The sequence below is a fragment of the Macadamia integrifolia genome, chromosome 8 (genome assembly GCF_013358625.1).
Source record: "Macadamia integrifolia cultivar HAES 741 chromosome 8, SCU_Mint_v3, whole genome shotgun sequence".
In the NCBI taxonomy this organism is placed as follows: domain Eukaryota; kingdom Viridiplantae; phylum Streptophyta; class Magnoliopsida; order Proteales; family Proteaceae; genus Macadamia; species Macadamia integrifolia.
The window spans coordinates 28,216,347-28,288,435 of NC_056564.1; the positions used below are offsets into that span (position 1 = coordinate 28,216,347).

Sequence of the window (72,089 nt, forward strand, 5' to 3'; positions counted from 1 at the left end):
CCTTATGCCTATACGAGAATAAAGTGCGTCAAACTTGTTCATGTACTCGACAACAGTCATAGACCCTTGATGAAGAGAGTTCAGTTGGTCTTGTATGCAAGCTCTGAAGTTGCGTGGCAAGTATTTATCTGATAACTCAAGCTTCATCTCTTCCCAACTAGTAGGTTCTCTACCACGGTCTTCCAACTCTAGCTCATAGGTCCTCCACCACTCACGAGCAGCCCCAACTAGCTTAGCACGAGCTAGTTTCATCTTCCGTTCTTCAGGTAACTCATAATAGTCAAAATAGTCGTCTAATGCCACTACCGAATCATAGAACAATCAGGGGTCATATCTCCCATCAGACTCCTTCAGATAGAGTTTGACCTTCTGTGAATCTCCAGAATACCGTGGTTGCACAGGAGGCTCAGTCTGAAAATATCCTCTTACATGCTCTTCAAAAGTAAGTTGTGCTACCGGAACCTCTGTGGTGCTCTCAGATTAGAGTTTGCTCTCCTGTTAGTCAACTGAGCAACTACATTCAATGGTGTGTCCGCTTCGGGTGTTGTACGTGAACTACCAGTAGGCTGTTGGGGTGGGGTCTCTTCATTCAATAACCTGGCATCCAATTCAGCCTTCAATTCAGCCTTTAGTTCAGCTCTCATATTCTGTATCAACTCCATAATAGAAGCTAAGGTGGGGGTGTTGTTCTCAACCATGCTCTGATACCACTTAATGTAGGAATAGATTTGACAAGTCAAACCAGCCCAAACTGCAGGAACTAGAACCAGCCCAATAAAATTTCAAAAAATTCATCGATCTCAACAATTTCAGAAATTCTGTAACTGCATAATCAGCCAAGGAATTAAGGACTTAAATCACCAAATAATAAGACTAAACAATGAAACATACGACCAGCAACCAATCAGCAACATCCAGAACAAAGCGATTCAAAATTCTGGGCAGAAACCAGAATCGGCCAGAATAGAGAGAATTTTTATAACAATAAAATTCCAGGTCTGATTGACCCCAAATTAGGATCGAACCACCCTCTCAATAGGCTTAACACTCGACCAGAATAGGGGAGCCATCAGGTGGCTGGTTGGTCTGATCAGTGAAAGATCAGGTAGGAGAAATCTGGGAAATTCGAAACCAGAAATTTAAAGAAGATCAGATCTGTTACCTGATTTATTTGAACAGTAACAAACCTTTGAAAATAAGACTTTGAAAGAGAAAAGGAACACTTGAAGAGAAACCTCTTGGACTTCACGCCGCAAAGAGTCGTTGGATTGAACACCAACCCAATACCTTGATCAAACACAAGGAAGTTCTCTTGCAGAGAAAGCAGCAGCAGCAGCCATCTAGTTTGTCAAAATCGTGGCTCATTAAAAGAGCCATCAACTTTATTTATAATAGTGATAGGGGTTACATGAAATAGAAACTAAAAATTAGAAACTCAACTAGTTACTAAAATCTGAAAATAGAAACTTACAAAATAGAAAGTCTTAGTTGCTAAACTGGAAATAGAAACTAACTTATGACTGAAAATTAGAAACTAATTTAAGACTTCAAAATAGAAACTAAATTACTAATTAAATGACTAATTAGTAACCCCATCAGCAGCCCAAATCGTGGGCTGACTTGGACCAGATCTGGGTCGACCCAGTCAGCCACTTGGGTCGACCTTGGTCTTGGTTCTCCTTGTGTAAACCCTTGGTACTGCATCAGACCCTTGGTACTGCATCACTTACTTATTTAGGTCTTTGAGTTGAGTAGGAAACTAAATAATTTTTCCTATTGGATTTTAGGAAACTTCCTTATTTATGAGATTATGTTCCTAGATTAATCTTTTCTTTTTTTGGTAATTATCTTATTATTTATTAAGGCCATTGGCCACACCTTTTTCTTTAATGAAATTATTGAAAGAAAGCCAAAGCAGCGTATCTCCCTCTCACGATTCTCTCTCTCTCTCTCTCTCTCTCTCTCTCTCTCCTCTCTCTATTGTCTCCTTGATCGCCACGCCTCTCTCATCCATCGTCCAAGCAATTGAAGACTGCCATGCCTCACACTTCATCTCCTTCAACAGCCGACGTGGAACTATACTTCATCTTAGAGGACCTGATTTTCTCCTCTTCTCCTCAAAACTGAACAGCAGGTAAGGTAAGTTTGTTCCCTTCCCCATCCCGACTTGACCCCTTTTACCCCCCATCACTTTATTGCTGAAATCTAGACTGCTCCCATTGTTTTCAGGCCTAGCCTCTATTTTTTTAATTACTATGGAATCTCTACTGGTTTCTCTTCATTAGTTGATTGATTCAAGGAGATGCATATTGCTTACTCTTTGTGTCTTGGATTGATTATGTAGTTAAACTATCATATGCTGCCATGTTCCCTTCCCCATGTTCCCCACTTGAGATCTAGGTAGTTTATATGTTTTTCTTCCTAAGCTAGTATTGTTTGCTACTACTCTACTTATCAATCATCTAATTCTTGTATGCTAATTAATGTATTGTGCTGATCTCCGTTAACCCCAATCCCAATCTAAGCCCAATGAGTCTACTATTGTCCACATGGGTATCCTCCTACATCACTATGTGGATCACATTGTGGTGATAAGGAATGACAGTCTGAGATTAGTTGCCTTAACGATTTTCTAGGTCGAGAATTTGAAATAAAGGATCTTGAAAAACTAAGGTACTTTCTTGGGATTGAAGTTGCTCGATCTTCAAAGAGCATTCTTTTGTCCCAGAGGAAGTACATCCTTGATTTTCTGTCGGAGATTGGTTTATCGGGTTGTCATCCTTTTGATACTCCTATGGAAGCTAGTACACAGCTCAAGGAAAAGGAAGGTTAACCTGTTGACAGAAGGCGTTACCAATAGTTGGTAGGCAAACTGATCTCTCTCCCATACTCAGCCTGATATTGTTGTAGCTGTCAATTCCTCCCATATGGAAGCAGTTTCACATATTTTGAGATACTTTAAGTCTGCTCTAGGATAAGGGATTCTTTTTATCTCCTCATGATCATCATAGAGTTGAATCTATACAAATACTAATTGGGTTGGATCACCTGACAGAAAATCCATCTCAGGTTATTGTACATTCATGGGTGGGAATCTAGTCACTTGGTGTAGCAAGAAGCAAAATATGGTGGCTAAATTCAGTTCTGAAGCAGAGTTTCCTGCTATAGCACAAGGAATTTGTGGTGTTGTGGTTTTGCACATGGTTTAAAGTATCTCCGATACCAATACGATAGCCTCCGATACGTATCTTAAATTTAGCTGACCGATACGATACATGAAAATTTTTAAATCCTTTCGTATCGATATATATTCTACAATAAATATTGATATGCATCAATACACCACCGATACACATCGATACGATACAATATGCACCGATACGACTCTATGGAAAATATAAAATCGAGGTGAAATGTACGTTTTGGTATATATCGGTACGTATCGGTGAGTATCAGTATGTATCGATCAACATGTATCGGTGAGTATCGATATATACCGATACAGTGCGCTACTATCATATAATGGCCATGATAGGTAATTTTTCAAAAAAACACGATTTTTTGAGGCGTTTTTGTTCCAAAGTTGCTGCTAGCCATATTTCTCTCTAACTAAGTTCAAATCAAGGTTGAGAACAAGGATTTTACATTTATGGGGCAACTACAAACCTTGAATTCTTAGTGCAATACCCTCAATTTAGTGTTTATGCATAATACATGTTATCAATAACTTTTTTTAACAAATTCTTTATGAAAAATTTTAAAAAAATGTTTCCTATCCATTTATGTGTGTATCTTTAGCGTATCTCAGATACGATACGATACCCTCTGATACGTATCTTAATTTTGGCCGACTGATACGACGATCGATACCGATACTTTAATCCTTGGTTATGCACACTATTAGATGATATTAGTGTACTTGTTTGTCTTCCAATGATGCTCTACTGTGATATCAAAGTTGCTATCAATATCGCTCATAATATAATACAATATGACCGTACCAAACATATGGAAATCGACAAACACTTCATCAAAGAGAAGTTAGATGTTGGTTTGATTTGTGTTCCCTTTGTGAAGTCTGGTGATCAACTAGCTGATGTGTCTACTAAGGGGTTAGTAGGAAAATGTTTCATCATTGTTTAGTGAAGTTGGGCAGATGTGATATCTATAAGCCAACTTAAGGGGGGAGTGTTGAATCATTTAATTAAGGGTAATTTACAATGCCACCCCCTGGAGAATGTCATAATTATAAGAACACCCCCTCTGTTTCACCAAATTAGACTCAGACCCCCTACCCTCAGTCACTGTTAAGGAATATACCTTATATGCTGATGTCAGCAATAATATTTTATTTTAAATACCAAAATACCCTTATTAAATATGAAGTGCCTAAAATACCCTTATAATAAGTTACTATTTCTTTCACCTAAAATCTATCAATTTGGTCCCCATTTCAAGACCCCATTCCATCGGCGATGGCGATCGGTCATAGCAGCGACAATGGCGATCGGTCATAGCAGCGGCGACCGACAGACCTTGTGGTGACAAGGCAAAACCCCTTTGTGCTTGAATCGATGTCGGAGAGAGTTGAAGACTCTAATGCGCCTGAGGAGTTCACATTCAAGCGGGTCCATATGCCTTACTTCCCTTCTCTCTCTCTCTCTCTCTCTCTCTCTCTCTCTCAAGAGTCTTCTTTGAGAAGTCTTTCTTCTGTTCCTCTGGAAAAATCCAAAAAGATTGTTACATGCTTTTCTTAATGTAATCACTTTCTGTAACATTCTTTTTCTTTTTGGTGGGTTTGTTGTTAAATTTGCAGGGCATGAAACAAGATGAAGAGATACAGATAGTTCAGAAAAGAAATAAAGCCAGGCTTGCTACTTCTTTTTTCAATCACTCATCAAGAAATGGTTTTCTTGTTGGCTACTTGTTTGTTTTCAAGTAATCGTCTACTTGTCTTTACCTAATCGTGTGGCCTAGTACGAAAGAGATATCATAGGGTGTTATTACAGTACCTTAAAATTTGATTTGTGCCAATGTAAGTTTGGATCAATTGCAAAGATTTACTGAGTTGCTGAGCTGTACAATATCTGAAACTATTATAGCAACATGGAATCCTCCTTGGAGCCCTGCCAGAAATGAACCCACCATCCATCTCTTGAAAAACAACGGGAAGCTCACGTTCAGCCGCTCGTCTACCCCCAGAAAACCTCCCAACTGAAAACCCACCACCAGGTAGCCTCCATATAGCCAACCCCACCGTTTCTTCATCAGCTACCGCCGGAGATTGGCCACCCGGGCTTCCATCAGTCTCGATTGAGTTTCTGCCACAGACATCTGTAGGCAATTCGTGGCGGTAAACGGGGCAAGAATTCCAAAGATAAAGCCAAGGTAGGATGCAATTAGAATGGTAGATATGCTTACAAGGCATCTCATGACCCTCGGAACCGTCCGTCTCTCTCCTCTCTCTCTCTGCGCTTGATATCTCGGTGAAGGTGAGAATAGGTAGGGGTGAAGAGGAATTGGGTTAAAATAAGTTTTAGTGAAAAGGGTATAACGGTCATTTTACCTCTTGACTTAACAGTGACTGACGACAAGGGGTCCGAGTCCAATTTGGTGAAAGAGAGGGGGTGTCCCTCTAATATTGGCATTCTTCAGGGGGTGGAGCTGTAAATTACCCTTTAATTAATGTTGCAGGGGCATTCTAGGCTTTTCCCCTTTCCACCGACCCTAATTAGTGAGGGGCGGTGGAAGGAGGCATACTTGTAATTTTCCTTTTTCTTTGCTTATCATAAATAAAGGCTTAAGTGATCTCATCAAGTATTCTGCCCTAATTTGGCTATTAACAATCTAGAAATACTCAATGCTTCCTAGACATTGTCAACTAAGCCCGAAACATAGATTCATAGTTGTCAAGGAGTCTAGTTGTACAAGCGACTATCTCCTTATTTGCATTGTCAACTTACTACAAGGCACAACAATTATTTATGTCAAATATAATTGAAGTAATACAAATATTAATCATAAATAAGCAAACAACCCCTATTTGAATCCATTAAAAATAGCTTAAAAATCAAATTCCAAAAGGATAAAAATCCAACCCACCAATCCAAGAGCAAAAATAATTCTTTAGTTGTAAGGGTGATTTTTAACTTTCATATGCATGGGTTTTTCTAAATTTAAATTTTATAAATCTTATCATGGTAAAAACATTGCTAAAAACCGAAAGTATGGTAAATAATCTTTTATTTTGATGTGCATAAATTATTTTCATTCAAGCGATTTTAACAGCAGTCACGCATTTAAAATAAGTATGATCGGAACATAACTTTGTTATTATGACTTAGACTTAAATTATCTTAAGACTTGTTGGAAAGCTGGTTTTGTGCTCCACCTAATACAAAAAGTCTCGTATAAAAATAAAATTATTTGATAGTCAAACTTATTAGAGAACAAGAACATTTCTCTAAATGTTGATTTTTTATGACTCAATGTGACTTAATACTGATTTTTGGTAATTTTTTTTATAAATAAATAAACTCAATATCAAACAGAGGAGAAAATGTACAAGGGGAAAAGATGGGAGGAAGGGGACCAAGCCTAAAACCTCAAAAGGATGGAAGGCACAACAAAAGAACTAAGGGATAACCCCAGCAACAAAGATAATCAAGGGGGATACATCAAAAGGGGAACAAAATAGGGGGGATACGATAGTGAGAGGGAGAACCTAAGAGATAAGAATAAGCATGTTCCTTAGGGTGTCATAGAGCACACTCTACCAAAGATAGGCAAGCTTGAAGCTCACATCAAAGTAGATGGCAATCCAAATCTTATCAAAAGAACGAGATTTGGAAGTCCATCTACGAAGACTTCGCTCTAGCCAGAGATGGTTGATGTTGCACAAACAGCCAGTTTCCTGACAGTGTCGCAAATGGAGGAGCCATCATAAGTTATATCTACCCAGATCCATTCTCTACTCAAGGAGAGGAGTCCACGGGAAGGCCAACAGGTACTGGGGACCCTTTTCCAGACTACGGAGGAGACGGGTAGGAGAGAAAAAGATAATCAGGATCTTGAACATCGTTCCAACAAAGACAACAGGAGGGAGAGACTAGAATGTGTCGGTAGATGAGGAATAACTACGTGAGAAGGCAGTTGGAGAGGGTGCACCAAGTAGTAGAGCTATGGAGGGAATGTGACCTTTGAACCAAATGATTTTGTTCCAAGGAAAAGTGGAACCAAAGGAGGAATGTGATTCCAAGCAGAGGCTAATGTGAACTAGCCAATAGAGGAGAGAAGCCAGGTGATCTGATCGTCTCTTCCCTGGTGACCAGGGGAAATGGGGAAGGGAGGACTAGAGATCAATAAGAGGGAGAGACAAGGGAGGGGACTACTTGCCAAAAGAGATGATGGAAGCCATTGAAGCGCATCTGGGAAGGCCTAAAGAGTAGAGGATACAAGGGGTGATAAAGGAAAGAAGAATGCCAAGGATCTAGCCAAAGAGAGGTAAAGGAGCCATTGTTAATGGAGTAAGAGATAGCACAAGGTTTTGCTAAGAATGTTACACAAGATCCAGGGGGCATCAGTATAAGGGGAGATAGTCCAAAGGAATCATTTCTAAGGGGAGAGGAGTAGACCCAGGAGACCCAGTTGCTATGTTGTTTGGAGACAATCTTCCAGATGAGCTTGAGAATGTTAGTAGTGTTGACATCTTTGATCTTTCTCAGGCCCAAGCTGCCTTCAGATTTGGGAAGGCAGACTCTAGCCCAACTCATTGGGCAGAGGAATAATTCCTTTCCAAAAGAAGGAACACAGAATGTAGTTAATGGAATCACAGGTGATGGCGGGGAGAAGAAGGGCACCAGACTAGTAAAGGTACATGGATTGCAGCACTAATCTGATGATGACCAAGTGGCCAACGTAAGATAGAAGCTTACCTTTCCAAAGATGGAGTCTTTTCCTCAGGAGATCAAGAATTGGAGAGCAATAATGGGCAAACAGCCTAGTGGAAATAAGAGGAAGGTCAAGATATTTAACAGGAAAGGGACCCAAGGGAAAAACCAGTGAGATCAAGGAGCCAAGATTGACAGGGGATAGAAACACTAGAAAGAAAGAGGATGGACTTGAGAAGACTGATTCAAAGCCTATATAGGGATTCGAAGAGATGGAGGGAAGACATGATAAAGGAGATAGAGGAAGGGCTAATGATCTTTTACTAAGAATGTTGTGCTAGATGTGGCTTAATGACTTGATGTGGCTTAATATTTATTTTTCATAATACAAGGTATAATGTTAGAAAATAGGAAAAATAAAAAATAACACTTGGACGACTTAAGCGCCTTGGCAATGCCTAGGTAGGCAACTTGTCGCTTAAGCGTTTAAACAGCCCTCCATCAATTTGGTTCGCCTTAGCACCATGACAATTATGCGCATAATCACTGTCATGTTGACCCTGAGTGTCATGTCACTCCTTGCTTTGCCTGGTACTTATCTAACACATCCAACACTGCTCAATCACTAGTGTCATATCACAGATGCTGCCAACTCTCCAAGAAATTCTTCTAAATCATTCTAACAACTACCAACACTATACTGTCTCTGCCAGCATTGCCATGCCACTGCCCCCTCTATGTTGGCCTATATGCAACTACCCAGCTATACACATCACTGCCACTAACATGTCATTGATAACTGCATTATGTGAGTGTGTTAACCATGACTATAGTTATCAAGGCAACACCTAGGCATCCAAAAGGTTTTCTGGGAAATATTATTCATAAATAAACAAGCAACCCCTATTTGAATCCAATAAAAAAGTTAAAAGATATATTCCAAAAAGATATAAACTCAACCCCCCCAATTCAAAAACAAAAACTAGATTTTTTTATTAAAGGGGTGATTGTCAACTTTCAATTGCTTGTTTTTCTCAATTTTAAAAATTTTGTAAATCTTATCATGGTAAAACATTGCTAAAAACCAAAAGTGCAGTAAAATAATCTTTTGTTTTGATGTCCATAAATATATTTTCATTCAAGCAATTTTTAACAACACTCATGCACCTAAATTAAGTTTGACTAGAACATAACTTTGTCAATACAACTCGGATTTAAACAATCTTGGATTTGTTAGAAAGTTGGTTGTGCTCTACTTAATACAAAAGGTCTCATATAAAAATGAAATCATTTGCCTAACCAAACTTCTTAGAGAACAAGAACATTTCTCTAGATGTTGATTTTTTATGACTTGATATGAATTAATGGTGATTTTTTATAATTCGATGTGGTTTAATATTATTTTTTATGACTTGATGTGGCTTAATGTTGATTTTTTATGACATAAGGCATATGTAGCATACTAAATAATGTTAAAAAAGAGGGAGAGAAAAAACACCAGGTTTCCTTGGTCGCATACATAGTCAACACCTAGGTAGGTGCCTTATTGCTTAAGCGCTTAGGCACCCCTTCACCACCTTGACAACTCTGGTGTTGACAACAATACCAACACATGCACTCTTGTGACAACTGCCATTGAAACAAAGAAATTAAAGGGAGAGGGCTCTCTCTCTCTCTCTCTCTCTCTCTCTCTCTCTCTCTCTCTCTCTCTCTCTCTCTCTCTCTCTCTCTCTCTCTTGCCTTTTTTATTTAACTTCTTATTATTTTCTTTTCTTTCCCTTACAACCAAACAACAAGAAATTTTATTTTCTTTTGATTTATGTTTTTACTTCTTTCTTGACAACCAAACACAACTTAATGAAATATATTCTCTTTCATTTTTTTTTTCTTCAAAAGAGCCTCCCCATATCCCAAAAATAAGCTAAAACAAATTCACCCTCAATGTTTACATTATTTGTCTATTTTTTGTTTGATAGAAAATGTTTCCATGATTCAATAGTTTTTTGCAACCCTCTATGGACTTGAACGAATTTTGCGAAGTATTTATTCCGAGGGAAATGAAAAGCATTTTTGAGGAAGGGAGGGAGAGAGAGTTTCACTCCCATTGAGGCAACTGTATGGTGTAATAAACAAAAGTGCCTTTCGGTATGGTATAATAAACAAAGAAAACCAAACTTCAGGAAAGTATGATGTTTATATCCCATATGTCCAGCTCCTTAAGAAAGGATTAATCACTCAATCACTTTCAAGTTGGAAGAGATTACAGCAACAAAGGTTAAGTTGTAATGGAATATAAAACCTAGATGACCAATGCAAAATTAAGCTATGGCTGGAACGGTAATAGCTGCAAATCAAATCTAACAAGTAGCAATGAGGCAAGAGAAACACTAGATAGAAAGCAACAAGGATAATAATCTACTAAAATATTTGGAGTATGGATAATATAAGTAATTTAAATTAGTACATCTCACTTCAGTGGTGATGTCCTACTCCAACCTAGTAAGACAGTCTTTGTAAGTTGTAAGCCATATAACTAAATTTATTGCAACTGAAAATTCACAAAAGATACATTACCTTCAGAGATTCATAGTAACAAAAATAAATTAAGTTTTCTTAAATGAGAATGATAAGATATTGAAGAAGAATATATAGGGAGAAGAAATTTTGCCTCAAATTAAAAGGAGAAAAAGGAAAGTACCCCTGACCAATTTTTCCAAATTACAGTTGATTGTTTTGCCCGTTGAAACTGGACTACCCCCATTCTTATCTCAATGGTCTTATCAAACACAGTCAAAATGTGTATATTAAGAGGAAACTTAACACTGATTTTTAATTGGAAACAAAGCACAGCATGAGACATGGGAAAAAATAAATAAACCAGTAGTAGAATGGAAAACACTGATTTTTAATTGGAAACAAAGCACAGGGTGAGACATGGAAAAAATAAAAAATAAACCAGTAGTAGAATGGAAATTGTTAGCACATTAAGAATATTACCTAACTCAATGATCTTATTTCTTTGCAAAGAAGATAATGGAACTTTTCCCGAATAACTTTTAGCACTTAAATGGTATCCCTGGAAAATCGCCAGAACATGGTTAAAATTAGAGGTTAAAAAAGAGAAACCATCCAGAAATATCAGTAACTTATCTCACGTTGTACTTCAATATCTGCTTCTTCATCTTCATCAGTAGACTTTTGATGGTGGAGATTGACCATGGATTTATGGAACTCTTACCAGGATTAACAGATTCCCTGCAATCAATCTACAAAAGGAACTCTACAGGATCAATCATCTCATCCCTCACAAAAAAGCAACAGCATGATAGGCAATCATTTATGTGAAAACAGTCAGAAACAGAACTAACAAACCACCAAACATTTCACACAGATATTTTAAATGATTCAAATCAAATGTTTTAGTACTGATAAGTTAAGATCATCACATTGGTTTTATTTCAAAACTGACTGATTTATACAATCATGAACAGCTAGAGAATTTATAAAGGCTCATCGCAATTTCTTTCAGGTATACATCACAGAAGTCATTGTCCTACGTATGATATTATGATGTTCCACATGTAAAATAACTTATTGATTGGTGTTTGGCTTAAAACACTACCTGAATAATATAACTCTTGACGATTGGTCTAGAGTCCTCTAAACTGGAAATCTATCATTGTGTAAACAATCACCAAAACTATAAGAGATGGAAAGGAGCAGATTGTGGCAGGTTATTTTTTGTTCCACTAATTCCTTTTCAAAGTCCGTTCACAGTGCACACCTACAAGAGTTGGACCGGTGAAAGCTTGTTGACATGTTCTTCCTGAAATATATTTCATTACATAAACAAAATCAGTATACATTCTCTTGCATCCTATCTGCAACAATGGTTTCAGATGACATAGTTATTACAAGTCTTTGGATGAGTTTCCCAACCAGTTCCGTGAGCCTCAATCTCCATAGAGAAAGAACCAAAAAAATATTTTAGCAAACTATGGGCAGACTTTATGGAGAAAACAGTTGGAGAAAAACAATAGGATCAAATTCTACTATTCCATTTCACCAGTCTGATAAATTTTCTATAGTAATGGTAAAGGACTACGTTAGTTGTCCTGAACAAGTGAAAAAGAGGTCCAAAAGTCGTTACCTAGGTGAAATTAAAGTGGAGATCATTGCAAGTATCTGTTTTTCATGTTAATAATGTGGCTGAAGGTGCTTCAAATTAGGAGTCAATTCTTAGCAACTGAAAATGGTTCAGCTATTTTATGTTGGCTTATGTCAAAAAATGTCTTTCAGTTTCTACTACCTTCATCAATGAAACAATGTTCATCTAAAAGTTCTTTCAATGTAACATTATATCCTTGAAATTTTTTTATTTTTTGCCTTGCTTTTAATCCCTTACAAAGGGAACATATAAACACATCATCTGTTACACAACCATGGTAACAGCAGTTGCCTTAAAAAGACTATCAAATGAAAAAGGAGAGCCAAGAGCCACATAACAGTAGTTCATACTTTCACATGTCCATGAAATGGAAATTTAACTACAGAAAAGTTCAACATCTCGGAGGGCTTCATAAATTCATGTCATGGCAATCAATTGGAATTACAAGTACAATGTGGATTGGACAAGAAAACAAATAGCAGACTTACTAGTCGACTGCATATAAAGAAATAAAATAATTTACAAATGAAAATCAATTAGTTCCGCACAAAAAACATATTTGATTCCCTGGTACAAAGATCAATTTTAGCATACCTCCTTAAGCGAACAGGCATCCACTATGGCAGACATTCTGCTAATGAATAATTTCTCCGCTTTCTTTAGCCTCTCAAGAGGTTCAGCATTCCTAGTACCAGAATAGCATTGAAAACGTTATAGACAAAAATAAGGTACCACCGAAAAAACAAACCTGAAAAGAAATTAACCTAGAAATGCCCATTCGGTAAATTTCAAGGGCATCCAACAGCTTCCCCTTTGATTCCAGAAACAGGGCAGAAGATTCATAGCGTAGAGAATAGGTGAGACAAATCCTACTATCCTCCATCATTTTGAAAACGCTTTCAAAGTCTTCAACAGCATCAACCTGCGTTAAAAATCGCTTAGCAGATTATTATAGCATGAATTTCATAGACAAATAGCTTAAGGATAAGGGAAAGAAGAAGAAATTTTCTAGATTGGAGGATTTACATATAAAAACCATATCTTTAGAAATCGGACATCATTCCTGTACCGATTATCATCCTTGAATTTGAGTATGCAGTCCTTAAGAAGGGTTTCAAATTGAGAAACCGAGTCAACACTTGAGGTTAAACCCTCAAGTTCCTTCTTGATTGACCTGGATCAAGAAAAATGAAAACTAAGACCTAGATTTGTGGACACTGTGAGGGAGAGAGGGATAAAGAGGTACCATAGCCATTGCAAGAGGGGATCGTTGGCAGAGGCATTGTCTTCCGAATCCCTGAGAAAATGACGAGCGTTTCAGTAATCCATTCTGTAATTTCACGAAAGAAGAGAAGACGAAGATGACAAGGCAGAGCAAATGGTGGACGTTGACTAAAATGATACCTGCAAATGACCGCCATGTACTTCTTCCTTCCTCGAGTTGAGTCCTTGACCTTCGTGAAATGTTTTACAAATCTCACAGTTCTCTCTTCTCCATGGAAGAGCGGGAAGATATGATTTTGAATGCGTGTCTTTTAAACTGCATATATTTTCCCTATAATAAAAGAAGGCGGATCAGGTTTAACGTACGACAACAATCTCGTACTGGTCCGTGGATCCAGAATCCACTCTCGTTTTTTCATTTCATCGATTCTATATCCACGGATTAGGAATGTACGAAATTATTCTCATATGTGAACTTGATCTGAATTCACAATTAGAGAGTAAAGGTCACAAGTTGGAATGTGGATCAGATTCTCCTATGATAACCATTCTCGTACAGGCTGATCAACACAAATGGAATCCACCATAGAATTGGTTGTTGGGTGGATTCCATCTGTGCAAATCAACCCCATACGAGAATGGTTCTCATATGAGGAGTAGGATGGTTGTGGTAGAGTTCGGATTATGTCTTCGTACGAGAACGATTCTCATATGGTGCCTGTTCTACACTTGAAATCCACCCAATCTCTCTCTTCTTACAATAGGTTTTCACTTTAAGTGGATTCCAAGTGTGGATCAGGCGCTGTACAGGAATGGTTCTCGTACGAGGACCTAACCCAAATTCATTGTCGCTCTTGTGGGTTCGAGTTTGGAACACGTGAAATCCTCTCAATCTCTCTGTTCTTAAAACAGGCTTTTCATTGAGTAAATTCCAAGTAGATTCCAAGTGTGGATTAAACACTTGAATGAGAATGGTTCTCGTATGAGGACTTGATCCAAATCTCACTATCTCGTAGGCACTGCTTACCTTATGGAGCACCCTTTTTTCGATATAAAAAATATATATATAAAGAGGAAACGGGGGAAGATATGTGAAAGTATATATCTATTTAAGTCTCTGCTTTAAATTTTACCAAAAGAAAAAAAGTTCACACTTTAAAATAACATAGAAAAATGAGCAAATCAACGAATGAAATTTAGTTGTTAGGGTTGTAGGCTTACAGCCGAGTAGCTGCACCTTATGGCAGCAAAAAAAAAATGGAATCTAAAATTGTATTTTCGAAAATACAATAACCTAAGAGGGTCTTTGTGAATCCTAAAGGGAAGTGAATTATTCCATTTTTTTTATTGCTAGCTACTTGGCGCGCTGCAGCCCAAGTAATAGCAAAAACTTTCCCTCTATCAATAGCTATGAGTCGCGTGACCCAGTATAGTTTTTGGATGAATGAAACTTGATTGTTGTCTAGGTTGCAGCAAAGAATAGAATCTTGAAATATATTTTTTAAAATAATAAAACCTATGAGGGTATGCGTGAAAAAGGGAAGATGAATTATTCCATTTTATGAATGGGGTTGGAGCTACTTGGCTATGAGTCCAGATTAGATCCTCGTAAGAGAATGCTCGTACGGACCAGCCTGATCCACATATGGAATCCACCTTCTTTTTTTCTTTTATATGGTAAGGGAAAAAAATTATAGAAATTGCATGGGAGTATCATAATTCGGATTACAAAAGTTATAGTTGGTACTCTTATTCATGGTCGTAAGAGCTATCTTGGACAAAAAACAACCAGTTTATTCGTAGATTTGAGCATAAGAGGAATGTTACTTAAGAGGTTTTGAACATTCAAAATTTGAGGGAAGATGCTCAAAGACCGTGAAATGGTTCCTAGGTCATTTACTATGAATATCTTCCGAATTAGATGACACCTCCTTAATTGTCCATCCTTCCAAATGTGCTTCTTAGACCCGCAAAGAAACCCCTTGGTTGCTGCTTCAATAAAATCCCTTGTCATGTAATTGACCATCAATGAGAGGTCTTTAAAAAATAAATAAATAAATGGATTCCATGTGATCAGAATCGGACGAGATATAAAGTGATTTTTCCAATTCTATGTGCCGATTCCAATTCTATGTGCTGATTAGACATCGTAGCAGGATCATTCTCTCTCGTTGAAACTTCGAAGAACATGTGTTGACTGGTTGAAGTACCAAAGAGTTCATCCTTAGCAATGTGTCTCTAATAAGAGAACGTGTCCGGCAGTGATGGCGCCACTTGCTTCCCGTGGCACCCTTATTATATTCCAGTGGACAAGACGGGAGAACACAGAAGGCATTCAACTTTCAAATTTACAGAAGCCAAAACCACACTTGATCACCATGGCAGCGAGCTATCTAGCGAAGAACGCATTAATCATCAACGTGTCCAAGTCCTTCCCTCAAAACCCTTCTCTTTCTCTTCAAGTTTCATCGACCGGTAAAAGGTCTCAAGGGTTTGCTTCGCCTCTTCCTCTTCCAAATACCCTGAGGTAAAAGACTCCTATAATCTATCTCCATCCTACAGTGTTTCTGTTTATCGTTGATGACTTGTTATGTGGTGCATGGATCGCAGCAAGATCGAAATGAAGCAGAAGAAATGTCGAAGAAGACATCCAATATGTCCGAAAGGGTGAAGGATATTGTGAAGGAAGGGACCGAAAGGGCGAAGGACACAGCCAAACAGAAAGCAAGGGAATTCCAAGATTCCACGAGCGACGTGGTAGGTAATATGAAGGAGAATACGAAGCAAGGAATGGAGAGGACAACGGAGACGGCACATGTAGAAACGCAACCCTAAAACGATGCAAAAGATAATGGAAAAACAAAACAAACAATGCACACGAATTTTACGAGGTTCGGCAAGGTTGCCTACGTCCTCGGTGAGATGAGATCCTGCTTCACTATCAATGGAGAATAGGGTTACAGCGCTCGTCCTCACACCTCTCAGTATTGCTTGCATTACAGAGAAAGAAACCCTCGCTACAAATATATAGCGAAAAAACCCTAATCCGAAAAGTACACAATTGCCCTCAAATAAAAAATTTGAGCGAGGGGCTGCACCCCCTACACCCCCTGCTATGCAGGGGGGCCTCCTGCCCCCCCTTGTAACCCCCATGGCCCGCTAACCGGCTAACGGGACCGCCGTCCTGCCTGTCTAGGTGTTGCACCAGTACTCCCTGGATTAAACTGTGACGAAATACAAAACATCATACACCAACAATCTCCACCTTGGCTTGAATTCTGTCGAGCCTTCTGTAAAGATAATTTGTAGACGTCTTCATAATTGTACCTCATTAGAGGTACAAACCCGCACCTGTTTGGTGCGTCCCTCATCTTCAACAATGAGTAAAATTAATCGAGTCCAAACAGGACTCGAACTTCCCTGTAGTAACTGGCTTTGTAAACATATCTGCAAGATTGAGATCTGTATGAATTTTTCTCAAGTGAATACTGCCTTCTAACACAAGCTCTCTGATCTTGTGAAGTCTCACATCAATATGCTTTGTCCTTGCATGAAACACCTGATTCTTTGCAAGATGTATGGCACTCTGACTGTCACAATGTAACAATGTACCTCCTTGCTCCAACCCCAACTCACGAACCAGTCTAGCCAACCAGACTCCTTCCTTGGCAGCTTCAACTGCTACCATGTACTCTGCCTGTGTAGTGGACAATGCAATTGTAGACCGAAGCATCGCCCTCCATGATATAGGTCCATCAGCCAATGTAAACACATACCCTGTAGTAGACCTCCTCTTGTCTAAATCACCAGCATAGTCAGAATCAACATAACCTGTCAATTCTGTAAAACTTCCCTTGCCACTAAATATAACACTTATATCTTTAATCTTGCTCAAATATCTGAAGATCCACTTAATTGCATTCCAATGCTCCTTCCCTGGATTACTCATGTATCTGCTAACAATATTGACTGCATGAGACAAATCCGGCCTGCTACAAACCATAGCATACATGAGACTCCCAACTACGCTAGCATAAGGGACTTGAGACATCTACTCCACCTCCTCATGTGTTGTAGGGCATTCACTTTCAGATAACTTGAAGTGGCCAGCTAACGGAGTACTAACCAGCTTAGCCTTTTCCATATTGAAACACTCTAGCACCTTTTCAATATACCTCTTCTGAGCTACCCAAAGTTTACCTGCATTTTTATCTCTAAGGATTTCCATGCCAAGGATCTTCTTAGCAGCACCAAGATCCTTCATCTCAAATTCAGCACTCAACAAAGACTTTAAAGAGACTATCTCATGTTTGTTCTTTGCAGCAATAAGCATGTCATCAACATAAAGCATCAACAAAATAATGGAATTATCACTTGACACTTTATAATAAACACAACTATCATACTCACTTCTTGTGTAGTCAATCTTCATCATGTGGGAATCAAAGCACTTGTACCACTGCCTAGGAGATTGCTTAAGGCCATAAAGTGACCTCTTAAGCAGACAAACATGGTCTTCTTTTCCCTGCACCTTGAAACCTTCAGGCTGCTCCATGTAAATCTGTTCCTCCAAGTCACCATGAAGGGATGCAGTTTTCACATCAAGTTGTTCAAGCTCTAAATCATACATGGCCACCAAAGCAAGTAGTACCCTGATCGAAGTGTGTTTCACCACCGGAGAAAATATTTCATTGTAGTCTATCCCCTCCTTCTGTGCCTAGCCCTTGGCTACACGTCTGGCCTTATACCTTTCACGCTCCTTCTCAGATGCTGCCTCTTTCTTACGAAAGACCCATTTACACCTAATGATTTTTCTTTCCTTGGGTTCTTCCACAATCTCCCAAGTCTTGTTCTTCTGTAGAGATTCCATTTCCTTCATCATAGCTGTCATCCATTTATCATGCTATTCATCACTCAAAGCATCATGGTAGGAAGATGGATCACCTGTACCTTTAGTGAGGGCATAGGCAACCATGTCCTCAAACCCGTATCTCATAGGTGCTTTGTGAGTACGCTTCCCTTTATCCTTTGTCACAGTATAGGGAACTTCTACTGCTTCCTGTTGTCCTGGTAAGTCACTTGATGACTCATTCTCTCTTGTTGTTTCTAACTCACCTAACTCCACCTACATAGTAGAACCTTCTTTATTTTCATAAACTGCTTGTGAATTGTAATTTGACTTCACTATATGAGACTCATCAAACACGTCTTTGCTAATCATAACTTTCTGTGAACTTGGATCCCACAACTTGAATCCCTTTACACCTTTCTTAAAACCGAGAAAGATACATTGCTTAGACTTTGAGTCTAACTTGAAACGTTGCTCACTCTCAACATGCGCATTGGCTGGACAACCAAATATTTTTATAGTAGAATAATCTACTGGTTTTCCTATCCATACCTCTTAAGGAATTTTACAATCAATCACTTTTGATGGAGACCTATTGATGAAGAAACATGTCATGTTCACTGTTTCTGCCCAAAATCTCTTGCTCAACTCTGCATTCAGCCTCATACTCCGAGCTCTTTCTAGAAGTGTTCTGTTCATCCTTTTAGCTACACCATTTTGCTGTGGTGTCTTTGGAACCGTGAAGTGACGTGTAATCCCTTCAGCTTTGCACAATTCTAGAAATGGCTTGTATGTGTACTCTCCTCCATTATTTGTTCTTGAGTATTTAATTTTCTTTCATGTCTTCCTTTCTACCTCAGTCTTTCATTCCTTAAATTTAGTGAACACCTCACATTTATGCTTCATGAAGTAGATCCAGACTTTCCTTGAGTAATCATCAACAAAGGTCATGAAGTATTCTGCCCGCCTTTAGATTTTGTTGTTGAAGGACCCCATACATCGATGTGTACATAATCAAGCACCCATTTACTCTTATGTTTTGCAGTTTTGAAACTAACCTTGCACTGTTTTTCGAACACACAATACTTGTAGAAGTTCAGTTTACAAGTTTTTACTCCCTTCAACATTTTCCTTTTATGAAGCTCCATCAATCCTCTTTCTCCCATACGCCCTAGCCGCATATGCCACAGATAGGTATCATCTGTATCAAATACTGCATCTGTAGTCATAGATGCTCCACCTATAACTGTGCTCCCTATGAGTCTGTATAGGTTTCCTGCTAGTTGTCCCTTTATGACAACCATTACACCCTTAATAACTTTGAGAACTCCACCTTCTACTGTGTACTTGCAGCCATTTGAGTCAAGTGCCCCCAAAGATATTAAGTTTTTCCTTAATTCTGGTACATGTCTCACATCTGCTAAGATTCTTACTATCCCATCAAACATCTTGATTTTGATAGTGTCTATCCCAATGGTCTTGCATACGGTATCATTCCCCATTAGGACAGACCCACCATTATATGGTTGATATGTATCAAACCAATCCTTATGTGGACACATGTGATATGAACATCCAGAATCTAAAATCTAAGGATAATTTTGCCTGTACCCACAATAATGAGAATACATTCCGAGTTTTCACCCTTGATGTACAGAGGCTAGGTTATCACACCTATTTTCTCAGAATGATATTTCGCACCCACAACAAATAGGTTTAGGAAGTGGTAACTACTTAGGAACACACGTTCCTTATGTCTAGCACCCACTAAACACCAATTACAAAAATAATGTTGAGCTTATATCAATGCCCTACAATAAAATCTCATATAACATAGGTCTATGGTTGTATAACCTAGCTAAGGATACAATGGAAATACATTAAATCAAATGCATAGGTCAAAGTGTAGAATAGCTTATAACCCTACTCATTTCAGGAGATGAAACCAAAAACTCTGATTGTCCACTGGAACCTTCAACCTCCCCCAAGTCGATGGAGAAATTAGAATCTTCAAGTGCCTTATGGAACTCGAATTTGTCTATGTCTGAAACACTTTGGCAGTGAGTGTGTGATACAAACACTCTCTCTTCTTTTCTTCTCTTTCTTTTCTTTTCCTTCCCTCTTTTTCCTTTCCTCTCCTTTCTTTTCTTTTCCTTTTCTTTCCTCCTTTGTGGAAGCTCATCTTAGCTTCAACAATGGTACACACAAGCACTCCTTCTCTCTCTATTTCTCCTATTCTTGTCTTCCTTGTAAATACAACTTTAATGGAGAAGTAATATTCTCAACAAAAACCACCAATCTCCATTAATAGGGCTTGAGAAAACTTTTCTTGAGAGACATTCAACACACACAAAGAGAGGGAAAAACTCATTTTCTCTTCCATTTTCTTTTTCTTGGCTACCACCAAGGCTTTCAATATAGCAGCACAAACACACCCACTTAGCTATATCTCCATTAATGGAGTCTAAAGACCATTCTCTTGAAGTTAAAACCCCATTTCATGCAACTAACACAAAGGGGGGGGGGGAGCTTCTACACATTTTTTGATCACCTTTACTTCATCTTCTACTCAATCTCTTTGCAGAGAGAGATAGTGCTTGAAAAAACGAAGAATCTATCAGTTGAATGGTCCAAAATGGCCTTCAGATGAGAGAGATATGCCCCTTTGAAATTCGGCCTCTGAAATGGCCTAAAATGAAATCTATACATATGTCATAATATTATTTGTACAACAATCTTTTCCTTCAGGAAATATTTGGGTATTCAAACCAATTTTGAGGTTGAATTGTAACACCAAGATATGGCAAGTGTACTGAACCCACCTGAGAGATCATTGAGGGGTTTCCACCAAGAGACTATTTAGTACCAAGGGGTTTGGAAGATTGATGATGGTGTGAAAACCTTAGCCCCACATCACTTAAAGGAAGTTGCTGGGTTAGTTGATAACCTACTTCCTTAACATGGTACAAATGTATTTTAAAGCATTGAGGCCCAGGAGCCAAAGAGGACAATATTATACCAAAGTTAATGGAGCCGAGGTATTACATGAATGTTGGGCATTGATGTATAGAATGAAATATGCGAGGGAGATAAATGTTCAAAAGCTATGGATTGAATGTGATTCTATTGGTTTTGAAAGGGGCGGTTCCCTGTTTGTGTGGCAACTATGGTACTCTATCCGCCCTTATTTCCATAGAATGGAAAGTAACTCACTACTATAGAGAGGATAATCCAATTATGGATTTTATTGCAAAATCTGTGGTAAAGTTGGGGATTTCGTCTTCTATGGTTGCATTTACAGGTTCTATTCTTTATGAGCTTCATGTCGATGCTCAAGGTTGCCCGAGATTTAAGTTTTTAGATTGATTTTCTATCTGTTGTAGTCTAGTTCCTCCTACTGATGGCAATGCCAAAGGTGTGTGGGGCTAGTTTGTGTTTTTATGTTTAGGTTTCTTGCTCTGTCCAGTTGATGTCCATACTTTCTTTTTTCCGTTTTTATTTTTAATATAAATGATCCTTTAGCAAAAGAAGATGTGACTACTTCAAAGCATTGAGTATAGAAGGTCTTTAAAATTGACCACTCTTAAAGTTTTAGACTTCACTTTGATCGTATAACTCACATTATTCTACATTGTTTCACTTATATTTATAACGGTTTGGAGTTGATCAACTAAACTTCATAAAATTTTAGGTCACACTTCATTTGTTATGAAAATTTGAACCTTTTCTTTATGATGCATAATTGATTCTTTTTCTTGTTTTTTGTTTTTTTAAAAATAATACTTGACCAAGATAAATTCAGATCAATTTGTCTTCTATTGATGGAAAATAACTTACTGTTATAAGGAGGCAACTCCCATAAAGATTTCCTTACGAAAGATGCAGCCATAAAGTTATTTTTCTACCATGATTGATCTCTCTTCCGATATGAGGGAGAAGTTGTGGAAAGATGCAATGACTAGGCTGAGATTTCATTTTTCCTACATTGAATTTTTTTGTGAGGACAATACCTAAGGTTGGGACTCTCTTTTCCTTTTGTTTCTCTGTATTCGTTTAGGGATGCCTGAACATTAACTCTTGTACTCTTTCTTTTATCTCTTTCTTTTATTTTCTTTAATATATTTTCTGATCTCTTATAGAAACAATGAAAATTCAGATAAGGCACATTTTGTATGATGTATAAAAACCTCACTTGGCATTAAACTAAACACCTGTGAGAGTGAGAGGATGAGGCTACCCGTGAGAGAAATGTTTGTCCTACTTATCAAGTGTCCGTAATAACAACCCCAAAAGGAAGTTCAATTGGTAAAGAACAACACCTCAAAATTAAGAGATCGTATGTTAAACTCCCCTTAGGGCCTGCCTACTAAGAAGGAAAAAGTGTTCCCAATGGCAATGAAATCTTTTACTTGAATTTTTTATTACAATGGAAAAAGAAAAATCTAAATCTAAGGCTCCGTTTGGTATCGTTCTAAAAAAACGTTTCTGGAGTTTTTTCGTTCTATTGGAACGAAAAAACGGAATCTTCTGTTTGGTGCACTTATGGTCCGTTTCTGTTTTTTTGGAACAAAAAGTGAAAAAAAAAACTGAAAAAACGAGATTGGACGGAACTCCATTGGAGTTCCGTCTTCCCAGTTTCGTTCCATTTTACAAAAAAAAAAAAAAAAAAAAAAAAAAAAAAAAAAAAAAATCCCGATAAAAATCTAAAATTTTGAAACACCATTTTTTCGTTTAAAAACTGCGTTTCGACACAGAAACTGAAATTTTCATTTTTGACACAAAACGGCGTTTCTGGAACAGAAACAATACCAAACGGGCCCTAAGGGAAAGCGAAAATGGTTGCACATTTGGGGATGTCCACATGGTTTAACTGATCCAAGTACCAGCTACACTCTTTATTTTGATTTTCATACATAAATCAGCCCAAAAAGAGTTGTTCATATGAAAAAACAGGACATTGAAATCCCTTTGACACCTCAAATAGAGTTTCACCAAGTGCAGAAGAAGACTTTAAAAGTTCAATACTGTACATGCCAATTACTAATAATTTTTTTTTTATTTGGTAAAATGCCAATAAATATGCCCAGATATATGAAAAAATAAGCATGCATGGAAATACATAAAAAAATTTGATTAACTTTGAGTCTAAAATTTTATGCGTCACTAGTTTTAGACCATTCTCTCAATATCCAATGAATATGATGGTAAGAGATTCCTTATGGGTTGACATTCTTAAAAATTATTTTCATTTCCAAAATACATTTGTCTTGCACGAGGTCTGGTTTCATGAACATGGAGGAATGAAGACACAAATGAGCCAAGGATGTAACTCTCAACAACTAAGCCGTATTGGCTAGTGCCGAGAAGATGGGAATTGATTCACTTTCTTGGTCCAAAAAAAAGTTGAAAGAGAAGTTGGGGGGAATGATAACACAACTAGCCAAGCATGTATCTCTTGACATTGGAACCGTATTGGCTAGTGCCGAGAAGACATGAATTGACTCACTTTCCTGGTTAGAAAAAAAAAAATAAAAGGCTGAAAGAGAATGTTTGGGGGGGGGGGGGTGATGATACAACTGAGCCAAGGATGTCAGTCTCAAGATCGAGTTGGCTAGTGCAAAGGAAGATGGGATTTTTTTTTTGGATAGGTAGAAATCTTTTACTTAAAGAAGAGTAGAAAAGCATAAGATGAATACAACCTCAACAGGCAACCATATTTCCAAGAACAAGCTCAAAAGGAGAATTAGAGTCTCAACCATTGTTAGCAAAATGGGAACAGGAAAAAATAAAATAAAAATGAACGACAATGGTGAAAAAAATGCAAACAATACGGTCAAACAAATGGTTAGAAAAAAAAAAAAGAGAATGAAAAAAAAGAAGAAGACGGACGATACAAATTTTAAACGTGTATATTTCAGAAAAATGGGACCAAAAAAAATGATAATATCGCTCAAATAAATTGAGCAATTATATCATGAATACTTGCATCTAATGCTAAAAACAACTATTTTATTCAACATTAATGCATTAATATTCCCATAACCCAATTTAAGTTCCAAGACATATCATCCAACATCAATTCTAAATTCATAACATACCAAAAAAAGATGTCCAAGGTGCTATTGAGTAATGTGACTTGACTACGTTGTTGTCCATTATTTTCAAGATAGCAACACACTCCCATATTATCACATGTTTAGTTGGAGTTGGAGATCATTACTTTAGATACACTTTTCTGTAGATGCATTAGTTTGTAGCTCAATATTGGGGTTCGTGCATTAAATTTGAGTTGAATGTGAGATCATGATAAATATAACCCTTCGAGTCAGCTTTGCAACAGTGAAATAATTAGATCGATCAGAGTTCAAAAGAGAAGAAATGGTCAATTAAGTAAGGCATTGTATCAAACAAGTCAACTGAAAAAAAAAAAAAAGGGAAACGGGTTTAAAATGCGTTTAAAACAGACATGCTTGCTTTTGCCCTTTTTTCCCGGATCTTTCATAAAACAAATGACAAAAAGAATTTAAAATAGGAAAAAAATGGGAACATCATTTTAAATGCATTTTTCCTAAATAAGGTCTCAACCACAAAAAACAAGGACAACAGGATAATTTGACTCCTAGAGGTGGACAAAGTTTTATTTGTGGGAAGATGCCAACTACCTAACATTAATGCCAAAATGGTCAACGAGGAACTTGTTTTAATTGGACTCTTTGCCCGTGAAAGTAATCTGAGACACCGTTTGATAACGTTTCTGCTGTTTCTATGTCTAGAAACAGTAAGAATGATTTTTCACGTTTTCAAAAACAAAAACAGATATTTTGGTGTTTGACAAACCTGTTTCTGGAAACATTTTTTGCAGCATAATGCCACTAAAAACCCAATAGTATCATCGGATGCCCAAAAAAGAGAGAGGGTTCGGTTGCCGCTTTTTAGGTTTAAATAGTTGAGAGATTTATCGGGTACAACAACATTTTTTTCTTCCCTCAAATTCATTTCTAGAAACGACAAAATTTTTGTCAAAGTCATTTATAGAATTGAAAATAGGCATAAATTTTGATTTATGTTTTTAGAACGGAACAACTTTATCTAACACTTTTTAGGTTGTTTCTCCGTTTTTGAGAACAATAAAACGCAGAAAAGACAGAAATAAAAAGTTATCAAACGATGCCTAACTACATCGATCGATTACATAAAAATTGAAAATTCTTTCCATATATGTATCACTATACAGCAAAAAGCAAGCTTACCGAAACATCAAACATTATTAGCTCCACCAAACTCTTTGACCACCCAGTTGGTTTCTTCAAGAATATCCATGCCCAGGAGATGGAGGACATAGGTGGTATATTTCTTTCCAGATCTTTAGCCTTTTGGTGGGCTCATCCGTCATTGGAAGGGCATCCATCAAGCATCTACAAGTGGCAAATGAATATTTAAGATTATTACCGCTAAATCAAATCCCATTGGCCCAGGCAACTTTGGGATTATAAGAATAAGTGGTCTCCCGAACAGATTTGGAGGAGAAAAAGGCCATTGAAGGAAAACAGCTAAATAATTCTTCTGTCAGGAAATGATTTGCTTTCCCGTTTTGAAAAAGAAAAAAAGCTTGAAAAAGTAGTGGGTGATAAAAAACATAACATTTAAACGGCGTTGGCCAGTGCCAATTAAGGAAGATGGGAATTGATTTGTTTTCTCGCTTGGGAAAGGAAAAAAACGCATGAAGAAGTAGTGGAGAGGTAACATTGTTAATAAAAAAGAAAAAAAAAAAGAAGTGGAGTGTGTCAATTAAATCCTGTCCTATTCATGTTTTCTACTTTAAAGATAGTGGAGGGGTGTTTTTTTTTTTTTTAATAATAATAACAACAACAACAACAACAACAACGGAAGGTTATATCATGAAATCCTATCTTGTTCATATTTTTCAGTTTCGAGATAGTAGAGGGGTATGTGTCATAAAATCCTATTCAATGCTCTTTGGGTGTTCCAACAAGCATCAAACGATTGTGAGGATTTGTACACGATCCTTGGGTTTGCCTAATTCGTTCAATGTGTATTGGATATGTTGGGCAGACATGATCCTAATAAGTTGGGCAAAATAGAATGATTTAAGATAGAATATCGCTTATTGATCATTGTTGAAAGACTAGGTTTTGCCAATTTTCCTTTATAAACTTTTCCTTACCAGATTATCCCAAAGAAAAGAAATGATGTTAAGTCAAATTTGATTTCTATAATTGTTATCCAATCATTCAGTGTGGCTTTAAATGGGGTGTTATCACACTCCATTCCCAAATCTAAGGACAAAACTAACATTATCTTTCTCATGTTTATGAGGAATTAATAGTGGATGCGTTGTCAAAAACAAGGTTTTGATTCCATTAAGTGGTTTCTACTGATGGCAATGTCGGAGGTGGAATTTCTCTATCTACCAATTTGGTTGTTGCTTGATTTTGATTTGATTTGATTTTTTTTTATCTTGTAATTCCTTTGCCTTCTAATAATATTGATTTTTTAGGGTGAAAAAAAAAATTATCCCTTAATTTTGACTCCTTTTGACTTGGGCAAATTAGATTATTATAATTTTTTTTATTCATTCTCTCTCCTTCATTACTGTTGTGGGCCCCTTAATAATGTGCTTTAATATCATTGGTGTGGGGTGAGAGACGGGTTATGATCCAACTGAGAATACAAAGTAGTGAAGGAGATGAAGATTTCGTTCTGTCAAACCCCAAGGGCAGCCTTGGTACTGAGTAGCATAGATGGAGTTAAGAGGGTGGTGGTAATAATAATAACAATAATGATAATAATAATGATAATAAGAATATGGAGGAGGGAGATGAGAAAGGTGGTGGATGTGAAGGAAGTGAAGAGACAAGTGGTATTAGCAGTGCTGATGATCATAACCAACGCAGCTCACTACTTCATCCCATTGGTTTCTGTCATGTTTGCTGGTCAGCTCGGCGAGATAGAGCTCGCAGCTGCCACCCTTGCCAACTCGTGCGCCACTGTCACAGGTCTTTCTCTCATGGTTCGTTTCTCTTACTCTCTAGTAATGCTTATAAAGAATCCTCTCTCGCTCTCCTCCACCCTTCTTAGATTTGGTTTTCGTTTCTTTTCTTTTCTTCTCTCATGGGATCTTTTTCTCATTTCTTAAATGTAAGAAATTTAATTGCAATTGAAAAAAAAGTAATATAACCAAATTTGAACAGTTTTAGAGTACTTATTTTAAGCATATTAGGTAATGATTCTAATTTTTTTTTAATTTAATTTTGATTTAGTTTTATTTTTCTTCCCTTTATTTCCATTGCAACCAAACTAGGAAAAAATAAAAATAAAAAAATCATTGCCAATTTGGCCTTTCCCTCATTAACCGGTATATCCTCTCATGTTCATCCATGCATCATCGTGGTAGTTCATGCATCGTGTTGGTATTTTTTTTTTTGATAAAAAAGGGGGGCTTTTTGGCAGTGATTGTCATCTTAGGCTCAACGACCCTGCACGCCCAGCTACTATAATTGCATGCAACCAATTGAACGATAGTGGGACATGCCATATCAAACTCTCAACCGCGAACTCACTAGGTGAATAGTGCAATGGTAGGCTACCACCACAAGTGACCACCCCATTGGTACTTACTAGTAGGGGTGTCAATTATGAGCCTGCACCGGTAGGCCCGACCGACCCAACACCTTTATGGCTCGATTAATAAACATGCATTCACGGTGCAGGTAGCTAGTCCGTAGGGCATCCGATTGAACCGACATGTTTATACGCTCGGCTTGAATCAACTCGTTGTAGCCCGACTGAGCCTGATCCCTTTAATATTACATAAAATTTCTATTTTGCCACTATTAGTAATAATCTAGTTAAACTTTCTTATCCTTTGCTTTGTAATAAGATTTGATTTAATTAACCTTTTTTTGTAAGTTATAATGGTCATAATCTCTTCTTCTTCTTTTTTTTTTTTTTTCTTTAAAGAACAATCATAATCTCATATCACTTATCTTCTTTATTAAAGATTCATGTCACATATTTTTAGACCTTCAGCCCACTTAAGAAAATAATTTTAGAGTCGGTACATTTAAAGTCTGTTTAGACTTAAATAGGTCCGTAGCCCGGTTAAAGCTCGTTTAAGGAAAACCCAATTAAAGCGCGCCACCAACCGGCCCGATTATAAATTGTACTATGCTCCCACAAGCTAGGCCCGTTTACTTAAACGGGAATTCACGGTGCAAGGCTTTCAAGTGGTCAAGCCCGACTAGGCCCGACCGAGATCGGCCCAGCCCGACTGGTTGACACCCCTACTTGCTAGTCTCAAATTTGTCAATACCTTGGGATCCCCTCTTATCCACCAATTTCTAATCCCAAAGTAACTTCCACATTGTATTTATTAAGGGCGTACTCAATCTCTATTTTCCGGACTCAAATCCTTTGCGGCTGACAATGAGTGGCAGTGAGGATCCAACGGCTGGGAGGGGCTTGGCATGCACCGCAACTGTCGGATGCTCACTGCCACTCACTACCTCCCCGCAGAGGATTTTTGTGCCTGTTCTCCACCCTTTTTCTTTTACATAGGACAATTTTCTCAGTCCATGCACCCCAACCGTCAAATGCTCACTGCCACTCACTGCCTCTTTGCAAAGGATTTTTGTGCCTGTTCTCCACACTTTCTCTTTTACATAGGAAAATTTTCTCAGTCTCTGCTCAGTTTTGTCCCTACCCACCGAGACCAGTGTGCCTATCCTCTCCTCTCTTCCCTTGAAATGACAACTCTACCTTGACTATGATTCCTTTGTAATATTTGAGCGTTTCTTGCCGGCGTAGCCTACATTTCTGGATAGGAACCAGTACTCTCCCTTTTTATTATTGATTGTTTCAAAATAAAATGGAACATATACAACACTACAACAATGTATGGTTATACATAGTAGATTTCCTTCAATCTCTGATTTTTTTTTTTTTCACTAAAAGGTTGTTTGTATTAGAAAAAGAAAAAAAATAGAGAACAAGAAGAATATGAAACAAGTCAGACATATAACAAAAGCCTCACTAGCCTAAACCCCACCTTCGGCATTGCCATCAATAGGGGAGAGACCAGGGAGCACTAAAACAAAAAACAGCAGGGCTAAACAAATCGAAATCTTGCTCTACCCTAGGCAACTACTTGAAGATCTTCTTGCATCCTGTTTTGCCAAGAGATTGGGTCGAATGTTGCTTCTGACTTCACGGCCGACTTTGCAAGGAAGTCAGCAATGGGATTAGCTTCGCGATAACAGTGAGTTATTAGCCATTCAATTCAATGAAAGTAATCATGAAGGGCTGTCCATTGCTGTAAAACAAACCAAGGGACTAAACCCTTTGAAGCCATAATTACCACAGTGACCAAATCACACTCCACCCAAAGCTTTGTTAAATTCATGTCTTTTGCTTGTTGAAGACCCAAAAGTAAAGCTTGAAACTCAGCAACAAAATTAGTTGTAACACCAAGGTGCACACCAAAAGATGAAATCACTCTTGAGCTACAGTCTCTGAAGACACCTCGAGCGCCAGATTTCCTAGGATTTCCCAAACAACTATCAATATTCAGTTTGACCCAGAAGTAAGGAGGACGACACCAATATACTTCAAAAACATGCTTTTGACGTCTCTGAGGAGCAGTGATCGCTAGATTCCTTGAGCATACCAGATCAGAGACTGAGGCCACTCTCCCTTTCAAACTTGGGGACATTCTACGTAGCTCACCAAGAACATAATTAAAAATCTGTCTAAAATTCCTTGATACACAATTAAATCTCCTAGAATTCCGTTCGAGCAAAATAAAATAGAGAATAAGGATGAAACCTACCCGCCAAGCATCCTTAAGGCCAAGGACTCGAGATTTTTGAGACCACCATTTACTGAGCTCCACCATGGAAGAACAATGAGAGGTAAAAAAGTCACTCCAAAAATCGATGAGAAGGTAGACCAAAGATATCTGACACATTTGCACTCGAGAAATGAATGATTAATGGATTCTTCTTCAATCATGCAGAGCTCACAATGTGAAGGAAAGAGACTCCCCCTCGCCTTGATCTTGTCATCACATGGAAGCTTCTCCTGAAGAAGGCGCCATCCAAAGACTGACTAGCGAGGTTGGAGATAATGGTCCCAAATAAGCTTGAACCAACCTACCTTGGGTTGCGATTGTCTCAGGCCTTCCCAGGCCAATTTCATAGAAAAATTTCCCATTGGAGAGAGCACCCAACTACAAATATCTTTGGAGAAACCCAAAGAGATAGGAAGCTTTCCAGCTTTGTCAAAAATTCCTTTTAGAAAAGATGATGATACTGGGGGGAAAACCCATTTGCCTTCTTTAATGAAAGCACCAACCTTTGTGTCCAGATCTCTGAAATTTTTTATTTTTTTTTAATCTCCATAGATTAATGAATTTTTTATATAATAGTGAATTGGATGAAATAAAATTCATGTTTGGATCCATTTATTTATAATGATATCCTTATTCCTTTCTAATTATCAGATTGGTGTACGTAAGTGGAGCACTTGAGACTCTCTGCGGTCAAGCATTTGGTGCCAACAAATACAGAAGTTTAGGACTATACCTACAATCATCAATAATCACATCTTTCATCTTCTCTGTCATTGTAGCCATTTTATGGATTTATCTGATACCAGGGATGTTTGCTTATGGTTTCCTGCAATGCTGCGTCGGGTTTCTCCAAGTACAGACTCCTCTTATGGTAACACCATTAATTCTGTGTTCACTGATTCCACTTGCTCTTCATGTTGCCATTGCATATGTTTTGGTTCACCGATGCCGAATCTCGGTTATAAAGGAGCAGCATTGGCACTTTCTGTATCAGTGTGGGTATCATTTCTTATGTTGGCGTTTTACATCAAGAATTCAAAGAAATTAAGGTCTGTATGGGAGGATTTTCAACAGAGTCCTTCCACCTTTTGCTTCCAAATTTGAAGTTGGCAATCCCCTCTGCTGTGATGGTGTGGTAAGTCAGTAGTTTTTATCTTTTTTCGCTGAAGGTCAGTAAGAATATACAGAATTAACATCTAGGCATATCCAGATGGATACAAATAGTACCCCAAAGAAATTTGGGATCCCACATTTGGCATTGCCATTAGGCAGGATACAAAATTCTAAAAACAAACTAACAAGAACTAATAATCAAAACAAAATATGGGACTGAATTGAGTATCACAAATGAACAAGGGGCTCTCTCATTACAAAGATCCCCAACTGATGAGCCTCTGATGAACTAAAATTCAGTCATGAGTTCTGTAAATAAAAAAAGACCAGTCTTCATGAATTATCTATTATGATGGATTAATGACCAGGTTTCCTTTTCTCTTGATGAAACTATTTGCAGCTTGGAGTTTGGGGTGTTTGAACTTGTGGTGTTACTGGCAGGATTGATGCCAGAGTTCGAAAAGTAGTACTTCATTGGTTGCAATATGATAGTACTGCTAGGACTACTATGTTCAACAATTAGGCTCTTCTAATGAATCCATTAATACCAATTAAGCCTATATTGATGCTGTTTTTGATCATTCATTTGTGCAGCGCAAACATAGAGAATGTTATTTACATGTTCACTTGTGGATTGAGTGCTGCTGTCAGGTAAGTAGAACAGAAATGGGCGTATAATATATGCCATTCATTTAACTACCTGGAGGGATTTTTGAGTTAGATTCACCATTAATGAAATGAGCTGGGGTTGGGTTCATGACTACTGTCTCGGTACAAGGGTATCAAATGAGATTGGCGCGGGAAACACTGAAGAACCTAAGAATGCAATGGCAGTGACACTGAAGCTCTCTTTTATTCTGGCTCTAATAATGGATCTATCTCTTGTGTTTGGTCATGGTATCTGGGCTGCCTTCTTCACTGATAGCCCTTCAATTAAGAAAGCATTTGCTTCTATGACCCCTTTACTCATCAGTTCTGTAACACTAGATACAGCACAAGGAGTTTTGTCAGGTAACAATCAATCCCAAATATTAATACTTAAAAATTATCACAGTGATGAGGATGGTTCTCAAATTTACTAATCTTGGTGCATATATATCAATCCCCCTCTACATGATTGATTATATAGGTTGGGGTGGCCAGAGATTGTGGTTGGCAGCACACCAATTGGCATTGTTCTCGGGTTTAAGATCGCTCTCCATGCAAAGGTGAGCCGTCGATCATTTTCATGAGTCCTATATTTTTTTTTTGGGGGAGGAGAAATGGTGTCCGTCTAGCGTTCCCCACACCCAGACACAGCCCATGTTATCAGGGGCATATTTTGACAAACAGGGGCTGTCTTGACATGGGGTACGCTAGATGGACAGTGTTCTTTCTCCCAATTTTTTTCTTCTATTTCCGGCATTAGATTACCCATTGGATTGTTGTAAAATGATTTACCTACTTGTGATTCCTGTAAATGATTATATCAACAAGTCTTACATGAAACTATATATGAGATGAGAAATCATTGATTTTAACAGTATCTTTGTTCTCCGTTGTTGCAGGGATTATGGACTGGATTGATCTGTGGCCTCTTTTTTCAGGTCATCATCCTCTTATTAATTGCATTGCGCATCAAATGGACAACAATAGTTCTCCCTATGGCCAATGGTGTTGGAAATGAAAACTCAGAAGGGGTTTAGTAAGACACTTTAAAACTTTTGAGATAAATGATATATCCTTAAGTGGAGGAAGAAGCTTTGAGCTATGATTGTATTGATGATTAAGTAATCTTTTGATTCATCCTTCATTTCCAGAAAATTGCAATTTAGGTTCTATCTTTGGTTCATACTACTGTTCATTTGCAATTTTATACTTCAGACGTCAAATTGGGATATTGGACTTATGGAAACTCCAACCTCATATTTTTAGGTAAACTTATCTATTAGATTTTTATTAGGTAAACATATTTTTAGGTAAATTTGTCAATGGGAAGGAATTAAGGATAAGATTTGGAGGCAATAAAGGACTGCCAACTCAGCCCATCGATTGGTAGTTTTAGAGTCCAAATTTTTTATATTTTATTTTATTTTACAGCTTTATAAATACATTGTAAAGGCTCACAAGCACCCACAATTTTGATGAATGGATTAAGAATTAGTTTAGTTTGTTATTGAGAATAGAGATTATTCTCTTCTATCTCCTCTTTCTTCCTCCTCTCTTCCCCCCACCCCCACCCTTACCCTGGGTTTCTCTCACAATTATTCTTGTTGATGACTTTCTCCTACCCACTATAAGCAGATCTTTTGATTTGATCTGCATCAATAATCTACTCAATAAAACTAGTTTTTGTTAATCGAACTGAGTCAAATAGGGTCTTGACCTGGTTCATTCGTGGGTTGCTCACGTGGGGCAAGTATAAACCCATTAGGATTAGGAACCCTAGCTAATCAGATCTTCATAAATAAGAGGTTTTGCCACAACAAAGCAAACTTTTGACTTAATCTCTCTCTCTTTCCCTTATTCTCTTTTGTTTCTCCCAATTGAGAGTGTGTGTCTTTAGGGATCTCCGTTGCTATTTTTGGATTTGGAGGGTGTAACTTTACCTAACGAGATTGTCACAATTCTTCGTTCATTGTTGTTCGTGAGGATCGATACATAGTACGACTCGATCCATTCCGCTACCTGGTAAACCACGTTGAGGTAACCTTAGATACCTGTTAACTCTCCGTTTTGTTCAAGGAGTAATATTAATCTGATTCATTGCATTGCCATAGGAGGGTAATGTCATTATCATGAGTGCAAAAAATAACAAAAGAGTTTTCAAAAGTAACTAATTAGTCGCATTTACATGATCCAGTTGCAAATAAAAGCACCCTTGATAAACTCAGTATTTGTATTCAAAAGCAAATACAATTCTGTTACATCTACAGAAGCAAATTGGCATGGATGAATGAGGAGTGACATGAACTACAGTACAAGTTGTTCCAGAGATAGGATTCTAAGCAGGAGCTTCTTCAACCAACTATAAAAAAGGGATCGATTGGAATGCTTGGAAGACTTCTAGAAGAATTTGTTGGACTTGTTTCCTTTTTATTTATTTTTCATTTTAGTTTGATTCTTCTTGTACAAGGAAAGGACTTTCTATAGACTTATGTTTCTTTTTTCAGTTTAATCCCTTTTCTTGTGAGTTTCTATTTTATTTCCTTTCTTTTTTTTAGGCAAGTTACAAGGCCTATAAATTCTAATCAATCTTGAAGGTCTCCCATACATTTTTATTGAATTAAAAGCTTGCTTGATGGCATTATAATGGTCCTATGAGAGGCTGAGTGACTGTGAGAGTCAAGGGTGAGATGTCCGGCTGAGATAGCAGACCCTATCCTCCCGTCCTTCTCTTTCCATCGACATTGTCTCTTTCTTCTTTTTATTGACTACCATGTATCTGACTCAGCTGATACAGCTGGCCTAGGGGTTATATAGTGTTTGAGTTAGTTAACTGTGGTTAGTTTTTCTTTGTAGTTTTGTAAGGTTTGTGAGTTACAGCTGTATTTAGTCTTGATAATATATATATAAATACAAATTTCAGCTTTCTTCTCCATGGGAGCTTCGACGTTCCCTGAAACCTTGGGGCCAAGATACAATGAGATGGCACCCTAACACAAGGGGCTGAGATTCGCCTTGATTAGGACCTTAAATTTGTGTGGCTATTTCATTTGTTTTGCAATTGAGAGTATTTTAAGGTCAGAGTAAATCAGGGTCAACTTAACCCATCTCGTCTTAGTCACGACTCGGCTGGGTTGGGCTGAAAGCCCAATAAGGTTGGGCATGGCATGAGATATATCAGCCCAACCTCAGAACCGAACTAGGTTTGGGCTGAGGTAAGATGATTCAGGGTTGGACCTGTTTACTTAACCGGTCCAACCTGACTCTATTTCATCCCTGTCTCTTAGGCAACCATGAGTCAGGCACTTCCTACCAAAAAAATGAATCAGGCACGCCATGAACGAGCATTAGTAAACCAGAGCCCAAGCCTCAGGCACTCCATGAATGAGCATTAGTAAACCAAAGCCCAAGCCTCAGGCACTCCATGAACGAGCATTAGTAAGCCATAGCCCAAGCCAGTTTGATTCTAAGGTACTTTATCAGGCACAAGCCCATCCCAAGCTCAGGGCATGTTTATGGGTTGATGGTGTCAATTTTGAATCGGAATTGAAAACAAAATCAAAATTAGCTGTTTAAAATCAAAATGAACCGAACAAAAAATAGGTTTGTTCATTTTGGTTTTAAAAATGAGATTTCATTTGTTTCCATTTTTTTTTTTAGACTAATCATTAATTTGAACTGAAACCAAACCTAAATCATACTAAACCTACAATCACATGTCTTTCTTGAGTTATAAGAAATTACCTATTATATATTCATAAGGCTGTAATTTATTTCTCAACTTTATTTGTTTCAATAAGTTACTTTCATTTAGACCGAATTTAAATTGCATTATCGAGACTATTTAAAACCGAATGAAACTGAACTGATTCATTTCGATTTCGCTTATGAAATTATAAAAATTATTTAGTTTCGGTTTATACATATTGTATCTTAAATCGAATCAAAATCAAACTGAAAAATTAAGCTTATTCTGGGTAACCAAATGAAACGTTAATTTTGTGTTTATGAAGAATTTTTTTTTTCCCTTCATAATTAGGCTAAAAGGAGAGATGAACTCATGACCTCTATTGGGAGAAGTTGGCCTTGGCAACTGAACTACCCCTTTAGGTTTGTTTGTGAAGATTTGAAGTACTCCAAGGTTTACTAAAGGCTCCATCTCATGAGTGTTCTATCTTTTGGCTTGAGTGTTGCTGCATTTATTGTTTTATATATTGCTCCAAATAATAGAATATAGTTAAAAGAAAATAATCAACATGTTTGAAACCATGCACTTCGGCTAGAAACCCACGATTTTATTCTCTTCCTATTTGTTGTTTGTTGGGGAGCTTCAAATACTAGAATACAGTTATTAAAAAGAATATAATTAACATGTTAAAACCATGCTTCTTGGCTGGACAACAACGATTTATTCCCTTCTTATTTGTTCCATGTCGAAGAATTCCTTATTTTGCAAGAGATCAAAAAAATTAATTTTCACGTTCAAATGTATTCTCACTTGTGAAAATTCTGCTGTACCTTCACAAAGAATAAAAGAATAAGAAAAAAAAAGAAAATTCAATTTCCTTGTACAGTTGGTGAGTTGTGGGATTATTTTATTTATTTATTTATTTTTAGTTGGTAAATGACACTTGTTTAAGTCGGAAAACATGATTGCAACAAGTCAATTGCGAAATGCACACCCTCCACCACTGGGTCTGGGTCATGCAATTACTTTGATTATAATCATGACTTATTTTAGGACAATAATTAAAAAATAAATAAATAATTAAAAAATTAAAAAATTAAAAAAATTAAAATTCAGGGGAGGATTAAAAGCGACTGCTTTGAAGGTAAGGTCTTCTTTCACACGTAAAATTTCAAGTTAAATAGAGTTTTTCAAGTGACAAAAAAAAAAAAAAAAAAAAAAAAAGTTTGCAGATTCAGAACTGTGATAAAGTGCACAGTGGTCAAAGTACCATCATAAGCATGCGTGAGCATACGTGGGGCATATGCTCATGCATGCTCAAGCGACTAATCAAAGAACATGTATTATCTATTTAACTATCTATTATTTTTATACTGAAAAAAAGAAAAGCTAACGTTTTTTTGGGGTAATATTCAAAAGGTCTGAATTGTCATGTACATCACCATTCGATGAAGAAAATAAGGATAGCTTACTTTAGTAAGCCTATAAAATTCGTACAGCTGAAATGTTGGATTTAGGGTATTCGGTGTTGTCCAACTTTGGTGAAAAATAAATTTTGAATCTTTTATATATATATATATATTTATTTATTTTATGAGAATAAAATCTTGTCATTTTACATGCCTTTTCAAAAAATATACAGCTTTCATTATTAACATAATAATAAGTCAATTTTAATTTATTTTGAATTTTTTTTCACCCTTATACTAAATAACTTTTAAAAATAAGAAGAAAAAAAAAATTGCATTGCAGTCCAATATCTGTCTACCTAGATGTAATCCTATGCTTTAAAAAAAAAAAATTGAAGAATCTCTAGTTAAAATAAATAAATAAATAAATTAATTAATTAGAAAAAAATTATTGAGGCATATTAAAAATTGCCATGTGGCAGATCATATTGGCACTCCAATTTGGGGCCTAGCCTCCATTGCTTTCTATTAACCGAAAATTTCAGCTGAAATAAAAATTTTTACATGGTAAAAGAGTGGTCAAAAGTCAAGGGTAAGAGTTGAACAAATTTAGCCCTGAAAAGAAAAATGGGAAAAATTCTATAGCAATATGGGCAACTGGTTGGGTTGGGCCAAATCCACCTTAGCTAGCTATCTGTGGTCCAAATGGCTCAAAATCAATAGGCTGTTGCATGAAGGACTGCACGACTGTGAAAATGTATCCTCTACACATACAATCATCTGGACGTACATGTGGGGATCTAACACATGTCTCTTTTACTTTCATATATACCCCCTCTTCACCTATCTTCCATATTCTGGTAAATTTTTTTCCCCTGTAATATGACATATAGCTCCCCTTTATTCAAGTTGTGTATGGATATCTATAGTTCTTTTCATTCTTAGTACTGTTTTCTATGTCAAAAAGGACTACAATTGGTCTGAATTTACAACATAGCCCTACTTTGTTTTTTTTTTTTTTTTTTTTTTTTTTAAATTTTGTTACGGGACTGTCTAAATGATAGATCTATAGGTGTATTTGAAACTTGACTCCATTTGATTTCCCTTTGTTTTGTTCTCAAAAATTATATAAATTAAAAGTAAAATAGGACTTTCAAAAATAATTGAAAGTGATTTATCATTGTGTCATATCAAAAGTTGTCACTACTTTGCACATTTTTTGAATACGTACATATGTGAAACAACAAGATTTACCCTAATTGAAATAAAAAAAATGTGTCTTTTACCATTAAAAAAATGTGCTATACCAAAACGATAGAAGGTAAGGTTGGCACTTAAAGAGGTGTCAAAATGTCAATAAAATAATTTTTTATTCAATAAAAATATTATTGTAATCAAGATTGGTGGAAGTCTCTTTTCTTCGTAGATGCTAAAGGCTTCTTGACAATGCCTAGACGATTGTTGAAAAATCACTGCTGAGGGGATGCCCTTTGAGAGGAGAGGAGTAGATGGAGGGACGAGTGCATGGTGTTGGGGTTGGAACTCTGGACTCAATTCCACCAGATCCTGGCCAGAATCCTCCACCCTTGGATTGCTCGAGAGCTCCTCCATTTCTTTCCTATGCGAGGGTTGTGGGACGAATCCTCTCAGATGTTGATACTATGCCGGAGCCTATTCATGCTGGGTCTCTGACGAAGACTATGATCCCCCAAGACACATAGGAGGAATGGTTAGAGACCTTCCGTTTTGCACTTATAGGGAGGATGTTAAGTTCCTCTCCTTAGATGAGATCAGAAAACACTCAAAGGAGGACTGGAATTTGAAAGGAAGGGTTAACCTTGCCCCAATAGGGAAGGGATACCTTTTGCTGCAGTTCGAGCTTGAGAGCGACATGGCTACAACCTAGAAGAGAAACTTGATCAAGGTTTCAGACCAAATCATCCGGTTCTAGATGTGGAGACCGGACTTCACTATTCATGAGAAGTATATTGCAAAGAAGCTGGTATGGATCTATTTTCCAGACCTGCCTTTGGAATATTGGCATGAGAAGGTGTAATTAACCATGGCTAAGCCGGTGGGTAGACCGATTGCCCTGGATAAGAAGACTCGTGCATCATTTATGGGGAATTTTGCAAGAGTCTTAGTAGAGATGGAAATCTACGGTAAGAGAATTGAAGAGGTTCAGGTTGAGAGGAAGCAGGCTAATTCAGGAGATTTATTTTGGTTCAGGCAATCAATCATTTATGAAGATGCCCTAAACCATTGTGGCTACTACAAGAGGTCAGGTCATGTGGTCTTTGAATGCAGAATCAGAGTTGCAAATCATGAAAAGGAGGGAATGTGCCACAAGTAGGGTATTCCAGGCGCTGTGTATGTTGATGACAACAGTGGCGATGCTGGAGATTCCAGCAATGTGGCAGCGGCTGAAGATGGCAGTGCGCCAAATCTGGAAAATTCCCACTTTCCTTCTCATAGTCAATCTCCTTCCTTTCCAAATGCTCCTATTATGGTAGGACAAGTGGCTGAGGATTTCAATTCAAATCCTTTACACAGTAGCCTAGAGATTGTGCTCCCTATATTTGAGGAGCAATAAACGGTTTTAGGGAATTACACCAAGGAAGCTCGCCCATTACATGCCACTCATTAAACCATGGTTATCAAGCTGGTGAAATGGGTAAGGAGAGTAGTGGGTTGGGTCACTCTAGTGATAATATCCATTGGGAACCGTTTAGGATTGCTAGTGCAGTGCAAGCTATCTCTCTTGTTAGGAAAAAGGAATTATTATATTGCTTATTATTTAATATCTTATCAATAATGGTAAAATTGGTTTTGTGAGTGTTCAACTCCAAGTACGATATCCCTATGCCAAAGTTGGGTTTATCTACAACTCTAACTAATAGGGATTTTGGTTGGAGTTATAAATGAACTCTAAAAACTAAAGCAATATAGGATTCTAATTCTCTCCTCTTTTATATACTCGTGCTCATCTCCCTCTCTCGGATACACTAAATCCCTATACTAGTAATTGAGTAAAAATTAGGATTTTGTGAAAACCCTGACTATTGAGGAGGAGGTTCGACTCAAAGGGAATGCAAAGCTATACGTGTGGGAAGGACTCACTACAAAAGGGCTAAGATCCCTCCATTAATGGTTGATTGAATGTCTGACCCTATCAATGGGACGATCCAAATCATTTCCTCACCTTCAGTGGTATCAGAGCCTTCCTACTGATGGGGAGATATTTTTTTTTAATTTCATGATATTGTGTATTTGATCCATTAATTTTGTTTTCAATTAAAAAAAAAAACATACAAACAAATATATATATATATATATATTTGTTCATTATTCCATGAACAGTAGTGTACGGTTCATAGAATAATTAAAATTTTTTTTTTGAAAAATTTTTTTTGAAATTTTTTTTTGTTTTTAAATTAAAAAAAATGATTTTTGAATAGTAAACACTCTTCACATAAACAGTGAATTCTGTTTTTGTTCACAAAAATAAAAAAATAAAAATTGCACATACTACAAGAAAGAAAGAAAAGAAAAAAAAAAAAAGAGGTAGGGTTTGTGAAACCCTATCCAGAAATTACATAAATGCTCTTTTTATATAAGTGCTATTTTCTTTAAAACTTGTATGGGCTTAAGTGTTTATTTAAGCCTATGTGGGCTTATATAATATGGGCTAGTTGTTTTCTTTCATTTTAAGGGCCCATTATGGTATGGACTATATTCTGTCATATGGACAATAGTATCTAAGTACCTATTTTACATTAAATATGATTTAATATTAAGATTATGTGTGCATGTATATGAGATAAGATGCACACATGATATTTTCATGACATGATAACATGGGTTTTTACTAAATGTTAGAAAATTTTATGTGGTTTTTATAATTGTTATTTTTTCACATTATTGGAATAAAATTGAAAGAATCAAATACATAATATGTGTAATGGATATTGTTAGTGGTAATGTGATTTAAAATGGACAATGATGATGGTTATTTGGATAGCATGACATGCATTTATGTGGTGGCTTGTATTTTATTTCTCTCTCCCTGTCTCTCTCCCCCATTTTCTTTTTTATAAAAACATATACTCCACTTGGGTAACCCAAATGGTGGGTTGGCTTCCCAAGATTTCTTTATTTTAAAGGAATGTAATAGAATTAGGCATTTTATTTGATCGTAAAATGACTGGAGGAGGAGATTGCTTAAATGAAGTGAGAGGAGATGGAGAAGCAAGTTTTTTGTTTTATTTTAATGTAAAGTTATCTTGGTTATAATTATTTGTATTGCATTATCACATAATTATGCTGTGTGAAAGTAATTAAAGAGGCTATGTTACTCCCACCCATCTTGGAATCAAATTGACTTGCATATGATGCCACAGTCAATCTGATTCCAGATGCTAACCCTTAACCACTAAGGCTTTGTATGATTGTTTTATAATTCCTTGTTACATGTGATGTATGGTGATATTATCATCCTATTGTGTTTTTAGAAGAGATGACTGTTCCCGGTTCCTTTAACTTAAAAACAAGTGTGATATGAAAAACCCTAACTGGTGGAATTTCTATTGTAATGACTCAAGAATACGGTAAGTACCAGACCCGCTTGGGAGATTGGTGAGGTGTCTCCACCAAGAATACGGCTAGTACCAGGGAGTTTGAGAGATCGGTGAGGATGTGTAAACTTTAGTCCCACATTACCTACGGAGAGATTCCTAAACTAGTTAATAACCTCCAGCTTCCTTAACATGGCATAATGCATTTTAAAGCCTTGAGGCTTATGGGCCAAAGAGGACAATATTGTTCAAGATTAATGGGGCCGAGGTGTTACAAATGGTATTAGAGAGGTCCCCGACAGCATGTGGAGCCACAACAGGGATGCTGTGCCGAAAGGGAAGAAGTGTAACTACCCAAGAATACGGTAAGTACCAGACCCACCTAGGAAATCAGTGAGGTGTCCCACAAAAAATACGACTAGTACCAGGGGGTTTGAGAGATCGATGAGGGTGTGTAAACTTTAGTCCCACATCGCCTAGGGAGAGATTCCTGGACTAGTTAATAACCTCTAGCTTCCTTAGCATGGCACAACGCATTTTAAAGCCTGAAGGCCCATGGGCCAAAGAGGATAATATTGTGCAAGGTTAATGGGGTCAGAACGTTACATCCATGGCATCCCTTAGTTGGTAAATGTAGAGGTCACATTGATCTACTTTTACAGATACTGATAGGATAATGCTTGAGTAGTTCTCTGAGATAGTCTTCCTTGATCTCATATGTGATAGGTAGAGAATATGGCCAGTGGGAGATTTACTGCGATAGTAGACACTAGCCCATGATGCTATGATTCACTCCAAAACAAAGGGTATACATTTGACTTGAGTGTATATTAGCTGATAGGAATGGACATGACACTCAAGTGGCCAAAAAGTATTGGAAGTCTTCGAGACGGACAGAATAGTCCACTCAACCAACATATATATGATGAACTCTGATAGGTTAAGTTATGTTCAAAAGGATTGAGTTGTTTCAATCACACCTTATAGCTAAGTGTGGGTAATTGTTGTTTTAAGACTTGCCCCTTCTTTTTCAACGATATTAATTATGCTAATTTTTCCTTATACATCATGTGGACATTCAATATGTCAAGCCAAATGAATTATGCTACCCTCATTAAAGACCATATCCTGACTGGACCCAACTATGTTGATTGGAGGAGGAACATTAAATTGCTCCTAATTGCAGAAGGTCTAATTTATGTCATAGAAGATGAAGAATCTTCATTCCCTGACACTATGGAGGGCAAGGAGAAAGTTATCTATGAGTTGTTTCGATAAAACAATTCTAAGGCCAAGCTCCTTGTTTTGAATTCAATAGACAAGACCATTAAGGATTTTGTAAAGGATCTAAGTTTTGCAAAAGACATATTGGACGAGTTGAAGAAGCTGTATGGTAAGCAAAATAGACATGCACATCATCAGCTTGTCACTCTCCTCCATAGTACTAAGAAGACTTAATGAATTTCAATTATTGACTATGTGATGAAATTACAGAATTTATTTCAAGAACTAGAAGCCCTCGGGACATCCTTTAAGCTGAACTATAAAACTGATGTCATACTCTACTCATTGTCTCAGAAAATCTATAGATCTTTTATTTGTAACTATAATATGAATAAAATTTTTGTAGAGCTTCCAGAGCTAGGCAATATATTGCAAGAAGTAGAGGCAGCACATAAGTTGCAAGAGCTTGAGGTCTTGTCTACTGAATAGAAGCCTTCTTCCTCTCAACCGAAAGGTAAGAAGAAGAAGAAAACCAATAACGGTAAGACCCTTAAGGTGGCTAGTAAAGGAGTTGAGAAGGGTAAGAAACCTGAGAAGGGACCTTGTTTTTACTGTAAAAATGGCGGGCATTGGAAGAGAAATTGTTGTGGATACTTAACGACTCTGAAGAAGAAGCCAGATGAAAGTATATCTAAAACCTTTATCTTTTACGAGTCTAATTTGTCAGAAGAACTATCTAATACGTGGTTGGTTGACTCTGGTTTGACCACCCATATTTACAATATGTAATAGGGGTTCAGGATGACAAGAAGACACAATAAGGATGAGATTCGTCTCAAGATGGGAACTGGAGCTGAGGCCACAACAGAGGCCATAGGAGAATTTAGTTTGCATTTTGAAAAAATAGTTTTAATTTTAAAAGATTATTTTTATATTCCTTCGTTTAGAAGGAATATTGTTTCTATTTTTAAACTATTCGTTGATGGATATTCATTTCAATTTGGATTTAAACTATCTATTCGTTTGAATGGTTTATTTATTACAACTAGTTGTTTAAAAAATGATTTATATTTCTTGAACCCTATTTTAAATCCAAATGAATTTTCAAATGTAACTTTAAAAAGGAAGTCAGCTCCAGATAATTCCACTTATCTTTGGCACCTTAGGTTAGGTCATATTGGAGTAGATAGAATTTACAGGTTGGTCAAGAATGGCCCTTTGGAAAGTCTAAAGGTAGAGCCTTACCGAACTTGTGAATCCTGTTTACAAGGAAAAATGACCAAGAAACCCTTTTCCTCTAAGGGTAAGAGGGCTGAAGACTTATTGGAATTAATACACTTTGATGTATGTGGTCTCATAAATATTTAAGCAAGGTATGGTTATGAATATTTTGTAACCTTCACTGATGACTACTCTCGATATGGATACATTTACTTAATGCACCGAAAATCAGAAACCTTTGAAAAGTTTAAGGAGTTCTGAGCTGAGGTAGAAAAATAATTGGGTAAGTACATCAAGACTCTTCGATCAAATTGAGGAGGAGAGTATTTATCAGATGAGTTCAGAGACTATTTAAAGCTAGTTGAGATTCTTTCTCAGTTGGCAGCCCCAGGGACACCTCAAAAGAACGGTGTAGCAGAGAGATGAAACCGTACCCTATTAGGTATGGTTCATTCTATGCTCAGTTATTCAGAATTACCTATGTCATTTTGGGGTTATGCCTTGGAGACCGCCATCTATATTTTGAATAGGGCTCCAACAAAATCTGTCCTTAAAACACCCTTTGAGTTATGGTATGGGCGAAAGCCTAGCCTACAACATATTAGGGTTTAGGGTTGCATTGCACATGTAAGGAAGCAACAAACAGATAAATTGGAATCCAGAACAAATAGATGCTACTTCCTAGGCTACCCTAAAACAACTATTGACTATTACTTTTATGACCCTGTTGATCGGAAAGCCTTAGTTAGTAAACATGTGACGTTCCTTGAAGAGGATTTGGTCACTTGTAGATTGGATCTAGTGGTCATAAAGGAAATATCTAATGACCAAGAACCTTCTGCATCTATTGTACCTCCTATTGACATACCCACTGACATATCCACTAAAGTGAATCAACCCCAAGAGGCTCGACAGAGTGGGAGGTCCATCAGGCCTCCAACTCATTTGACACTTCTCAATGAAGATGATCAAAAGGTGGAAGAGTTCCATATGGTTTCTGACACTTCAGAGTCAAACCCATTTTCCTACAAAGAGGCTTTAAAAGATAATGATTCTGTTCAATGGAAGGAAGTCATGCGCTCTGAGATTGACTTCATGCATTCCAACCATGTCTGGACTCTAGAGGATCTACCTCAAAGTGTTAAGCCTATGATGCAAATGGATCTTCAAGAAGAAGAGATGTGTGGATGGGAATGTGGAGTGTTTCAAAGCAAGACTGGGTGGTAAAAGGTTACACTAAAAAGAAGGGGTGGATTATGATGAAACCTTTTCACCAATAGCGATGATTGAATCCATTAGGATTTTATTATTGATTGTTGGATACTATGACTATGAGATATGACAGATGGATGTATAGACCGCTTTCCTTAATGGACATTTAGGCGAGATCATATACATGCATCGGCCAGAAGGGTTTGCTTCCCCAGGGGAAGAAAACAAAGTGTGCAGGCTTTTGAGATCCATCTATAGCCTTAAACAGGCTTCTAGAAGCTAGAACATACGTTTTGATCAAACCATTAAAAAGTTTGGGTTTAAACAAAACATTAATGAGCCATGCATTTACAAGAAGAGCAGTGGGAATAACGTTTCTTTTCTTGTTCTCTATGTGGATGATATCTTGCTCATTGAGAATGATGTGAGATTGCTTTCATCTGCAAAGGTGTGGTTATCCAAGATATTCTCAGTAAAGGACCTTGGTGAAGCCAGTTACATCCTAGGAATAAAGCTTGTGAGAGATCGCAATAATAGGATGTTAGGCTTGTCACAATCCACTTATATTGACAAAATACTAGAAAAATTTAACGTGCAGTATTCCAAGAAATAAAGTGTTTCCTTCAGGTATGGAATCAGTCTGTCTAAATCATAATGTCCTTAAATTGTTGAGGATATTGAGGCAATGAAGAGAATTTATTATCCTTCGACTGTAGGGAGTCTCATGTATGCAATGTTATGTACTAGACCAGACATTTGTCATGCAGTAGGGATTGTGAGCCGTTATCAATCTAATCCAGGACATGAGCATTGAATTGCTGTCAAAAGCATCTTCAAGTATTTGAGGTCCAAGGATTATTTTCTAGTCTATGGTATTGACCAGTTGTCAGTTGTGGGTTATACAGACTCAGATTTTCAAACTGACAAAGATGACAGAGTCTACATTAGGAATGGTATTTGTTATAGGAGGTGGTGCTATAATTTGGAAGAGTGTCAAACAGAAGTCAACGACCGACTCCACTACTGAGGCTGAATACCTGGCAACTAGTGAAGCAACTAAGGAAGGGGTTTGGCTCAAAAAATTCTTGACCGACCTAAGGGTGGTCCCTAAGCTCGTCGAGTATTTCATCATGTTATATTATGACAACCGGAGAGCCATAGCACAAGCAAAGGAACCAAGAGCTCATCAGAAGAACAAGCATGTGGAACGAAAATATCACTTAATTCGTGAGATTATATAGCGTGGTGATATAGCTATAGCTAAGGTTGACTCTACTCAGAATTTGTCGCCTAGTGTATTTGAGAAACATGTTGAGAACATGGGCATTAGGTTTATGGGAAATTGGTTTTGATGTACAAACTTGTTTATTTAAATTAAATTATTTAATTAAGTTTTAATTGACATGATTATTTATTGAGCTCAGTTTGTCTATAGGTTTGTTAACCTAAAACTATTCACCACTGGAGGCGAGATTGGACACATTGTCTTCATGATGGTCACATTGTGTGTACCTAGAGATGTTGATTTTAGGGCACAAATGTGAGTGTACATACTGTGTGTATATTGGATTGGATCACTTGAGATTTTCACATGTGATATACTTTCGGTTTATAAGAAAATGAAATTCTCTTAAGTAGTTTATGATCAATCCTTTGACCTTGAGGGGTTCTTATCGATGTGGACACGCACTGTGCATTTTGGTGTGTCAACAGTTGATGTCTCTTTGACTATATATCGGTACGCTGGACTCTTAGTGTTGGCTCGTATTCGAAAGAGATTCCCAACAAGGAATCCACTGCCCTTTTTTGGGTGAATATTAAATAGAGAGAAAGTCTGTATTTGATTGGATAAAATTCGGATCCGGGGCTATTTCAATAAAATATTTTTAATGTTTGAAAAATTTATATAAATTATTATTTATGTTCAAAAACATTTTAGAAATGTTTTTCTAGTCTAATCAAGTATACAGAATCTTTGAAATGACTTTTCAGTTTATTGGGCACTTGACAGTATTTAATGCATGCCCTATAATGAACTATGTGATGTTGCTCAGTGGGAGATAGATGCATAAATAACTACTTATTTTGGGTAATGATTGTTACATCTACTTGGCAGTATGTGTTGGTTAACCTTGTATTATGAATACAATACTTTTAAAATACATAGTATGTTAGGTGGAATCCCAATGGGATCCTATCCCTTTCCTATAAATTCAACCCATATGTACGCATCAGATGATCATGGATTATTTTTCATGATCTAAGATTTTGGATCCTCTTATGTGATATAATCTCATAGTAGGATGGAGGAGATTGTTAGGAAAAATGAATTATTATATTGCTTATTATTTAATATCTTATCAATAATGGTAAGATTGGTTTTGTGAATGTTTGACACCAAGTATGAAATCTCAATGCCAAAGTTGGGTTTATCTACAACTCTAACTAATAAGGATTTTGGTTTGAGGTATACATGGACTCTAAAAATCAAAGCAATATAAGATTCTAATTCTCTCATCTTTTATATAGTCATGCTCATCTCCCTCTCTCAGATACACTAAATCCCTACACTAGTATTAAGTGAGAATTAGAGTTTTGTGAAAACCCTGACTATTGAGGAGGAGCTTGGACTCAAAAAGAACGAAAGTTGTACGTGTGGGAAGGACTAATTGCGAAAGGGCTAAGATCGCGTGGAGGCTCTGCACTTGTGGAGTTTCAGGTAATAATCTAAACCCCTCTATTAATGGTTGATTGAATGTCTGACCCCACCAGTGGGACGATCCAAATCGTTTTCACACTTGCAGCTCCACCTCAAGGCAGACAACATGTGGTTTCTACTATCTCAAATAGAACGGTTAATGATGATGCAATTGTTGTTCACCACTCTGAGATCACACACTTTGATCAATTGGCCAGGTCATTGAAAATTTCTGTAGGAATGGAAGTTGTTATGCGAAAGAAGGATAAGCAAATAGCTAAAGATTAGACTCACGGTCTGATTGCATTGTTCTAAGCAAACAATAACCCATGCTTGTCCTCTTCTGGAACGTAAGGGGTTTTAAGAAGGTTGCTGCCAGAACAGCCTTGCGATTGCTTGTGAAAGAGAAGTGCGAAGCTTTTATATGTACTATTCTAGGGACATAGGCATATTGCCAAACCTCGTAAAAATCCAATGTTGTGGGTGTAACTGTTGTTTGCATTATATACATTGAAGTGTATAGAATGTAGAATGAGTCTACACATTTAAAAGTGCTTATGAGAGGTTGACTGTGCATACAACTGTATGCGAACAGGGATAGATACATCATGATTTGTCACGTTAGACTTTGAGATAGGTTTTGAGGATCAGAATTGGACTTACCGATTCACCCATCCCTCCCAATGATTGCCAAGTTACAACAATTTCACCTCTCTGTGTCTGGGCGCAACCCTCAACCCTGAATAATATCATTTTTCCCATATTTTAATGCTATCCACTTGTAACAATGGCATCTTCAACGCATGGGGAGAGAGACAACACAGTCAGTCTTTTTGCACCTACCTGTATCTAGGTGTAGACACACAAATAGGTAGTGCTCTTTTTCCCATAATATATTCTACAAATAAGTATATCAAACCTATTTTTAACTTTTGTAATCTATTATATGAATAGTAATCAAACGAATATTATTTGTGGTTTATAATTTATTATTACAAATGTTTTGTAAAAAATAGATAACAAATGCAAATAAAAATCATACCAAAAATAAATGTAATAAGAGATAATAGTCAATGATTACGGCATATCGCCATTGGTGAAGAGATTAAATTCTTATTTAAAAAATTAAATTACTGTGACATGCCTCACATTCATCACATTACATGTGACATGCCACACATGCCTTGCATGCCATCTACACACGTTTTTAATTTGGGAAAAGTTCTCGGGTTGCCAGGTGTGTGTAGGCTAAGACCTTTTTTTTTTTTTCTTCTCACTTCATTTCACTTTTAACTGCCCTTCTGCCTACACATTGATGCGCCCCTCCTCTATACCTCGCTTGCCCGAAGAACCCTCACCACTTCAATGTATAATGGATCTCCTCAACTTTTCCTTTCACTTTTCTAACCATACTTCTTTTTCAATCTTATGCATTTGAGAGAGAGAGAGAGAGAAGAGAGAGAGAGAGAGAGAGAGAGAGAGAGAGAGAGAGAGAGAGGGTCATAGAAGAAAAATCTGATAATGGCTTCGAATAAAACACCATTATTGGAGAATGGTAAGGGCGGCAGTGGAGAAGAGAAGAAGAAAGGATGGGAGAAGGTGGTGGACTTCGAGGAAGCGAAGATGCAGATTTGCTTCTCCGTCCCAATGATCCTGACAAGCGTTTCATACTATTGCATCACCTTGATCTCTGTCATGTTTGCTGGCCACCTTGGCGACCTTGAGCTCGCAGCTTCCACCCTGGCTAACTCTTGGGTAATGGGCACCGGTCTCGCTCTCATGGTCAGTATACTGTACTCTTTACCTACAGTCTCCCATTCCATTATTGTCTCTCTCTCTCTCTGTGTTTTTTATCCTACCTCTTCCGTTGTTCCACTCACTTGGTTCACTGGGTTAGGATCTCAATCGCTCAAACTGTGGCTTCATTATTCTTGGAGGAAACAAAGGCTGAGTATTCCTCCCCCCCACCCAAACCCCCGAAAAAAAAAAAAAAAAAAAAAAAAAAGGAAAGAAAAACAAAAACAAAAGGCTCAGAACCCATAATCCATAGCTACCACTCAACTTTGTACGGACAAAACATGGGAGCGGATCAGGTTGTGTAGGAGAGAATATTCTCGTGGATTTAGAATCTACTTTCTCTCTCTTCATTTAATAGATTATAAATTCACGGACAAGAAAAAAATATTTTAAACCTGATCTGTTCTCACAAAACATGGCTAGTGATTAATGGTTACCCACAAACAAAGCTTGCGTGTTTCGGTCAATATTGGTCCGCCGTTCATTTTATTGGTCATTAGGACTACTAACTCCCAATTCCCAAATCCCATTTCTAATTGCAAGAGGTTCTTCACATATTCTAACTGGATTGAGCTCCTCTGTGGCGCAACACATTATCCGAGGTGTATTTAACGGCCAAAAACATCTTGGCACGGAGTCCAAGACAATCACACGCAGCCCAAGACGATTCTAGGCGTTGAATGAGCATCGGACATAATGTTGCGCCACATAATAACCAAATCCATTAACCTTAATGATGCACTTTTGGTGGCTTTGGATGGATCATCTTTCATTGACTATTGTGGACATCAGTGCCGTCCTATATCTTATCTTCTTTCTGTAACCTTCTTTAAATGTTTGTCTTTATTTGGTTTTGTTTCTTCACTATTTATTATTCCCTTCTAAGTTAACTTGCGACAGGTTCATGAATTTATGATATGTTGACTAACTTGGCTAAAGTTATACATCATAAAATCTCAATTCAAATGAAGGTTTTTTTCTTTTTTGGATAAGGATGGGTGTCTCCACATTCTTCAGAGTGAGAATTGTCTCTATGTGTCCCCATGAATTATTTCCACTCAGAAAATGGTGAAAATCCTAAAGGAGAAAAAAAAAAAAAAAAAAAAAAAAGGAAAAAAAAAAGAAAAAAAAAAAGAAGAAAAAAGTGGTGCTAAGAGGATTCAAACTTAGGTAAAATGCTTTGCCCACTATAAATTAATAATGGACTAACCTCCCTTGGGCCTGTCACTTTAGTTCCATAAATACTCTCTTCACCCTTTAAATGATAAATGAGAGGTGTTAGCAAAAAATGTATGTTCCCTTGAACCTACATGGAACTGAATTTATATTGAAGATCCAATTTTATGGAAAAAAAAAGGTATCTTAATGACTTAATCCACCAGATTTGACCCTTGGAAAAAAAAAAAAATTCAGAATACTAATAATGCATGAAAACTAATGAGGACTATTTCGAAAGTGCAATCAAATGGCACTGAAAACTTTCTTCCAAATATTACTCATTTATTTATTTTCTTTGCTAAACACATTTCATTTAGTCCAAATAGAATGCAAAAAAGAATTATCACAAGAGTTAAAAAAACAAATAGAGGACTAGATACAAAAGGCGGAGGTTGTGACTCAAAAGTCAAAATATATAATGAAAAGACGCATGAGAAGCAAAGCAGTTTGTCACCACATTACTAATGGATTGGTTTATTTATTAATTTTTTTTTTAAATGTCTTATATCATTCTAGAAATTTTGATGAAAAAATATATATCTCAAATTAGGATTGGGTCGGAAACGGCTCTCTGGTCCTTCCTTTCAGTTCCAGTTTAACTTTTTTACTTTATGTATGTCCCTTACCAAAAAACAAAAAAAAAAGTATGTCTGTATGCTTGCTGTATCTTTCCATCTTGGCACTGACTTGGGTTCTACTTGTTTATATTTAATTTGGGTAAGAGATCACTGCTTTATTGTGTGACCTTATACACCAGCGCGGTTCCAATGAGAGCACATGTAAGGGTGTCAATATGAATGAGACAATTATTTCATGCACTTGTTTTTGCGTACTGGGGTCATGTGATCAGACAGTTTTCTTTTTAAAAAGGAGAAAAAAAGAATCATGTGATTTTGGTCGAACCCAATTTTCTTTTCATCTACTAAATCCCTCTACATTTGGTAAAACAAGAATCTCTCCACCACAGAGATCAGAACCCTTGATTAATATGGGATCCAGAGGGACTTTTCGAACTATACAGTGGGGGTTGAGAGTTGATGTCGGCATAGGAGTATAATCACAGAATAACTTCACAGTTGGAGAGTAGATGAAGGAAAACATAATCATTTCCTTTAGAACAAAGCTTTCCTTCACCAACTGGTGAAGTTCACCATTCAATCCTAGGGTTCACAAAGCATTATAGGATTTTAGTATGTTTCCCAACAAAACCCTCATGATACCCATGTGTGCACTTAAAGAACCAATGGCAAATGGATGGCCTTAGGAAAACTTGGTCAAGTGGAGCCTTAAACAGAGACTAATGAAATGATTCAAATGAACTAACATATGCTTCTTGTGCTCCTCAGCAGACTTATAGAGGTTTATTACTATTGTAATGGTTACTGACAAAATAAGAAGTTCAAAAGAAAAATAAATCCATTCATGTTCCTAGAATGTGTGAGAAGCTAAGCCAATATTAATTCCTTCGCAAAGTTTCTGTGTTGCCATTTCTCCTGTCTCATTTTTCTAATTGCAGAAGTTCATTCCATGATTTATCTCTTTATTTTGTCTGTTTCAGACTGGTCTAAGTGGAGCACTTGAGACACTCTGTGGACAAGGGTATGGTGCAAAGTTATACAGAATGATGGGAATTTATCTACAATCTTCAATCATAATAGCTTTCTTCTTCTCTTTGATCGTATCTGTTTTATGGTTCTATTCAGAACCCATTCTGATTTTGCTTCATCAAGAACCTCCAGTATCAAAAATGGCTGCCCTATACATGAAGCATTTGATCCCAGGGTTGTTTGCTTATGGCTTCCTACAATGCATCCTCAGGTTTCTCCAGACACAGACTGTCATAATACCACTAGTTGTGTGCTCAGTGGTTCCCTTAGTCGTCCATGTTGGCATCACTTATACAATGATTTCCCACACACCTCTGGGATTCAGGGCAGCACCATTGGCAGCTTCCATATCACTATGGATATCATTTCTCATGTTGGCCCTCTATGTCAACTATGCCGATAAATTCAAGCATACATGGGAAGGGTTTTCGATGGAATGCTTTCGTTATGTACTTCCAAGTTTGAAGTTAGCAATTCCTTCTGCTGTTATGGTGTGGTAAATGACATCCAAAGTTAATAGTTTTTTAGTATTCTTAATTGCTAGATCTTGGTCATTTACTCATTCTCTAATTGAGGAAATTTTAATGTTTCAGCTTGGAGTACTGGGCTTTTGAATATTTGGTGTTAATAGCAGGATTGATGCCTACTTCAGAAAGAAGCACATCACTGATAGCAATGTGGTATATATAGTTTCTAGCTTCACTCTATTAACTTTTATATTCCCTCTGGCATTTATATTTAAGCTTTATTGGGTTCATTTGAGGATTAACGTCTGATGAATTTCTTTTGTATTATCTGTTTAATTAGCGTAAATACTGAAGCTGTCACATATATGATAACTTATGGTTTCAGTGCTGCAGTTAGGTACGTAATTTAGATACAGAGCTAGAATTATAGCAGTAGTTTTTGGATTTTTATTACTTACATTCCTTCCCTGCATCCTTAGTCCTTACCAATGGGAAGTTTTTCTGCGATCACAGCACACGAGTGTCAAATGAATTGGGCGCTGGTAATGCAAATCGTGCGAAGAATGCTATCGCAGTGACCCTCAAGCTCTCTATTTTTCTGGCTCTTACAGTAATTCTAGCCTTAGCATTTGGTCACAATATCTGGGCAAGCTCCTTCACCAATAGTCCTATAATAAAGAGAGAATTTGCTTCCATGACCCCATTGCTTGCAATCTCCATATTATTTGATTCAGCTCAGGGCATTTTATCAGGTAAACAATTGATGTCCATTGCTCAAACAACCCTAGATGGGCTGTTATCATCTATGTATCACTGTGTTGAAATATATATGTACACTGTTAAATTTTACAGGGGTGTCCAGAGGATGTGGCTGGCAGCACTTAGCAGCATGGACTAACTTGGCAGCTTTCTATGGTATTGGCATGCCTATAGCGGTTCTCCTCGGTTTTAAGATGGGATTATATGCTAAGGTAATGTGCAATAATAATCAAGTTTCCATGTGAAAACACATAGAAGCAGAGATCTAACACTTTACTTTGATTTCATATGGTGCTTCACAGGGATTGTGGATTGGTCTGATCTGTGGACTCTCCTGCCAAGCATGTACCCTATTAGTTATTACGGTACGCACGAAATGGGAAAAAATTAACCTCTCTATCGAGAATGGTAAAGCCCAATCAGTGCTGGTCTAAACTGATCATGTTTGATGTAACTAACTATATGGGTGTTAAAAGAAGAATGCCTCAAAACAGTACAAGCTTGGTTGTAGCACTAGGTCAAACAAGATATGCCTTAGGATACAGAAGCCTGAGCCTGAGAAGTTATAGCTAGCTTAATTTTCCTAACTGACTCGATGGATTTTCATGTCGTCACATCCTATTAATGTTACAAAGGCTGAATGATCTCACTCAAAGAAGGCAAATAAAGAACTCAGGGGAAGCAAGAAATTGCTTTTCCTCCTTCCAAGTCACAGAGGATCATAATGTGATTTGGAAAATCCGAACTTCAATCGGGCTTCCTTAAACGAGCCTTAATTGGGCTACAGATCTAATTAATTCTAAATGGGCTTTAAACGTGCATATCATAAAATTATTTTCTTAAGTGGGAAATATTTGACGCTACTCTTCAATAAAGAAGAAAAAAGAATAAGAAATTATGACCATTACAACTTACAAAACAAAGGTTAATTAAGTCAAATCCTATTACAAAGCAAAAGGTAAGAAAGTTTAATTAGTTTCTTACTAGTAGTGGCAAAATAGAAATTTTATGTAGTATTAAAGGAGTCGGGCTAGGTTGGGCTACAATGAGTTGGTTCAAGTTAGGCTTATAAAATTGTCGGTTCGGTCGGGTGCCCGATGGGCTAGCTACCTTCACCGTAAATGCCCTTTTAATAAACAAGCTCGATATGTTTATTAATCGGGCCAGTCCAGGTCAGGCTATAAACGTGTCGGGATCTGTCGGGCCTACCGGTGCAGGCTAAAAATTGACACCCCTACTTTTATGCATTCCCCCATTAGGTCCCGAACACTGTTAGCAAAAACGCGTTTAAAACTAAACACGTTCTTGTTTTTTACCGTTTAAAACACTTTTTTTTCGTATGCTTCCAAAAGATACTTAAGAAAACTTCAAACGACAGGCATTCCCATTCTAAACGATAGGCATTCCCCTTTTTTGGCATTTTTTAAGACTTAACTTGTTAAACATATTGTCTACTTAATTGACCATATTTCTCTCTCCCAAACTCTGATCGACCTGATTCTTTCACTGACTTGAAGCTAACGTATTTGCCTATATTTCTCATGATATCGCCTTCAACTCAATATCAATGTCTGGACCCCGAAATTGAGATACAAACTGATGCATTTGTTGAAAAATATTTCTAAAGTGATGACTCCCAAGTCAAACTGAACATTCATTACTCCAAGAGTGTGTTGATTATGTTGACAACAATGAACAGCATCATAGCTAAGCCACATTGCTCAATAAAACTTGAACATGTGTGGTGTATGAATTTAGAATTAGTGTTGGATGGTATTCAATTATATGTCATAAAACTTATAATGGGACATGAGATAGATATATATATATACATATATATATATATATGCATTAGTGTTGGATATTGTAGTTGTTTTGAACATTAGATGTAGGTATTCATGTAATAATTCCTTAATTTATACGAGTATACTACCGTTTTTTTGGTCCCGTTTGTTTGAAATCTACATGTTTAAAACCCGTACCATCAGTTTTTCGTTCTCTATTATTTTTTTACCGTTTATTTGATCGTATTGTTCAAAAAATTTTATACCGTCCGTTTCTATTTTTTTTCCCGTTCCTATTTTTGCTAACAATGGTCCTATACATAAAACTCTTTGCCATATAAAATAATATTTGCTGATATTTTTGCAAAAAGGCAAGAAAAAAGTACCTCTTGGCGTAGTTACACTCTAGTAGGCGCCACCAATGGGAGGGAGCACACGAGCATCTTCATCATAGGGTAGTGTGGTATTTTTGCACCTGCTGTGTCTAGGTGTGGAAACCCACCAAGAGGCAGCAACACTACCTTTTTTATTTTTTATTTTTTCTGGTAATGCAAGAGAGCGCTACATCCTAGCATAGGAAAAATTGCAAAGGCATACTCAAATTTGGGGCTTGGGCTCCATTGCCTTCTATTAATCGAAAATTTCAGCTCAAATAAAAATTTTTACATGGCAATAAAGCGATCAAAATAGTCAAAAGTTAGAGGTAGGAGTTAAACAAATGGGAGAATCACACAGGAGGGGCAGGGGTCATTTCAGAAAGGGGAAGAGAGAGATAGATATAGTGAAAGCTAGCTTACGGTGTACCAGTAGCATACCCAAATTTTTCCCTAAACAAATTTACCCATGAAGAAAAATAAGAAAACTGAATAGCTAGGATGATGGGCAATCTAGTTGGGTTGGGCTACATGTACCCTAGCTATCTGTGGTCCAAATGAATCAAAATCAATGAGCTGTTGCACTAAGGACTTCATGACTGTTTTGCTACAGTCTTCTTTGGGGATACAGTCAAAGTTAACCCAGTTTTTTTGTAATATTACTTTTGGAGAAAAGAAGTATAGAAGGTAGCATGGCCTCTACACCTATACATAGGGATAAGTGAAATGACAGCCCCATTCCCATGAAACACATGGAAACCTATTGTTGTTGATGCTTCTAGGTGTGCTTCCATTTATCCTCACATTGGTGTAGGAGCCACACTTCCTTTTAAGGAATCCTCTTCCCTTTTATTATTTAAGTAGATCTAGGTAATTTTTCCTTATATTTTTTTTTTCTGCAGTGAGTTTTCTATTCAAGAGCATTGCGTACACTAGCAACTTTCTGGGTCTCTCTTGATGCACAAAACCATGCCAAGTGCTCCTGAATAAAAAGGTGATGCCGAAAGGTGAAATCGTACACTTATGGACATGGTGAGAAATATGGTAAGTAAGTCGACTTTACCAGATTTTTTGTGGGGAGATGCATTAAAGACAACTATATATATCTTGAACAAAGTTCCAAGTAAGTCAGTTCCGAAGACTCCACATGAGTTGTGGAATGGTAGAAAACCTAGTATTAATCATTTACATTGTAAGATTTCTTAAGTGAATCAAATTGAGTAGGGAGAGATTCCATAATCTGCCTTACTAGGAATGCATCAGATATTTTTACTTCCATAGCAGACAATCTGTTGGCATACTTGGTCATTTTCAAAATGTGATTGCGAACTCCATTAACACCATCATACTTAGTGTTTGAGGACATCTTCAAATATGTTCCCCTTTCTGCCTTGCCAAAATTTTGAAATTTCTTGGCAACTGCTACCAAAAAATCCTTGGCCTTCTTTGGTTCCATTATATTCTCTCTGATAGACTTGTCAATGGTGTGCCTTATAACCAAGATACACAATTGGTTTGATTCCTCCCACTCCTTGGAGAGTGTCTTGGCTTCAGCATTACTTTTAGCTGTGGGTTTGGGAGGCTCATCAATTAAAAAAGTAATTCTAAACGCATGATTGCTAGCATCATAATTAGGGATTCAAGCCACTCATCATAATTAGTGCCATTGAGTGCCTTGATCAATGCAAGGTGGGATGCCATAGTTGATAAACACAAAAAATTAGTTTACCCATAATATGCATAACAAAGCATATATCATAACAATGCCACTAATAATAACAATGAATCTGACCAAGTGGCCAAATGATCAAATTTCAACCAGTCTCCTTGCCATAAAAAAATAATAGGAAAACCCAAAAGAACTGGGTGAAAGGTCCTACGTCATTGGGGTCACACCTGTGGTGGCAAGATCGCCCAATACGCGGTGGATTCTTTCTGAGAAAAACGAGATGCTTAAAACAACACTTCATTGAAAATCTCGTCTCCTACAAAGACTCCCAATTCCATGAAGCTTAATAACATCATCCTTACTCGATCGAGCGGGACCGACCAAACGAAGACTCACTTGTGGTGGAAAGAGCACAACGTCTATCAAATGGTCTCCTCGAGGGCAATCCATAAACGCTGCCAGTGGCGATCCCATGCCTCAAGAAACTAGCCCATTGAACGGAAGCATCGTCACTCAAGTCATGGAATCCCGTCAACAAGATTGCAGACAAAGCCCATGGGTTCAGTCTTGGGTGCAATACAATATTATGGACTATTTCAGCCTATTAAATGAAAGCATTCCGAGCCTAAATCCATGTAAGCAACCCATTATGATAATCCCATCGATAAAATATCACATGACACATCCCAAAAATTACAATCATGGTGCATAAACATATTTATAAACATTGAGAAATCTAGTGTAAATGCATTATCACAGTTGTTTATTAATATTTTGTTCTTCTAGCAATTTTTACACTTTCTAATGCATAAATAGACTATTTAAATTTGGTTTTACATCATAAACTAAATGAAACAAAATTCTGTTTCTATTTATGTAAATAGAAAGCATGAAAAGAGGTAGAAATAAACTTATTTCATATTCTATTTATATAAATTTCTGTCATAAATAAATAGAAACAGAAACAAACATATTTATGCAATTTTGTTCACATATATTGATTCCAGAAGTAAACAGAAAACAAAACAAACTTATGATTCTGTTTATAAAAAAGAAAATACACTTTAAGAAATAGAAACATAATCAGAAGTGAAACAAATAAAAGAGTTTCGTAAAAATGTTTTTCACAATCTGTTCCTATTTTTGGTTGCTCTTCTGGTGCATAGGGTATAAAATTGTCCTTAACGATGTTTCCAATTGTGACATCCACCACTAACAAAAGAAATTCAGAGCCAGCATCAGAAGAAGGAAGAAACTAGGCATAGGAGAAATGAAATCGACTGGGCCCTCACCCTCTTTGGGAACTTCACTTAGCTCCCACTCCCGAAGAAAGTTGTTATCCTGAAGCATTTGTACATCCATAGCCTCCCTATCCAAACACATCTGGATGGTTTGAAACTCATCCTTGAAAGGGAAGGGCCTCGGTTAAGCATTTTAAGGAAGGGCTCTGACTAGCTAGCTCTAAAGGGGTTCCCCTGCATCGATACAAAAAAGAACTGATCCTTCCAGTTCTTCACAGACGAGGGCATGTGGCCAAAAAGTTTCTTGGTTCTATAGGGCCTCTTCTTGTTATGGCAGGTGAAGTAGCACCACCCCGAACGGTGCTTCTTCAAGATGAAAAAGTGGTAGAAGAAGTTTAACCCCACGTCCCACTTGATCTTTGACACAAAGACCTCAAAACCCAAGAGGATCTTCTAGGAGTTTGGCATCAGTTGGCTCAGAGCAATTCCCCAATTTTCTAGAGCCAAGCAAACGAGTTTGGGAATGGGATCCTGAGTCCACTCTGAAATGCTACGTCATCAAGCACTACCTCATCCCTGCTTGAGTCGGTGCTCTCCCCTTCATCAAGGACTCTCATCACGACGTAATCAGGAATCCCGAAGTGCCTTCTTATCTGATTTAAGGTCTTCACAGGCAGGGTACTCCAAATCTTACTCACAGCCTTTTCATTTCCAAAGGAGGACACCGACCCTTCACCTTCAGGGTCTTTGTCTCCTCTTGAGTTGGAGCCCTCGGCGTCCTTCTCCTTGACCGTCCCTACCTTAGCGCCATCAGTACCCTCCGCCTTGACATCAGGAATAGGGGGCTTACCCACGTCCTTCGCCCCAGGGCCAGGCCCAATGGAACCACCCTCCATGGAGCCCATCTCACTAGATGAGGTCTTAGAGCCATTGCTTGACTTGGACCCACTTGAGGTTGTACTATCATTGGACGAGGAGGCTATCATCTCTGGCTCAAGGCAAACTACTTTACTACCCCCGGGCCTGACTACGGCTAGGGGAGGGGGCTGATCCAGCATAACTTCATCATAAGAGGCCACCCCTTGACGAGGAGAGCCTTGACTATAAGTACTAGGGGAGGTATGAGAGAAGAACAGGTCGAACACTAACTTAAAAATAACTTACTGTTTGGACCTGAAGACGAGCTGAGCCCAAAGCGTCAATTGAACCGATGTCGAAGATCTTTGATCATTGAGCCGAACCAACCATGCTTTAGAGAGAGCAGATAAGATGGAAGTTGGAGAAAGTGTTCCCCTATTTATAGGAAGATCGACGGTGCATCCAATGGCCTACGTTATTCGAATTAAATAGTGATGATCTACGGATGTTTCGTATCCTCGAGGCATAGCCCCTAGCCAAGGCCATGTGGCCCTCAAAGGTGGATTTCATGCTGAAAAAGTGGCGTGTGACATTCAAGCATTAAAGGAAGGCCTTAACTCCAACCCGAGATTGCTCTGAAGAACTGACCCAATTCTCCAGAGCGGGAGGCTAGTGATGAGTCAAAATATGACCACGACTCGGCAAGTCCAGAACCAAACCATTGCCTCGGCAACATCTTGACCAAGCTGTTACTTAGGCCACAAACCAGTATGCCCTTGTCCACACAAGTCCTTACCTTGGCCTTACTCTAGCTAAGCATTTGGCTCAGACATACTTTCACTAAGCCCTTGCCACGGCCATACTTTCGCCGAGCATTTGCCTTAGCCATACTTCCACCGAGCATTTGCCTCGACCATACTTCTACTGAGCCCTTGCCTCGACCATACTTTGGCTGAGTAGTTGGCCCGGCCATTCCTTAGCCAAATCCTTGCTTTGGGCTTGCCTAAGCTGAGTACTTGACTCAGTAATTAGCCCTCGAGACAAACACAACCCTGAACACATCAGCACCTGGTTCCTACACCTAGGGGCACATGTTTCTTGTTTCAAATGTACAAAGAGTCCCAACACCCCAAAACTTGGAATAGCTCAACACAAAGGGCCTTGGACACCCACAACAAAGGGGAATATTCCTGGGGTTGCCACAGATGCTGAATATTTCGTAGAATCTCAAAGCCACCACCGCTTAGGACTCTAACCTTGGATGAGTCAGCTCTAGAAGCAGCCACCTCTAGGCACCTATAAATTCCAGGTAAAAAGCAGTTAATTACGGGGGAAATTTTTCTTTTTGGAACTAAGAACTCTATCGGGAATTACCTGTTGCGTTTCTGACTTAACTGTCGGAGGGTTTTCAACACCAGCCCCACCCGGCGCTCTACTCACTTTCTTCTTGCATTTCTCTAGAACTTTCGATGTCACTGCAAATCCTTGCTGGTTGGAATTTGCCGCATCAGAAATCAACCTAGTCCAATCTCAATTTTTGCCACTCTAAAAGACTCGAATAGTAGATCCACTCTTAGTTTCTTGGGTTCAGATGGACTCTGATCAATTCCAATAATTCCAATAGATTCCTTACCGATTCCGACCTATCTGAAACAGAATCATATCAGAATTGATTGGACACCACCATTCCTTGTTTTAAAACCCTAACTTGCAAAGGCTTATTTCCACCTCTTTTTGACCATTGGCTCTCTTTCTTCCTACCAAATTGTGTTACTATGGTCCTATGGCATTGATTTTACTATGGACCTGTTTGATAACCTTTCAAGAAACGCTTTTTGCTCCGTTTTTGCCTTTTCTGGACACAAAAACAGTAAAAAGCGTTTGATAAAATTGTTTCGTTTCACTTGTTTTCAGAAATAGAAATAGAAATTGAAAATTTTACGTATTTATGGTTTAAGAAACGATCCAGGCGAAACAAGTTCTACTTGTTTTTCCGTTTCTTGAAATGACTCGTGGCCATTCTTTCACTGGTTACTATCGACTTCTAGAAACATGACTTATCAAACACCTTTAATTCCGTTTCTGTTTCTAGAAACAAAAATTTATGTTTCTGCAGAAACAGAAATGACATAAACATTATCAAACAGGCCCTATGTGTTTATACAGTGTCAAGAGAAGGGAAGGTACCCTATTGCCCTTTCAACAGTACAATGCCTTGGCATTGATATACTATAGGGAAATGATGAAAAAGACAAAGGGAAGGGGGTAGAGATCTCTTGGTCCCACTTTCCTATCCTTTTATATCCATGTAAATAGACATTTTTGTCACTGTATCCTCTTCTATGTGGGAGAAGGACTTAACATCAGGTATTCCAGTCTCCATCATTGTCCATTAGTTCGACCATTGGGACTTGTCTTTATCCACTGTTTGACTCCTATTTCATAGCTCTACCACCCCTACACCCCTACCATGGAAATTTTACTTTGGGAACCTCAAAAGTCATGCCATATCTTTCTTAATAGATAACATTAAAATTTACCCTTAGCTTGCCAATTCCTTGTTTGGTATATGAATGATTCTCAATCTAAGTCAATTTAAACTTGAAGTCTGCTCCCCTTCCCTTGCCCCTTCCCTTGCCCCTCCCCTAAAAAAAAAAAAAACCTAGGGTTGTAAATGGTCAGGTATATAATTGAGTCATTGACTGCTAAAATCCAAATTTAATTAGAATTTTTTTACTATTAATTTAGATATTTATCCAGTTGATAATTTGTTACTGGTGAAATATATTATATAAAATCATCAAGAAGCATGATATGAGAAAGAGAATGCAACCCACTTGTGTTCTTCATGTTCAGACACATGAGGATATGGAGGCAGGATAGGGGCATCTCTTTACAGTCTGCCCCAGTTCCCCATGTGTCTGGGCATGTCAGTTACATTAATGTTTACAGTTATATTTATATATCTTCAAAAAAAAAAAAAAAAAAGATGAAATTATAGGTCTTTAAATTAAGGTTGTGCTTAGTATGTATTATTTGAATGCATTCTCTGAATATAGGATGCATTCCTATCATAGAATGAGAATACTATTTGGAATGGGTTATTCGTGTTCTCCGCCAAAATGCTGAATAGGCTAGATAGCAGATTTCAAGATGGGTCACATTATCTAACACATCCATGAATTAGAATATATACCAATCAACTCTTTTTTTTTTTTTCCTTCCTCTTTCTTAGGGGTTGTTCTCAGAATTTGTTCTCAACCTGAAATACATACCAAACACAACCTAAATGAAAGGTAAAAATCAAATATAGCCATCACGAATTAGCTGAGAATTTTTAGAGAAATAAATGTTGAAAAATTTAAATTTTGTACTTAACTTGGAATAGAGGTTCATGTTATAATCCCACCTCCCAAAAGGTTGATACTTAACATTGTTTTGATACTGTTTTCACCTCATCTCCCTCATTGCTTGCCCCACAATAGCTAGAATAAGTGTACTGGCCTAAAATTTGAAAAAAAAAAAGGGGATTTAATTCACAATTAAGGCCTGATATACTTCTAGGGCTGCCATTACTTGCTAACAGCAACACCAACACACTCATCTTCTTGGAGAGCCTCAAGAATGCAGTCAGAGGGTATTGTCACTCTAGGTGCTGGAAATCTAATAATAGACAGGAGAACATAGAGAATAGGGGCGCTAATAGTAGCCCATCTCTCAGTCATATGGGCCATCGACTCCAGCTCCAATATAGACGAGAGAGAGATTTGGTTCCTTTCCACTCTGTTCCTTTGTCAGATCTTTCCAGTCATTTGAGAGGAGCAACACCATGGTCCAAATTTCTCAAAATAATTATTTTTTTTTCTAATTAATTTTGTAAGAATTATTGAAGAACATTTTGAAATTTAATTCAACTGAATACTAACACAAAAGTAGGTTTAAGCATCAACCGCCAAAGGAGTTGGTAGCTTAATGGAAGAAAGTCCTTGTCTCATCATCGCTCGAGTTGATTGGTTGTGAGTTTTTGTTATACCCATGCCCAAAATCCCAAGTTAATTTAAATTTTTTGACATAGGTAATACAACCGGGTGACAACCATTAATAATTGTGGATTTGCCCAGCTTATTAGATGGGAGGGCTACAAACCGCGGAAGGGGCTAGGGTTAATACTTTGGCATTGAAGAGAAAATCCCCTAGCCTTAATCGTAGATTATGCGAAGCATCGCAGACCGGAGACCAATTAACTTAGCAATCAAGGGAGAAGAAAAAAAGATAGGCTCAGAGATTGCAACCAAAACCTCCCCAAAAGAACCTTTAGCTACAAAACAAATCCCAACCGTCTAACGACTTTTAAAGACAGTTGCATCAGAGTTGATCTTAATCGTACCTGGGGGCAAGACCATGCATCATGATTTTGTTGAAGTGGACTATTGTGACTTGAAGGAATTCATCAAAGGAGGTCTGAGCCTTATGAATAACTTCCTCATAGGAGAAGAACACCCTGTTGTGAACCAAAGTACTTCATGCCTTCCAAATTTTTCAGCATAAGAAGGAGGCGAGGTCAACAGCCAGTTGTCCCATTTTCCAAAGATACATTTACCATATTCATTATCTTTGGAAAATTGGGCAATTACTACCGCTCCCCTATAGTTGGCCTCTATTTACTAGACTCTTCTGCCTTAAAACTTTTTTTTTTTAAATACTCCCTAACTTCTAAACTTTTAGATAAAAAAATCTCTGCAAGTTGAGAGAGAGAGAGAGAGAGAGAGAGAGAGAGAGAGAGAGAGATTCGTCAAATAAAGTAGGGGTAGAAAGTATAGAAGAGAGAAAGTTAGTGAGGGAGAGAGAGAGATCACTGGGTACATGAACTCGTACCACATCAACACTGAAGACTGGTTCCCAAACCGGTGAACTTTATTACCCACGCGTCTATCTCACTTTCCTCAGCTTCAACCTGTTGGGTAATTGTATTACAATTTCTTACAAAATAAAACAAATTACAATACAAAGCTTTTGCAGTAGGAACTAATATGATGTTGTAGTATTGATCTTTGGCTGAAATGAGAAGGGGATAAACTTCAAATAGATGTTGAATCACCACCACAATAACTGAAGAAGCTTCGATCAGAATTGAGGTTGATTCACAGTTGTAGTGCTACCTTTAAGGTAATTGATGCCCTTTGAATTGTTCTGCATCTCTACCTCCAAGATAAAACAACTTTCCACTAGAAGATGAGACAGTTCTTCTAGTCCCTTCTAGAAGCAAAAAGCTACAGTATAGCAATCCCCTCTAACCTTACACAAGACTTAGAGAAAATAGAAAAAAAAAAAGACTTGTATGGTTGCAAAGAGTAGAAATAGATGAAGTGTCAATGTGTGAAATGTATTTCTCTACAAGGTATTTGGATGGGTTTATATAGACCCAAAACCAACCCTTGCACCCTTTTGGGTTCCCCAAGAGTAACCTCCAACTAATGGCAAATTAATTGGAGAATAATGTCATAGTCCATGAATTGGGAATTAATTCAATAAATTGAATTAATCCCAATCAATTCCTTAACCCACCTCCCCACTCATGATGATGGTCATGAATGAAATTTAGAGCTCTTATAGGGTGTTATTGACCATTTTCTAGTCCACCCCCCCACTCATGGTAGTGATCATGAATAGACTTTAGGGCACCCACATAATGACATTGACCATTTACCTCCATTTGGCAATAACCTATGGCATGAATTAAGAATTAATTTCATAAATGAAATTAATCTCAATCAATTCTCTTTGCCCACCTCTTCACTCATGGTAATGGCCATGAATGAAATTTAGGGCTCCCATAGGGTGTTATTGACCCTTTTCCACTACCTTGATCCTAAGGGTCCCACACCATTACAAATCATAAAACACATAAAAGAAAAACCTCATTTTGAAACTTAATTATATTAAAATAAATATAAATTCTAACACAACCCTTTTCCTATCTCCCTTATTACTGCCATTCTTGATGCCGGCACACAATAATGCTTTATTGCAAACCTAAAACCCAGCATGTACACCTCCTTTGGTAGATCCATGTGACTTGCGAGAGTAAGGGCTCCAATGGAGGGTCCCAATTTCTCCATTGTGAGACTACTATATCCAGCCATGGTACTTTCCATTGTATCTCCTTATCTCTTTACCTTTCTTTTTCCCAATTGAATTCTTTGTATATGAATGGGAAGACCATCGGATTTGTAAGTTTATGAATAAGTTCTTCTACTTCATTTTGGTTTTTTTTTTTGGATTTCTCTCTCTTCTCGAATTCAAAATTCAAATCTAACATTGGATCTGTAGTTTTTTCTGATCATATTGTTATAGCAAACACCAACAAATAAGAAAATAAACAAACAGATTCGTACAACATAGAGATTTAATGAAATTCATACACTGATGTGGTGTGTTACGTCCTCAAACATAGAAGAAGATGTTTCACTATATAGAAAAAGAGAGATTACATCCAAACAACGATGAGAAAACCCTCTTTGAAATCCTAGCTCGAAAAACCCCCAAAATTACAATTGCTTACTCAACAGGACGATAATACATTATATACTCCTCCAAGTCTTGGGTCGATCCATTCAATCACGGTCAATAGGCCCAACCCCTCTGTTTTCATCACGGATCTTAGAAAAAATCCCATTCAGGTCGCCACCAAAATATGTTAGAACGAGTCATTCCTCAAAATGAGTCAAGAATTCAGGACAAACTTTACACATGCCAACATATTATGCTTTTCAAATGCAATTTATTTGGATTTCTTATAATTTGGAATGGCACATGACTTTGAATCCCTCCTACTCTACTTGAAAAACTTGTGAGCCCAAATGCCCTTTGCATGTTTCACAGTTCTGGTGTGTTGCAATGGGTGAAACTCACTTCGAAACCACCTCGTTGCCAACTCAATTGTAATTTTGGACAAGAAGTTAATAGGTCTAGGAATCATAATCTCCTAAGCAGCACCGGTTCAAGGCTGGGAAAGCATGTGGGTGAGGGACGAAAAGGGGTGGTGCGGGGGTTGCCTTTCGTCGTATCTAAGCAGTTAAAAAGAGGGAGGCAAAAATTTAAATATAAGTGAGTATCAAAAAAAAAAAAAAAAAAAAAAAAAAAAAAAAAAACTGAAGATAAGGGAGTATCATTGAGTATTGGCTAGTGTAAGAGAGTGATAGTAATTGCTCCTTCAAAACAAAAAGGTTTGGATTTTGCTGTACATAATAGGCTCAGTACTGGACATGTCCCATCCACTACCATCATAGTTTCAAGAATCGATATGGCTATGTATTTCCAAAACTAATCAATAATTAATCCGACACCATGCACTAAAACCATTTGAAATAACAATTGTTTAGCACAGTTGCGATAAGGTCTTAATTTTAAAAGTTGTAATTAAAAATTGTGACAATTAGATGTTAAAGGTTAACTCTAATATCTCGTTCACCGATATGTCTTGTTATCCACTAAATGGGTATCCAATAGGACATACACTATATCTTTTAGGTGTGTCAATAGGTAGGGTAAGAAACTCAGCCCAGCCCTAATATCTCGGCTAAAGCCTAGCCCAACCCTTATCAGACATTATTATTATTGGTATTATTATTTTCATTTTAATTAGGGAGGGGTTGAACCTGGTTGGCCTGGTTCTTTCAGGTTTAAGATGGCTCGGCTGCTTTATTCTCAACAAGATCTAGAAAGAAAAAAAAAAAAGAATGAGTCAATGAAAAAAGTGGGTGAACAGTGGTGTTGGTGGATTAGTGTGGATTAATCAAAAATAAAGAATGTGAATGGTGTCTATATATATTTATAATCTATTTATATATATTATAGATAGGGGCGAGATGGGGCGGACTCAGCCCAAGCCCAGCCTGGTCCAGCCTCGAGCCTGAAAATCCCAATTTATGTCTGCCCTGCAGGCCGAAAGCTCAACTCAGCGCAGCGCTGCCCTGCCCTGTCCAAGCTTGGGTTGGCCAGGTCAAATTGACACCCTTGATATCTTTGTATCCCAGGTCTGCTGACAGTTCATATCTTATCGCTATTAAACGATGACTTTGTGTAACCATATCCTCTTGACCTTCAAGATCTCAAACTGATTTCTACAAATGGTATTATCCTCTTCGGGGAGGGTTTCCTTTGACGCCCATGTGCAATGTTGGCACGGGAGGGGTTTATTACAAAAACCTTGAAAATAAGGGGTAGATAGGACATTTCATTCGGACGGTGAATAGTGACCTGGGTGGGATAGTGGGAGCCAATGTTCAATTTCACCAAAAATCCGGCTTTGTACAAATCTTCATCCTTATCATCTTTCACATAATGATTTAATTTAATTTACTATTATTATATTATTATTATTATGGTAAAAACTATTTAAGATTGACAACCTTATTTCTCTTATGTGACCACCTCATGTGATAACAGCACGACACATGAGGTGTCACTTGCTTGACAATGCCTGACATTTACAAGTGAAATGACTTAGCTACCCTTCTAAGGAACCCTCAGCACTCACCCCTTCAATTTATAATAGATCTGGACATGTCTTCCTTCTCAGTTTTCTCACCATTGAGAGAGAGAGAGAGAGAGAGAGAGAGATCTGGAGATCAGATAATGGGTTCAATTAAAACACAGTTAATATTGGAGAATGGTAAGTGCGGTAGTGGGGAAGAGAAGAAGAAAGGATGGAAGAAGGTGTTGGACTTGGAGGAAGCGAAGATGCAGATTTGCTTCTCCGTCCCAATGATTCTAACAAACGTTTCATACTATTGCATCACCTTGATCTCCGTCATGTTCGCCGGCCACCTTGGAGAACTTGAACTCGCAGCTTCCACACTTGCTAACTCCTGGGCCATGGTCACCGGTCTCGCTCTAATGGTCAGTATAGTATAATAGTCTTATCTACAATCTCCCTGCCATTGCCTCTTCTCTCTCTCTCTCTCTCTCTCTCTCTCTCTCTCTCTCTCTCTCTCTCTCTCTCTCTCTCTGTGTTTTCGTCTTTAGAATACCTGTTCTGTTGTTGCAGTCAGTTGGTATGCCAGGCAGGAAACTGAATCATTCAAACTGTAGCTCTTCCGTTCTTCGAGGCAACAAATTAAGGCTGAGAACATACGATACCATATGCTTCCACTCATTTGAAATGGCTTAGTAGTTACCAACAAACGAAGCTTGAGTTTTTTTTTTCTTCAAGTTTTTGAAGGAAAAGAACACTCGCGCGGTGAATTTTAAGTTTCATAGGGGTGGGAGACATCATTTCTCCACTCCTTATGTCTCGATGTAAGGGCCGCCCGATCAGAGAATATTATTCATTTTTTGTATAATAAATAAATAAATTAATGGGTTGAAATAATATCTCACACACTTGTTTCCATCGTCATTGGAATAGGTTTTTTTTTTTTTCAACCTGTTCTTTCCTATTGAGCGTCCCAATCAATTGCCTGCCGGTTAGACACACAAGTAGGTCCAAGGACCATCTAATTCTATGCACACTTGAATATAACGTTGAAACTGTCACCAATAGGCTAAGCTAGTGTTTATGTCATTCGGACAGCTAGCGAGTTGAATATTATAGATTGGGGTCCTTCATAATGCGACAAGACTTATAGCACAGATCCAAGGGATGGATGCATAACCCAAGATGCTCTTAGCCTTTGGATTTACATTTTTTTTCTTTTAATCAAGGTACCTGGGCCAACTTACACAAACCTCGACTAATTTTTGAGGAGACTAGCGCAGCAACCCACCACCATGGTCTCCACTTAAATCATAGATGAACAAATAGGGAATCGAAGCTAGGACTATATACCTATCCACACATTTTCAGTTCGTCTTAACCATATGAACAACCCACAGATGGATCCACATCCGAATACTATTGATCATCCATAAATGAAGACTGCATATTCAAAAAAAGAATCGAAGTATATTATATAAGGATAGAGAGCCGCTGCCTGCATTTTCAAATAACCACCCGTTTCATTCATCATTGGTCCACCTTCCGTTTGTAATTTAATGATGCGGGGGTTCCATGAAATGAAGGTTTAGTGGGTTTAGATGGATCATTACTCAATTGACCATTCTGGACCTCAGTGCCGTCCTAGTTCTTATCTTCTTTCTTTAATCCTCTTTAAATATCCTCAAGCGTTTATCTTTAGCAATTTAATGATGCGGGGGTTTCCATGAAATGAAGGTTTAGTGGATGGATCGTTACTCAATTGACTATTCTGGACATCAGTGCCGTCTGGGTTCTTATCTTCTTTCTTTAACCTTCTTTAAATGTCCTCAAGTGTTTGCCTTTATTTAGTTTTGTTTCTTCACTTCTTATTATTCCCTTTTACGACTTTGTTGATGCAAGTTGCAACATGTTCATGAATTTATGACCTCTTGTTCATTGATTTGGTAAATGTTAAACATCATAAAATCTCAACTCAAATTTAGTTCAGATCCTGTCCAACACCACCTGTCATTTTAGTTTTAATAAATAATCTTTCCACCCTTTAAATGGCAAGTGAGAGGTGTTGGTACCTAAAGTTCATATTCTTATGAACATACGTGCAGGTATCTCAATTCAAATTGGAAATCCAACTTTTAGGATGGGGAGAAGATATCTCTTAATCCACCAGATTTGACCCTTGGAAAGAAAATTGAGAACTTCATCAATAAATTATTAAAATTAATGATGACCATTTTGAAAGTTCAATCAAAATGTGAGATTCTTTCTTTTTCTATAAAAATGAAAAGAGATTTTCCCTTCACCAGTCCCATTCACCCAGCTCCCGGTCCCAGGACCACGGAAAACCTTCTTCCAAATATTACATGATTTTGTATCAGTCAAAAAGATTAGGATTGAGTTGGAAACAGCTCCGTGGTCCTTTCTGTTAGTTCCACAGTGACTTATGCTATATTTTTCCATCCCGTGACTGACTAAGGTTCTACATGTTAATATTTAATTATAGTAAGAGATCGTTGCTTCGTCGTGTGGTCTTACACACCAGCACGGGTCCAAACAGAGCATACAAATTATATATATATATATATATAATTTTTTGACATAATCTTTTTCGCAATTTAAAATGGACAAAAAGAAAAAATTCGTGTCATTTACTTTGAACCCAGTTTTATCTTCATCTATGGAATCTCTCCACCCATGGTAAAAGAGATTCTCTACACCATGGAGATCTGAATCCTTGATTAATATGGGATCGAAAGGGATTTTTTGACCTATACAGTTGTTGTGTGGGGGGGGGGGGGTTGAGAGTTAATGTTGACACAGGAGTATACAGGATCACATGATTCACACCACTGTTGGAGAGGAGATGAAAGATTACATAGTTATTTACTTTGTGCATTTTTTTTATCAGGTCCATGTGATTTTTACTTGAAAACAAATGGAGCCTTAAAACAGAAACCAATGAAATGATTCAAATGAACAAAAAGCATATGCTTTTCTCCTGTTTCATTTTTCCAATTGCAAAAGTTCATTCCATGATAGTTATCCCTTCTAATATCCCTGTTTCAGACTGGTCTAAGTGGGGCACTTGAGACACTCTGTGGACAAGGTTATGGTGCAAAGTTATACAGAATGATGGGAATTTATCTACTATCTTCAATCATAATAGCTTTCTTCGTCTCTGTGATCGTATCTGCTTTATGGTTCTATTGAGAACCCATTCTGATTTTGCTTCATCAAGAACCTCAAGTATCAAAAATGGCTGCCCTATACATGAAACATTTGATCCCAGGGTTGTTTGCTTATGGCTTCCTACAATGCATCCTCAGGTTTCTTCAGACACAGACTGTCATAATACCACTAGTTGTGTGCTCAGTGGTTCCCTTAGTCATCCATGTTGGTATCACTTATACAATGGTTTGCCTCACACCTCTGGGATTCAGGGCAGCACCATTGGCAGCTTCCATATCGCTATGGATATCATTTCTCATGTTGGCCATCTATGTCAACTATGCCGATAAATTCAAGCATACATGGGAAGGGTTTTCGATGGAATGCTTTCACCATGTACTTCCAAGTTTGAAGTTAGCAATTCCTTCTGCTGTTATGGTGTGGTAAGTGACATCCAAAGTATATTGGTTTCTTAGTATTCCTTAATTCTAGATCTCTTTCCTAGCTTGGTCTTTTACTTATTCTCTAATGGAGGGAATTGTATTGTTACAGCTTGGAGTACTGGGCTTTTGAAATTTTGGTATTAATAGCCGGAATGATGCCTAATTCAGAGAGTAGCACATCACTGATAGCAATGTGGTATATATAGTTTCTAGCTTCACTCTATTAATTTGTGTATTCCCTTTGTCATTTATAATTAAGCTTCATTGGGTTCATTTAATTATTGTGGCCTGATGCATTTCTTTTGTATTAACTGCTTAATTAGCGTGAATACAGAAGCTGTCACATACATGATTACTTATGGTTTCAGTGCTGCTGTTAGGTACGTTTAGAGACTAAGCTAGAATTATAGTAGTGATTTTTGGATTTTGATTACCTTCATCCCTT

The 72,089-nt window shown here is 37.5% G+C and overlaps 4 protein-coding genes and 1 pseudogene across 7 annotated transcripts in view; 4 read left to right on the forward strand and 1 right to left on the reverse strand.

The window, feature by feature from the left end:
- Positions 1–9,769: 9,769 nt before the first annotated feature.
- LOC122085375 (mitotic checkpoint serine/threonine-protein kinase BUB1-like) lies at positions 9,770–13,586 on the reverse strand. 2 transcript variants are annotated; one of them, XM_042653768.1, is made up of 7 exons: positions 13,462–13,586; positions 13,304–13,354; positions 13,084–13,231; positions 12,822–12,979; positions 12,652–12,742; positions 11,045–11,155; positions 9,770–10,965 (listed from the first exon to the last, which is right to left on the reverse strand). In XM_042653768.1, exons 1-7 carry the CDS (start codon positions 13,476–13,478, stop codon positions 10,795–10,797), a joined length of 747 nt encoding a protein of 248 aa, XP_042509702.1. In that variant the 5' UTR covers positions 13,479–13,586; the 3' UTR covers positions 9,770–10,794. The 2 variants fall into 2 exon arrangements, with proteins under 2 accessions (XP_042509702.1, XP_042509703.1); XM_042653769.1 differs by lacking the exons at positions 9,770–10,965; positions 11,045–11,155 and adding an exon at positions 11,528–11,715.
- Positions 13,587–15,545: 1,959 nt separating this feature from the next.
- LOC122086863 lies at positions 15,546–16,116 on the forward strand. The gene is made up of 2 exons (XM_042655797.1): positions 15,546–15,743; positions 15,844–16,116. The coding sequence occupies exons 1-2, from the start codon at positions 15,546–15,548 to the stop codon at positions 16,114–16,116; spliced, it is 471 nt and encodes a 156-aa protein (XP_042511731.1).
- A 10,853-nt stretch (positions 16,117–26,969) lies between these two features.
- On the forward strand, positions 26,970–32,797 carry LOC122086864 (annotated as a pseudogene).
- A 16,258-nt stretch (positions 32,798–49,055) lies between these two features.
- LOC122087328 (protein DETOXIFICATION 19-like) lies at positions 49,056–54,218 on the forward strand. 3 transcript variants are annotated; one of them, XM_042656413.1, is made up of 8 exons: positions 49,056–49,565; positions 52,357–52,397; positions 52,617–52,901; positions 52,999–53,085; positions 53,213–53,269; positions 53,386–53,624; positions 53,725–53,843; positions 53,934–54,218. In XM_042656413.1, exons 1-8 carry the CDS (start codon positions 49,305–49,307, stop codon positions 54,063–54,065), a joined length of 1,221 nt encoding a protein of 406 aa, XP_042512347.1. In that variant the 5' UTR covers positions 49,056–49,304; the 3' UTR covers positions 54,066–54,218. The 3 variants fall into 3 exon arrangements, with proteins under 3 accessions (XP_042512347.1, XP_042512346.1, XP_042512345.1); XM_042656412.1 differs by having other exon boundaries at positions 49,057–49,219; positions 49,261–49,565; positions 52,357–52,901; XM_042656411.1 differs by having other exon boundaries at positions 49,058–49,565; positions 52,357–52,901.
- A 13,917-nt stretch (positions 54,219–68,135) lies between these two features.
- LOC122087327 (protein DETOXIFICATION 18-like) overlaps positions 68,136–72,089 on the forward strand; it is a 5,131-nt gene continuing 1,177 nt past the window's right edge. The window contains 4 exon segments of the mRNA XM_042656410.1: positions 68,136–68,458; positions 71,100–71,644; positions 71,754–71,840; positions 71,968–72,024. Of these exon segments, the coding sequence (XP_042512344.1) occupies positions 68,195–68,458; positions 71,100–71,644; positions 71,754–71,840; positions 71,968–72,024 (953 nt within the window). The 5' untranslated portion in view covers positions 68,136–68,194.

Excerpts from the sequence above, each read along its gene's own strand:
- LOC122085375 (XM_042653768.1), bottom strand. Across the intron at positions 12,980-13,083 it reads TAAAGATATGGTTTTTATAT|GTTGATGCTGTTGAAGACTT; the intron begins GTAAATCCTCCA and ends TTTTTAACGCAG. Across the intron at positions 12,743-12,821 it reads TACCGAATGGGCATTTCTAG|GAATGCTGAACCTCTTGAGA; the intron begins GTTAATTTCTTT and ends TTCTGGTACTAG.
- LOC122086863 (XM_042655797.1), top strand. The coding sequence starts at position 15,546 with ATGGCGCCACTTGCTTCCCGTGGCACCCTTATTATATTCCAGTGGACA. Across the intron at positions 15,744-15,843 it reads ACCCTTCTCTTTCTCTTCAA|TGTTTCTGTTTATCGTTGAT; the intron begins GTTTCATCGACC and ends TCCATCCTACAG.
- LOC122087328 (XM_042656412.1), top strand. The coding sequence starts at position 49,305 with ATGGCTTCGAATAAAACACCATTATTGGAGAATGGTAAGGGCGGCAGT. Across the intron at positions 53,270-53,385 it reads GGTTTCAGTGCTGCAGTTAG|CACACGAGTGTCAAATGAAT; the intron begins GTACGTAATTTA and ends CTGCGATCACAG. Across the intron at positions 53,844-53,933 it reads AGATGGGATTATATGCTAAG|GGATTGTGGATTGGTCTGAT; the intron begins GTAATGTGCAAT and ends GGTGCTTCACAG.